The 60,000-nt window shown below is 43.8% G+C and overlaps 1 protein-coding gene across 3 annotated transcripts; it reads right to left on the bottom strand.

Moving 5' to 3' along the window:
- Positions 1-20,124: 20,124 nt before the first annotated feature.
- Positions 20,125-53,791, bottom strand: LOC147005075 (actin-related protein 3B-like). Of its 3 annotated transcripts, XM_085836542.1 has the most exons (8): positions 53,696-53,791; positions 51,285-51,392; positions 46,815-46,958; positions 44,717-44,890; positions 44,023-44,115; positions 22,007-22,132; positions 21,332-21,415; positions 20,125-20,615 (listed from the first exon to the last, which is right to left on the bottom strand). In XM_085836542.1, exons 1-8 carry the CDS (start codon positions 53,738-53,740, stop codon positions 20,520-20,522), a joined length of 870 nt encoding a protein of 289 aa, XP_085692668.1. In that variant the 5' UTR covers positions 53,741-53,791; the 3' UTR covers positions 20,125-20,519. The 3 variants fall into 3 exon arrangements, with proteins under 3 accessions (XP_085692668.1, XP_085692666.1, XP_085692667.1); XM_085836540.1 differs by lacking the exon at positions 22,007-22,132; XM_085836541.1 differs by lacking the exons at positions 21,332-21,415; positions 22,007-22,132.
- Positions 53,792-60,000: the final 6,209 nt, after the last annotated feature.

Below are 60,000 nucleotides of genomic sequence, written 5' to 3'. Positions count from 1 at the left end.
AATCTCTGGAAGTCTTGCCTTGAGAAACAGACTCCAGTCACCAGACCAGTAGAATTCATTAGTACTGAATGTTTAAAGTCATCTGCCCAGACTAGGGTAAGCTCCCTTTGGTAGGTACCACATCCACCTTTGTGCTCCCAAAACATCAACCTCTGCTTCATATCTTCACACCATGTCTACCAACACTCCTGAAAATTGTCATCCAATTTTCTTAAACTCCATTTTTCTGTTGAAACAACTCACCTTCCAACAGGAAAGACCATGTTCTCTACTACAGCTCTTGAGTATCTTAACAGTAAGTACCATGACAACCCTAGCTGATGGTTCCAACATGTGTCACTACTGTATTTGGTTCTGTCAATCACATCACTTTATAATAGTGGTTTAGGCTTAGATTTTTCCAAACCTAGTTTGTTTGTTTGTTTGTTTGTTTGATTGTTTAATATTTCTTAAATGCTTCAACCTCCCTTCTAGCCCATCAACCAGAGGTAGGGGTGAAAGAAGGTTGATAGGAAAAGGGGGTTATGGACCTGTTTAGAAGAACTTCCTTGGAGAAATTTCACTCATCATTGTCAGGGTACCAGCAGTCCAGTTCAATAGCAAACACCAAACATGAATCAGTAGTGGTGGCTCAATCCAACAGAAACAGTGAGATTCCTCCAAATCTGCACAAGTCAGCAAAAGCTGCCAATATTAATCAGAAGACCACAAGAAGTTTTTTGGCACATTTCTTTTTACAAAGTGAAGACAAAGACTAGCAAAGACCAGCAAATAAGTGAAACCAGATAAGCATTACATGTCCTAGCAAGGCAAGAGCCTCCTCTCACTGTTTGTGGGGTTATATTTATATTATTTCTAAACATCACATATTCTCTCGTGTCTGTTTTCAGCAAAACATTGCATGCCCTCTTGTGGTCTCCCTTCCCCCACCTGCTTGAACCTGCTTGCTCAAGGGTGGAGCTACCTGCTCATTCGTCCTGCCACGCCTACTGCTGGACCCTGCCGCTTTGTTGCTTGGAGGCACACACGTGTTCGTCCTGCTACTGGACCCCGAGATTACTTGGCGGGAAATCGGGTTCCCTCCCCCTTCCTTTATAACTGAGTGTTTGAAAATAGTAAAATTGAGCTTTGATCAGAATGTTGTCTTAGCTACATTCCTTTCTCTTGCCGCCTAGCCCCTCTTCTCTTCCAGGTTTCCAAAATGCCTTTCCAGGCTAGAACCCAGGCTGTGATCTGCTGGCCAGACACAACATTTGGCGAACCAACGCGGGACTGAGAAACGGCAAAGGATTTTTGGAAGAGACACTGCTGGTTTGGAGCTCCATGGAATAATTAAAGGATAAAGGAAATTCATACCGGAGAAGGTATGGGCTAAGCTGAGACAGCATTAAGCCTGAGCGCTGGTTCACTTAGGTTCAGCAGTGACGCTTAAGAGGAGCTAGGCACAGGCGGTAGGCCGTGGCTCGCAAAAGCTACATTGTTAGGTGTGAGAAAGGAAAGTGTTTATTAAAAGGAAATTAATAATCAGGCGGATTGCCGCAGTTATAAAAACTGCATCATGAGGGAGGAAATTGTCCCAAATAGCAGGAGTACTCTGCCCCCATTTTGTGTCTTGTTCAATGTCTGGTGCACCAATCTGTTCTCGTGTTCAATTCATGTATGTTCGTGTCCAGTCTGTATGAATGAATGTTCTATGTTTTATGTTGGATAATAAAGATGGTATAAAAAACTTTATCTGCAAAGCCAAGAGCTGCCACGTGTTTCAGCCAAAAACCAGACACGTGGCAGGAGGGACCCTGATGGAAAAAATGTTGGTTTTAAGAAAAAGCAGCGAGTGCACAGCCTCTTAGTTTCAAATCTGATAAATGGTTCATGATTAATGTGTTTGACAATGGTAAAGTGCTTTTTTATTCTATGATTGTAGCTACAAAAAATTAATATTCTCTAATTGGTCTAAAATTAACTGCTTCATTTGGTTCTTTTTTATTGAAAATGTGTTCTGCATGTTTTCGCATTCAGCTCATAAGTTGTTGGTTAAGATTAATAATTGTTACATTGCTATAGATGGTTAATGTTAACTTTGATAACTCGAGTTTAGAGTCCTTCCGACACGTGGCCTAAGGCAGCCCTAGAGGCTGGGTCTCTAAAGATATTTCTAGTTTAGATAATGATTAATGTGGTTCCTATCCTAAATAGTAAAATTTAAGATAAGATTTAAAGCAATGCCTCTTTATTAAAGCATCAAAGCTTGCTTTAATAGTTATTCATAGGTATTAATTGACATCTAAACTTCGTAATATGATAGTAATGCTTCTAATATTAATTTTAACGGTAATAAATTGTTTTAAACGTAGGTTTTGCTTTCCCAAAGTTGTAGGTATTATCCTAACCTTGCACAAAAAACTTAAAAATTATGGTTAAAACTGCCATTGTTCCATTGACTGCAGCTTGCAGTTTGATTGCAAATTTAAGATTGATGCTCAGATTAAAAAGTATTTTACCTTTGAGTCAATACAGGGCTCTGGGCAGCCCCAGAGCAGCTTGTGGCCTTTTGTTTTGCAAACAATGCCTGAAAAGGTTTTTCCCTGTGTTCAAGAAAATTTCTTTTTAACAGTGTTACAGATCTATTCAGATGTTTAATGCTTAAATTCAAAGATTTTTGCTTCTAGTAAACTGGTAATCACTAAAAAATTTTGCCTCTACGTATGGCTAATATAGCTTTACATTATGTAAGAAAAATGTTTATTGTTTCTGCTTCTTTACAAGAAGCCAAAAGTTTTAATCTTTCAGTATATATTGTTTCCTAAGTGGAAAGTATTTTATTAACTAATGCTTCTCAAGGGAAGTTTACCTTAAATCCTTGCTCTCACCCAACAGATTCAGAGACAGTATCCTTTTATTATTTAGTGTTTTAGTTTACTACAAAAGGTTTTACAAAAAATAAAAAAAGCTTTTATAATTGTTGTTAATTGGTAATTAAAAATTAGTTGTGCCCAAGACAATTCTTTGGCCAGAAAAAACATTATTGTAAAGTTATTTTTCTCATCCTCCCAGCCGATCGTTGGCCCACATGGGCCCAACTAGCTGCTGTGGGGCAAAGTCTTAAGACACACAGTTGCCCCTATTCCAGCACAAATAATCTAGTTGTGTGCTGTAGATGATGTTTTAAAATGCTGAACAATCAAACCTTAATTTATATATTAATAGTCAATGCTATATCTCTGAGCTCATAATTACTTAAAATTGTTCGTCCCTCAGATACTATTAATTCTCAAATTTACAATTACTTATACATATTTCTAGTTAATAAATAAATAAATTATGCACGTGTGACTATTAATAACTTTTCAAGCTTTCTAGTTACAACCGTTCCTTAAGAAAAATGATTGAAAGTGCAATTAGTCACTGCCCCTTTACAGCTAAGTATTTAAAATGTTTTGTCCAAAAAGTTATTAATTCAAAAGGTTAGATATTGTAAAATTTTAAACTTTAACCTCTTAAAAGACAAAAGAGAGAAATTGTATCCCCATATATACTATTTAGTGCATTTCTATGCACACTATTAAAATCATACCTTTATTTTCAAAATTTGAGATTAAAATGTCAAATTTAATAAATGCTTTTTAGTATCTTAAAAGGGTCTACTTATTGGCTTATAGATTGATCCTAAAACAGCCACCTTATTAGGAAAGGGAAAAACAGGTTCTCTCCACAGAACGCTACAAAAGCATATTAGTAATTTGTGTGCCAAGCTGACAGGTAAGTTAACTCAGTGTCCTGATTAAAAGGACTAAAAGATTAAATTCATGTTTTAGATCCATCCTTGCTTGTCATTTTTCCAGTTTAGACTAGCTTCTAGCCTTTTAACTTTATGACAATAGTTCATCAGAGACTGTATATTCAGACTTAGTAAAATTAGTCATTTAATAGAGTCATAATGATTTTTCACTTTTCTTCAGTGTGACCAGCCATTCTAACTCAATCTTAGACTGGTCTAATATTCAGTTCAATTATTAGAGATTCCTATATTCTAAATTACCTAGCAAAGTTAATTCAGAGCATATCCCCCAAGGTCACCAAAGGCTCATCTTGCCTTATTTGTCCTAAACTTTTTGCAAACTGATATTAAAGGTCAGTCTGCAGCGGATCGCCACTGGCATCCAGTTACTTCTAATTCTTATCGATTAATAAATTGAAAAGACCCCCTAACTACGAATGAAAGGACCCGGTTCTAATCTGGGGAAGGGGCTCGGTTTGTGTTTTTTCAAGAGATAAAGATAGAGCACGGTGGCTGCCAGAGAGATTAATTAGTCAGATGAACACACATTCCAAATCTTCTTATAAGTATCACCTTAAGGACTAAAATTCCTCTTTTGCTTGAAATTCAGCTGGAAACTGAAGCTCCCAGAAAAGCTGTTTTCCTGCTACTCTCTGAGCCAGCTCCCCCACAGGAGGCCGGAGACTAGCCTTAGCCTTACAATTTGCAACTGAATAAAGTACCTTGACTTCTCCAAAAAGAAAATTTGCATTGCTACTCTCTCATTGTCTAGATTTCTTTCTTTTTTTCAAGTAGGTCAATCTACGTTCTCCAGCCAGACCTGCAGGCATGCCTACCCTTCCCCCAAGAGCACACAGGTGGCGACTATTATCTTCCTTCCAAGGACATTCCAGCACGTGGCTTTCAGTCTGAGATAGAATTTAGATTTACCAAGAGAGCTAGGGAAGTAAAAATTTCAAATATTTACAGAGATTAGTTCTTATTTTGATAGAGATGGGCTTAGTCCCTTAGGTGGCCTCTGGCTTTTCACCCTTACTGTTACTGCAAGGTGTCCTTAGTTCCTCAGGCTATTGGGAATAACAGGGATGAGGAGAAAAGACTTCCAGCTCCTATTTTAACCACAATTAGTGGTGTTAATAATGACATAATTCTTGTCTAGGCCTTGCTAAATCTGAGGTTGACAAGTCTCCTATAGAGACCACGCAGCGCTCAGAACTGCGCGTACTGATTCGTAATCATTCGAATACAGTATGGCTACTGCTTGGTGCAGGAGATTACTGCGGGGGAAGGTCCAGCTTGACCGTTTCTGAGTTCCCTGTGCGACACACCTGATTTAAAGGAGGTTGGTATCCCATTCCAGCTAAAAACCAAAAATACCTAAGGCTCTGCCTCCCCTCCCCAAAAGATACCAAGAGCCACAGATGTGGGTTGTTATAGCGCCCACGGGAGGAATCAGGTCAATGTCCACCCAAGCCAAGGTTAAAGGCCCACTCATCTACGGATGAGAAAATCATTTGATCACCTCAGTTAAGCGTTGCCTATTTAGACTTAATTAATAGGGGGGAGAGAGGTTGGAGACCGTACTGTCGAAAGGGCAAGCCCTTCACTGCCTCACACCCAAATAAATAGCCAATTGGCCTTGTACTAAGGAGCAAGCCAGTCTTGCCCCTTCTCCCTGTTTCCCTGCCTGTCATCCAAAATTGCGGAGGAATATCAACTCAGTGTTATTCTTTAGCCAGGGTTCCAACACCCTACTTAAAATGCAACCAGGTAGTTACCTATTCAGCACTAATTAGCATTATAAAGTCAGAGCCTACAGCCCAGCACTATTCTGTTGTTAGTGGTTTACTAAGATAATAAGGACAGTCTTAGCCAGATACAGTTTACCATTAGAAAAGATAGGGAATCCCACGGAAACAGGTTTTTTCTTTAGCCCTAAAACTCAGGCAGAACTATTGAACATAGATAATTTTTCTGCCTCAGGCCAGCCTTTTCTTTTTTTTATTTTTTTGTTAACTAATGGGAGGAGATGTGGTCTCCCTTCCCCCACCTGCTTGAACCTGCTTGCTCAAGGGTGGAGCTACCTGCTCATTCGTCCTGCCATGCCTACTGCTGGACCCTGCCGCTTTGTTGTTTGGAGGCACACACGTGTTCGTCCTGCTATTGGACCCCGAGATTACTTGGCGGGAAATCGGGTTCCCTCCCCCTTCCTTTATAACTGAGTGTTTGAAAATAGTAAAATTGAGCTTTGATCAGAATGTTGTCTTAGCTACATTCCTTTCTCTCGCCGCCTAGCCCCTCTTCTCTTCCAGGTTTCCAAAATGCCTTTCCAGGCTAGAACCCAGGCTGTGATCTGCTGGCCGGACACAACACCCTCTCACAAGACAGCTTCCAGAAGAACATCATGTGACACAACTGAGTTCTTTAAAAAACAAAAACAAAAAACAAACAAAAACACAGAAATGTTTACTTCACTGTATGCACTTTTTCTTTTGTGTGCCTTGTAATTTTGTTGAAATCTACAGATCATATGGAGCTAGCAGGGAATGAGCAGAGTGTTTGTGCCTTGGCTTTTGTTGGCTGGGCTTTTAGTATATGTGTCAGGAAGTTCTGTTATACCAATCAGAATGTAGTTGGAGTGAATGTTACTATGGTTACTCTAAGAGTATGGCAGACTACAAACGTTTAATGACTACTTATGATTATGGATGGGGTGGGGAAACAAGATGCTATTCTACTCAACTTTCAATCTTTTTTTTTTCTCATGGCCAACTCGTAAGAGTTTCTCTCCTGGCCCAGCTTTTCATGTTGCCTAACAACAATTAGGCTGAGGTAGATGGGTCTCTGCTGCTCTGACTCAACTGGAATCATGGACATGAATGTGGCTCTAGATCTTGGGAGGGGTCTTCTCAGGCACCCTGCCCTCCTCCCCGTGGCAGAAAACCATTAATGTCCTGACGCCTCTATTTCGGAAGAGGCCTCTTTACTATTCCCTTCTTTCAAACCCAGGGGTTTCTCACTGGTATTATGAGGGTGACAAGGTTTGGCATCTTCCCCTTTGAGGTTTATCACCTGATATACATGGAATATGGACAATGAGGACCCAGAAAGCTACAAGTCTTTACCAAAGCCCCATCTTTCCCAGATCTACATGGTAAGGAAGGTTTTCCCATGATTTTTCTGTTTCTTGGCTTTCTTAAGAACACCCTTACTTACAAGGGCTACAGAGCACAGTCCTTTGGAGAATAAGACTATGTTACTCCAGAGGACTAGAGGATCTCATCATAGTCCACATCATGCTAGAATACCTTTCAAGAAATTGTGTCTCCTATGTGGTAGCTTCTGCCCAAAAGGAATGAGAGCTCTTGTCTTGCCACTCTTTAGAAAATAGTCCTAGCTTTCCTGGGGTGTCCAGTGAGTTAATGGCCTATGACTTTAGCTTTCTAAAGAACTAAAGTGGCATAGTTGATCAGTTGATTGTTATTGCTGTAAAGGTGGCTTTGTACATCCTTTAGAAAGCTGGAAAATGATCCATCAAAGACCATGACTGAAGGAACAATCTTTAGTGGGACTTACAACAGAGACTGAGATGAGTGGCACAGAGAGCTAACTGGTGGGATGTACATATGCACTAGAAAACTAAAGCCCGGAAAGATTTAAGGCACTGTTGCATATAGTGGCAGAGAACGAAGCTGTCCTATATAATAAAATAAGATGATACAAAATGAATTGGCACATAATAGAACGGTATAGTCATATATAGGAGAAGCAGAGTGACATTGGAGGGCATTGATTGTTACACACACAGAATAGAAGCTGATTAGAAACATTTTTAAATAACCACACTGCAGTCAGCTCTGCCACATGATGCTCATCATAAAACACAGAATGGCTTCAACATGTGTATTGAGGACCATTTTGAGTACAGTAGGAATGTTTCATGTGCTCATGCTGAGTTTTTTTTTTCAGTCAGCAGTACTGTGGCTTGTGACTCCTTGGGTTAGCTAAGACCATAAGAAAACACAGACATTTATATTACTATTCATAACAGTAGCAAAATTACAGTTATGAATTAGCAACAAAAATGAATATAAATCCATAAGGTTGGAGGTTACCACAAGAGGAAGTGTATTGACCTTCTGATTTCCACCTGTGCTGGGAGCAGAGCCTGGGCTCTGGACATAAACCCACACAGTTCACACCCCAGTTCCAACTTGACTCCTCAGATATTCTGACACATCCAGGATCACAGGTGAGACCCCAAACCCTGCCCCAATACCTGGCATAACTGGGACTCCAATAATCCTAGGAAGCAGATACCCCACCCAACCAAAGACCCACATGCCTTCCAGTTTCCATCTGTGCTGGGAGCAGAACATTGGCTCTGGATCCAAACATACACAGCCCTCACCCCAGTTGTAGATAGACTCCCCAGGTATCCTGAAATATCCAGGATCACATGATCACAAGCTCACATGAAGACCAAGCTCCATCAGAGATAGAGAGGCCAAAAAACACCAGTGATAACCAGATGGCAAGAGGCAAGGGCAATAACATAAGCAATAGAAACCAACTTGGCTGGCAACATCAGAACCCAATTCTCCCACAACAGCAAGTCCTAGATACCCCAATACATCTATAAAGCAAGATTGACATCTAAATTCTCATATCATAAAAATGATAGAAGACTTTAAGAAGGACATAAATATATCCCATAGAAAAACACAGGAGAACACAAGTAAGCAAGTAGAAGCCTTTAAAGAGGAAACACATAAAAATCCCTTAAAGAAATACAGGAAAACACAATCAAATAGGTAAAGAAATTAAACAAAACTCTCCAGGATCTAAAAATGGAAAGAGAAACATTAAAGAAAACACAAAGGGAGACAGCCCTGGAGATGGAAAACCTAGGAAATAGAACAGGAGTCACAGATGCAAGCATCACTAACAATACAAGAGATAGAAGAGAGAATCTCAGTGGTAGAAGACACCATAGAAGATATCGACACAACTGTCAAGGAAAAATCAAAAAGCAAAAACATTCTATCTCAAAACATTCAAGAAATCCAGGATACAGTGAAAAGACTGAGCCTGAGAATAATGGGTATAGAAGAGAGTGAAGATTCCCAACTCAAATGACTAGCATCTTCAACAAAATTATAGAAGAAAACTTCCCTAGCCTAAAGAAAGAGATGCCCATAAACATACAAGAAGCCTATAGAAAACAAAACAGATGGGACTAGAAAAGAAATACCTCTCATCACATAATAATTAAAACACCAAATGCACAGAATAAACAAAGAATATTGAAGGCAAAAAGGTCAAGTAAAATATAAAGGAAAAGGCAGACCTATCCAAATTACACCAGAATTCTCACCAGAGACTATAAAAGCCAGAAGATCCTGGCCAGGTGTGAGACAGACCATAAGAGAACAAAAATGTCATCCCAATTTTATCTAAGGTCCCTCCCTTTGAGTCCTGAAATCTCTCACCTCCCAGGTCTCTGGTAGAGGTGCACATAACTCTTGAGAGACTTGAGTCCCCAGGGAGTGGGGAGGAATGGTGGGGAGGGTGTGTTGGGGAGGGGACATCATCTTAGGAAAGAGGTATGAGATGAGGAACAGCCAGATGGTCAACAGGGAAGGGGATAATGACTGGACTGTAACACATGATTAAAGAATAATAATAAATAAATAAAGGAAAAGGAAAAAAAATGCCAGCCCAGGCTACTATACCCAGCAAAACTCTCAATTACCATAGATGGAGAAACCAAGGTATTCCAAGACTAAACCAAATTTAAACAATATCTTTCCACTAATCCAACCCTACAGAGGATAATAGAAGGATAAGTCCAACACAGGAGGAAGACTTCACCCAAGAAAAAGTAATAAATTAATCTTTTCACAACAAACCCAAAAGAAGAGAAACACACAAATATAACTCCATATCTACCAACAAAAATAATAGGAACCATAAATCATTGGCCCTAATATCTCTCATCATCAATGGACTCAATTCCCTAATAAAAGATATAGGCTAACAGACTGGATATGCAAACAGGATCCAGCATTTTGCTGCATACAGGAAACATACTTCAGTGACAAAGACAGACATCACCTCAAAGTAAAAGGCTGGGAAAAAATTTTCCAGGCAAATATCCCCCAAGAAACAAGCCGGAGTAGTAGTCATTTTAATATCCAATAAAATAGACTTTCAACCAAAATTTATCCAAAAAAAAAAATGGAGAAGGACACTACATAGTCATCAAAGGAAAAACTCCACCAAGACGAACTCTTAATTCTGAACATCTATGCTCTAAATGCAAGGGAACCCACATTTGTAAAAGAAACAATACTGAAGCTCAAAGCACACATTGAACCTCACACAATAGTAGTAGTCAGGGCAGGAACTCAAGCAGGACAGGAACCTGGAGTCAGGAGTTGATACAGAGAACATGGAGGGGTGCTGCTTTTTGTTCAGCCTGCATTCTAATAGAACCCAGGACCACCAGCTCAGGGACAGCACCACCCACCATGAACTGGGTCCAACTCATCTATCAATAACTGAGAAAATAAATGAGTTACAGCTGGGTCTTATTGAGGCATTTCCTCAACCGAGGTTCCTTCTTCTCTGATGACTCTAATGTGTGTCAAGTTGACACAAACCCAGCCAGTACAGTATGTGTGTGTGTGGTGTGTCACAAGTATATCATATATGAACACTAATATGTGCCAGTGCATACACCTATGCACCTATGCACCTATGCACATGGGAGAAGGCCAGAAGAGGGCAGCATGTGTCTTCCTCATCGCTTTCTGTCTTATTCCTTCCAGGAAGTGTCTCTCCATGAATTGTCCTTTGGGGTTAGGCTGGCAGTCAGCAAGCTCCAGCTACTGTACTGTCTCTGTCTCTGTCTCTGCCTTGTTATCTGGATGCTAGGATCTGAACTTCATGTGTGAGCTGCAAGTGTTTGCCCACTGGGCCATCTGCTCAGGCCAGAGAAGAGTTTGAATATTTCCTTTTTCTTCACATTCTCTAGAGAAATAGAGGATGGGGCCACTCTCAAGTCCTGCAGTGAAGGGAAGGAACAGGGGTAGAAATAACAGAACCCACAGGGACAAACCATCACCCAGTCTATGAGTAATGTTGGAAACATCAAATATGATGTCACTAACATTTCTCAAATAAAAACTATTTCCCTCTTTCAAAATTCTCCCTCAGCCCTTGGTCCTATGAAGGTTCTATGTCCCAGTATAAGGGAATGCCAGGACCAGGAGTGGGAATGGGTGGGTTGGGGAGCAGGGGGAGGGGGGAGGGGACAGGGGATTTTCAGAGAGAAAACTAGGAAAGGGAATAACATTTGAAATGTAAATAAGAAAATATCTAATATAAAATTCTCCCTTGGGCACATAACTTTTAAATATGAATATGGAGCACGAGGCTCCTAGTTCCTCCTGGAATAGGTTCCATTCAACATCACAACCTCTCTCTCTTTCACTCATGACCAAAGGCTCATGTCCTAAGGGACAGAAGCCTGTTGTCACCTGGACCCATGGACACATTCTGCAGTTCCCATCAGTCAGCACCACTGCCATCCCCAGTGTCTGATTCCCTCCCCTTGGGCTATTGTGTTTGAATTTCAAGTACACTCTCGGTTAAAGAACTAGGCTTCCTTTTCAAAGGCTATGTCAATACAGCTTGAGGAGAGGCACTGATCCAATGTTGCTCAGCCAGATGAGGATGAGCACAGCAAGGAGATGAAAGATGCACCAAGAGACATGAGCCCCATTTTGCTAATTACAGTCTTTCTGCAAAGTGCCCTGTAACTGAAATTCTCCTTAATTATCTCTTACCAATGACCATTAAAAGATCCTCTTTTCTCATAGCTCACAATGAAAGCAATATCCTGAAGCTTAGGGTTTTTGTTTTTGTTTTTCCTTTCTAAAACCCTTGGGTTCTCTTCCATATTCAATGGAGTCTTCCAGGAGCAGCAATGAAGGCATCCTTCATTAGCAGACCCAGCTGGGGGACCAACAGACAGACCCATCTGCAGGCAGCTGTTCCAGGGTGTCTGGCCAAGACTGTCTCCCACAGCCTGTTCCCACTGGTTTGCAGGTAGGTCCCAGATGCGAGCCCAGGCTGTGGAAAGTGCAAGAGCCTCCAGCATCCTAAAACCTCTCACAAGCCCTGAGAGGCACCATGTCCCACTGTTAGCCCAAAGCTCCCTAACCCTTGGAGCTTGCCTATGCTCCACTATCCAGCACAGGCTCAGGAACAACTGCTGAGAATGAAGCCCAGGCCACTGGGAGCCAATGGAGGTGCCATGATTTGTCCCTTCTGTGAGGCTCACAAGTGACTCCTGTGTGGCCCTTGAACTGGCACTGGCCCATGGGATGCAGCATAGGATGGTGAGCTCAGTTCATGTCTCTCCCATTGCCTCCATTATAGAGGGAGAGTAGAAGAGGAAATCTAGTCCTTATCCAATAGTGGGGGTGGGTAGAGATCATATCTATTTCCTGATCACCTGGAGATGGGGCCTTGGAGTAATTCTAGTATTCATGGCTGATGGCTTTTCAGACAATCCACTGGAACTGTAGTGCTTGGGGTGGGGGTGGGGATCATAAGTGTGTGTGCATGCCTGCGTAAGTGTAAGTATGCATTCTCTCTCTCTCTCTCTCTCTCTCTCTCTCTCTCTCTCTCTCTCTCTCTCTAGAACATTGCATTAGTGAGTTGTCTTTGCTCAAAAAAGGAGGAGGGAGAGGAGGAGGGGCAGAGGAGGAAGAGGAGGAGGAGGACAGTGAGATGCCTCAGTGTTTGTGGCAAAGCCTAGTGACCTGAATTCTATCCCTGGGTCCTACATAGTAAAAGGACAAAACTGTCACAAGTTGTCCTCTGACATCTGCAAGTATGTCATGGCATGTGTGCATGACATTATACAAACACACACACTCACACACACACACACCTGGGGGGGGTAATTAAACATGGAAATGAACCCCACAAAGCTGTCAAGGGGAATGGTTTCTACACCACTGCCCCACCCCACTTCAGAGCAAAGACAAGCACCACCTCCCTGCATCATGAACATAACAACTTCCCAAGGAAGCACCTCAGGAAATGATGCACCATGTTGTTAGTGTCTGCTTACTCTCAACCCTGCTGGGGTTGCCACGAATTATCAGAATGGCAAGTTGAGTCTACTACCCTAATTAAGATAAAAGATGTCATGGTCAGGCGTCTATGTCTTCATACTGAGCAGGCGTGCTCTGCTAGTGAGCTTTTTTCTAGTTATCAGTCTCATAGGACTCCTGTAGGCTGCTGGACCTTGGGCTTTTCTTTGGTAGCTCTCTAGTACCACTATACAGACAGAGCACACTGGGAGTTTTCTTTTTCTTTACAAAATAAACAAGCACAGTGAGGTAGGGGGAGGGGAGTAGAAATGAAAATACTTCTAAATTTGGCCAGAAAATGATCTTATTGGTAGCTCCGGTTTAAAAATTATAAACAAGGGACTAGGTGATGGCCCAGTGGTTAAGAGCACTAGCTGCTCTTCTAGAACCAGAGGATTCTGGTTCAATTCCTAGTATCCTGTGGCAGCTCACACTACCCGTTTCAGTTTCAAGGAATCTGGCGCTCCTACTTAGACTTCATGGGCACCAGGCATGCAGCTGGTACACAGACATGCATGCAGTCAAAACACCCATACCCAAAAATAAAAATAAACTCCTTCCCACTATTCCTGTACTCTATGATAATAAGCTGTGGCCATCTGTGGCACACATGTGACGGTGACTGCATCCAGCCATTGTAACTTCTCATTCATTCATTGTGACTTCTCACAGCCCTTGTTAACTTCAGTCACATCGAGGCACACACACACACACACACACACACACACACACACACACACACACACACCAGAACACCTCCCTCATTGTGTCACCTGCCTCCCGCAGCTGCAGGTACAGTTTCCTCACTTCTTGCTGGTCAGCAGAGGTCATGGGTCATATGCAGTCAGTATCTCTTCTCCTCCCCAGGTCTGCTCTGTGACTAGAGAAAAGCCTGTGGTTAACACCTGGGGTGTCAGCTCTACCATTCCTGGCATTTCCATGAGTCAGTGCTGGGAAAACATCAGACTCACTCAGTAGGTATAAAGTAGGCAAGACTACTGCATTGATCTGACCTCCAGGTATTGGAACTGCAGCCAAAGCATGTCATTAAGCTTTTATTTGACATCATAAACCTTTAGGTTTATAATTATTCACTTTTAATAATTTAAAAGTATATTTCATGAAATGAAAATTTAAAAATTCCCAGTACTCATATACTATCTGAGAGGAGAGACTACACAGCTGCTTCCTTAACTGAGAATAAGTCAGGGTTTGTAAAAATGCAACCTTTATAATCCTAAGATCAAGCGATAGCTTCTTTTTATAATACTTATTTTTTAATATTATATATATATATATATATATATATATATATATATATATATATATATATATGTGCAAGCATAAAATGTGCCTGTGGAGGTCAGAGGAGAGTCGCAGTTGTAGGCAGTTGTGAGCCATCCCATATCAAATGTTGGTAGCCAAACTCAGATCCTCCGGAAAGACACCAAGCACCCTTAACCACCAAGCCATCTCCGCAGACCCCTGTCACTTTGTAATAAGGATTTCTTTCCTTGTCAGTCATCCATTACAATTGCCTTGCAATCAATTTATATTTCTATTTAGCAAGCCTGACAATACATTTAAAAAGAAACATTATAAAATACTCTTTAAGTAAGTACAGATCATGTAACAAGTAAATTTTCCTAGCAGGGCACTCTTTGAAATCAGCTGTGCTGATTAAGCTGAGAGGTCGACCCAGCCTGACCATCTGTAGAGGAGACACAAGGGGAGGAGCCCAAGGAAGGAATGAGGTCTGCACTTTAGTCTCATGAGAGCCTGTTAGTCACTTAGGAAGCTGTAGCAGGAACCACTGTCACCCTGAAACACACTCACACCTGCAGGTCTAAAGTGGGCGATTTCTCCTGCCTCTTGCTGAGGGGACATTTCTCAAGGCCACCCTCCAGTTCTAACCAGACTGGAGGGACCACCTGAGACTTGCTACATCAACACACACGCTCAGTCACCTGCTCTCCAGGTGCATCCACCAGCTATGAAATTCTATTCTAATTTATGATACTATTAGAATCCTTATGATAAGAGTCATTCATATCCGAACACTCAGAGCCCAGCTTCCGCTGAGAGCAGTGGCCAGAGGATAGATACACCTCAGCAGTAGTGCACACGTCACCTGGAACAGCAGCAATGGAGTCCCCAACTCTGGCAAGTTCTATTTTCCCCCTATATTTATTTTCCCCTTAATCTCAGCCTATGTGGTAACAGAAGAAGCACTTGTGAGTGCCTGCAGTTTTTAAAATGGGGCTTTTCCTGGAGTATAAAGAACAACTCTGAGCTAGCCACTGTGACTCATCAGGTAAGCCTTGTTTGGTCCAGGGAGGAGGAGGTAAAGGAGGGTAATAGCAAGGGGGGGGGGCATTGAAGCAAGAGGCAGGGCTGGGCAGAGGGTGAGAGCGGCGGGGGGGGGGGGACATTGAAGCAAGATGCAGGGCTGAGCACAGGGTGGAAAGAGAGGCAGAGAGATTCACCAATCAGTCACAATGGACAGATGAAGCTGGTTGCATTTATATTGTACAACATGAGGCTTTAAAGTCCATACTCACTGTGGAACAGTTAAATCATGAGCTTTTTTCTAAATTAAAGCCATATAATTTATAATACTTTTTTCTACATAGATGAGAACCGGTGTCTCAACCTGGTAAACAGGACAAAGCTCTATCAAAACACTTTAACAGGTCAAAGAACTACTAGCTTATAATTCTAGGGTGTGTTTGTTAAAGGTGATATTGATCAACATGGTGTCTTGGTTTCAGTTTTGTCAACCTGACATAAACTAGAGATATCTGCGAAGAGAAGCCTCGATTGAGAAAAATGCTTCAGATTGCCTATAGGCATGTCCATGGGTGTTTTCTTGATTAGTTGTTGATGTGGGAGGGCCTTGGGATGGGGCCGCCCTTTGGCAGGGTGAGCGAGCTTCAGTGAACAAGCCAAAAAGCAGCACTCCTCCATGGCCTCTGCTTCATTTCCTACCTCCAGGTTCCTGTCTGAGTTCCTTTCCTGGTAGACTGTAATCAGGATATGTAAGCCAGACAAACTCATTCTTCTTGGAGTTGCTCTAGGTCATGGTCTTTATCACAGCAAGAAAAAGCAAACTTGGACACAGTAGTCTACAGGAAACTTCACTCGAAGTCATGGGCCTTTCCCTCAGGGATGCTTGCCTTTCCTCCCAATTCTACCACATTGCAATCTAGGCTAAGTCAACCTGAACCAAAAGTGTGTGGGAATTTTTTTTAATTAGTGATATAATTCTAACATATTCCTTCTTTATAAAGTGACCAAATCATATTTTAGTTTTCTATACAATATCTGGCAGCTTTAATCAATAAACAAAAAAACCCTTAAACCTCCTGTCAGCAACAAGGTCCTTAGAATGCTTGGGAAATTGAGGGAAGAGGAAAGTAGGTATCATTGACTTAAGGGTAGCCAGTCTTTATACTTTCAGCTCTGAGCCTATACTTACAGCTCTGGGTCTTTTTCTCAGGGCTTGCAGACCCAGTTGCAGCCCAGCTCCACCCTGGAGACTGAGAATGGAAGCAGGCTCTGGGCACCGTCCTTGTTCTCCCCACTGCCCACTTCTGACATACTTCCTCTAAGATGTGTCTGAGCCGGGGTTGCAGAGGACAGCACCGTGTAGTTGCATTGCAGTAGAACATATTGCTCTCTATATTTTATATCTAAACTAAAATGATCACTGGGCTGGGAAGGAGGTTCAACGTGTGCCTGCCACACAAGCCTAAGGGTCTGAGTTGTTACCCATGTAAAGAGCCAAGACATAGTGGCACATGGCTAGAAGCCTAGCATGGAGGCAGGGTAGGGCAAGATAGGAGGTCACTGGCCAGCCAGTATAGTCGAATTAGTTTGCTACAGGTTGGTCGTGAAACACTGTCTCAAAAGCTAGAGCGTGATTGAGAAACACATCCAATGCTGACCTCTAACCTCCATAGGCATGTGCACTCACATAAACACATACACCCCACACATACACACACACACACACATGCACACACACACACACACACAATTTTAATTTAAAAAATGAATGAATAAAAGAGTTTCAAAACAATCTTGTGGCAAATAGAATTAGGTAGACACTCTGGGTCTGAGCCAGTTACACTGGCTCTAGTTTGGCCAACATGAGTGTCAACACTGACATATAGATGCAGAGGATGTGGCTGAGGCAGACAGACCAAGCAGGATTGGTTGCAATAAAGCAGCTGGAAGGTGGTGAGGAGCCAAAGTTCCCAAGGAAGTGCAGAGAAATGTGTGTCTGGATGAAAGACAACTAAAGACCCCGAACCCTTGATTGGGAGACTGTGGTTGAGCATCTCTGTCACACAGGAAACAGCACAGGATACTGTAGGTTTCTTCCATGGTAGCAGATTTGCTCCATGCCCCTCAGGGTTTGCTTGAATCAACAGGCCGTGCGGCTCCTACACTCTGTCCTTTCCTATCCATAAATACCTACAGCTACAGCATGGATGTGCTCTGTCCTCTAGCCTCGTGAGTAGGAGGCTTGGTCCTGGGGCACCACTATTCGGGGCAGGGGAAGCAGGATGCAAATCTCAAATGATGACAAATCTCAAGTGATGACCAGCCTTGGGTCAGTTCTCTCCTTCCACAGTGGGTGCTGGGGATCAAACTCAGCATGTCAGGCTCACACAGCTTTTGCTCAGAGAGCCATCTCACTGGCTTGCTCTATATCTCAAGACTATCACTACACATCTCCCTGGCTAGCCTAATAGGGTTCCATAATAGGAACCCATTATGTAAAGAGCCTTTGGGTCACTCTGGGGGCTCTGCCCTCCGAAGAGACTGAGATAATGCCCAAGAGAGGGTCATTACAGAAGCTCACCCAGTGTTCTGTGGCTTCCTGAATCCAGATGCAGTCTTCACTCCCACAATGTTCCCACTGTGACCATCTACCACACCATGAGCAAATGAGAAGGCCCTCACCAGAGCCGAACTGATGCCCTTGAACCCCTGAGCTTGGCAGCTAAACAAAGCTCTCTCCTTTGTTAGTAGCCTGCCTCACCTGATACTACACTAATACAGTTAATTCACACTTGCAGACAACACCCTCACGTGCATTATTCTTGGACTTTCACGCTCCCAGTGTTGCTCTTTTCTAGCAACATGGCCTGTCACTGGCTCTTGTGCAGTGTGACTGCAGCAGTAAGCTACAATACAGTCAGACATGCTATTGAGAGGAGAGACCGCTCTACGGTGGACCATGCTGTCAGCATGGTAGAATGGTGTTTTCCATCCTATCTGCACAGCACCCATGTGTACTCAACAGTCTCCTGCTAAGCTGGCTTTGTATTAGATGATGCTGCCCACACATGACTGTGATGAGTACACTGTCTGTGTGTGTATGTACACACACAGACAGTGTGGTGTGTGTGTGTGTGTGTATGTTGGGTTTTGCTTTGTTTTTAACTGTGGGGAACATTTTATTAGTAGTGTACATGTGTATGCACATTAGCATATATTAGCATATATATCACAGCATATAGATAGAGGTCAGAGGACAACCGTGGAATCTCAGTTCTCTTTCTGTGCACTATGAGTGCTAGAGATCAGACTCAGGTTGCTGGGCTTGTACAACACAGCCTTTACTCAGTGAGCCATCCCAAACACCAAGTATATCACTGGCTGACCTAAAACCCACAGGCAGACCTCAAGCTTGTAGTGACCCTCCTCCCTCTGCAAGGTAAATGCTGAGACTATAAGCATACAAGTATTACAAAGTTTTGTGTGTGTGTGTATATATATATTATATATATATGTGTATGTGTGTGTATATATATATATGCACGTGAGCACTCCAAAGCACATTATCAAGCAAAGTGAATGAAATGTATATTCATGTAATAAATATTCATTAAGTATTTTAAAATAATAAAGTCCATTTTAGAGTAAGAATAATTATGCTACAATGAAAGTTACACAAGGATCCAGTAAGACAGCTCCACTGGAAAAGGCACATGCGAGCCTGCAGACATGATTCAATCCCAGACCTAGTGAAGGTGAAAGAAGAGAAAACCAACTACATCAAGTTGTCTCTGACCTTCATGTGGGAACCTTGGCACTTGTGCTCACACATATACATACCACTCATATACACATCTATACACACCACACTGAGCATACACATGTATGCATATATACACTGCACACACACACATTTACACACCATGCATACACATACCATGAACACATGTACACACAGATATATACACCACACACACATAAATACAGACCATACATGTGTGTAAACACAGACACTAACTAATATATTTTTTAATTATTTACAGTTCCCTGGATGTAGTCTCTCTGGTTCGCAGAATCATTGACTATTCTCAGATTCAGGATGGCTGTGAATAACTGACAGGAAGAATCAAATGTGGAGAGATAGGAGGCCTCAAAGCTCAAGTTTCCAATATAAACTTGTGTCTGAGAGAAAAACATGCCTCACAACTTGGAGGACTATAACAACAATTTTTAAAGTAACAAGGATTCCGGGAGAAGGGAGAGCTTTGGATCTACTAACCTACACTTGAGTGAGAAGTCACTCAGCAAACATCAGAGCACTGAATGCTTCCTAAGATAGCAGCCTGGACACCCCAAGGATGTCCACACCCCCATCCACAACAGGCAGGCTGTCCACCCAGGCTTGATGGCACTTTTAAGACAAACACACACACACACACACACACACACACAGAGTATCAATCATCAGTTGTCTGCAAACCTATAGAGTCTGAGGTTCTCTGAATGAATGGGGAGGCAAAAGTGACCACAAGGAACAGTTATAAAGATTCTAGCAGCCTTTATTACAACAGTGCAATAGTATTTCATCCCGCACTCAACAACATTAAACCATTGTCTTCTATAAAGCAGCTCCAGGAAGTTAGATACATCTGTACCAACTCTCACTCAACAGCGGTTGGTGCTCAGATGTCACACCACCCCAACAACATGTAATCACTTCCCAGCAGACGTGGCATAAAGCCTGTACACACATCAGAACATGCCTCACAATCAAGTACTTTATTACAGAACTCTGACATCCATGAACTCTGTGACTACTCATGCTTAGCATTAGCTGGTTATACCAAATACCATAAAATACAAAATGATAGGAAATATAAACATCAATTTGTATTTCAAGTTTATAACATTTTATTTACAAAAATAGGCTGGGAAGGCCAGGGTTCCCCCACCTTACAGTCTTTCCTGGAGAATCCACTGCATCCTCTAGTAGCTTCTACAGTTGCATGGATTCCTTCAGAGCTACACTTGACCAGAAGCTCGGGTGGAAAGGAGAGAGAGTGGGAGGGGCAGGAGGGGAGGGGCCGGGAGGAGGACCACGAACAGTCATACCGGATAAATGGCTTTACTGGGAAGACCGTGCCCGGCCCCACTGGTGATGAAAGCACGCTGCTCACACACCCATTCCACACTGCTATGTACAGGAGCCGTGGCTGCTCTGGGTTCTGAAGGACACTTATTCCCCAACAGGACACTGTCAGACAATCGCTCCTATGCAGACACTAGGACATGACTCCAAAGACCGGGTTGTGACGGCAGATGCTTGGCCCATATTCCTCATAGTCCTTCTTGGTGTGACAGACCTGAAAGAACTCCGGCTGCGGGAGGAGCAGCCAGAAAGAGGAAGAAGATGAGCAGGTGGGAAGAGGAAAACATTGAGCAAATGGGAGGGACTTATCCAAGGGTCTCTGCCAATCATGGTACCACACCTGATCTGATAACAAACCAGGCAGAACTTGACTTCGCTTTTTAAAATTCACTCAGCAATTCCCAACTTTACAAAGCAACAACAAATCTACTTAGTTTCCCTTACTGGGATCAAAAATGTGTCAACCTGAACTAAAAATGGCTGCTAACAAACTCTGGGGGTGGGGGGAATATTAATAAATAAAATAACCACATGGAAGGGACAATGAGCAGGGTGGACTTTTTTGGTTTTTTTTTTTTTTTTGGTTTTTGGTGGTGGTGGTGGTAGTAGTGGGGTGTTTTGTTTGTTTGTTTGTTTGTTTTGTTCTGTTTTTGGTTGCTGTTCTTTTCAAGGCAGGGTTTCTCTATGTAGCCCTGACTGTCCTGTAACTCACTGTGTAGACCAGGCTGGCCTCTGCCTCCTAAATGCTGGGATTAAAGGCATGTGCCACCACCGTGTTTGTTAATAAAGCATACAATTTAAGTGACTAAAATATTTTTATATCAAGTAGAATTTGTTTTGCATATTTAAAGCCATGCAAACAGAACACATGCTATTTCACATTTGTAGACAATACTTATCCAAACTCAATAGGAAAGCACAAATGACAAGAGATCAGGGACTTACAGTTGAGGCTAGCATCGAGCCTCCAAACCACACGGCATAGCGCTGCATGTGGTGAGTGATCACCTGCACCTCCACAGGCTTAGGCTGCAAAAGAAAGCAACTGCGTTTAGTCTGCATTTAGTCTGTGCACTGCATCCTCCAAGCAGTGTGTCCATGATAGACAGTGACTCCTCCGGTGACGGCCTCAGTCATGCTATAGGCCCAGCCCACAGATTCAGGAGACCCCTTCTTCCAATACTAAAACACACAATTAATCAAACCAATAGCTTCCCTCAAACAAATCACAGGGTGTAGCAAGGCCAGTAACAAAGTGAACCCCCAAACACTATAACAAAACAAACACTGCACCGGGCACCTTCACTGCCGTAGGTTCTCTTCCCCACCAAAGCCCACCTCAGGGAGAAGCCCAGACAGCACCCAGCAGCTCAGAGCTGTGGTCTTGGATGAGCATGGCCTGGCTCCCCACGCACAGCAGTTTTTTTCCATTTAATGAGAACATTTCCTCACCACAAGCCCATCTTGTCTCTGCATCACCCTGGTCACACACATTGATGCCTGACTGACCCAGGTGGTTTTAAGGACGACCTCCCATGAATTCCAGCATCAACCCTCGGCTACCCACCCCCCAGTGAAGCTTGGCTCTACCCCCACAGCGGCTGGCACACAGCCTCCTACCTTTATCCTGCCTCCACTGAGCTCTTGGCTCAGCTTTAACCTGGCATCCACCACTCTTTTCAAATCTCTCTGCAGACGACGTCCAAAATCTCTGAACATTGTGGAGCCTCCAGAAAGAACGACGTTCTGAAAGACCAAAGTGGACAGTGCACAGCCTTGGGTGAGACTGAGTGCCTGTGATGGTTCAGTCTCTGCATACAGCAGGATGACTTATGTAAGTAACACACTGTGCAGCATGAGCGCCCCCTGTCGGAGTTGAAGGCAGACTGCTGCTGGGCTGCCTGCAGCAACTCTCCCACACCCTCTCCTCTTCCCTGCACTGAGTCCCCTGGAATCCTTCAGCTGACACCACCAGCCAGAAAGCACAGGTTTGCTGTGTTTGCAAAGACTGGATACAAACTGCAGAGATATGGGGAGGCTGGGACTTGCAGCTCGAGAAGCAAATTGCCTATCTTAGGCTAGCTTTAGCCCCTGAATTGCCATTCCTTGTCCACCTCTGTGTCAGAACAAACATCCTTTGACTAATGTATAAAAGCCTTAGTAAGCTATCAGCCTAGAAGATCCCGAGTTTCCGCCAAACCAAAAGTTAAGACAGTCTACGAATAGCATTTGGGGCCTACAGAAAGGCTCCCCCATCTTGCTCTAGTTGCCTCTCTTACATGCCCACCAATGCATTTGAACTTGTTTTGACCTATAACTTTCTTCATCCTGTAAAACTCTGAAAATGCTTCCACATTGGAACATGGAATCTGGGGTGACCCCAATCTGCATTTCTGGCTGTGGTCCCCTAAAGTGGGCTCTAGGATGGGCTCCTGCTTTCTTTAAGAGTGGCACTCCTGCGTTGTGGGCTGACTCTCCTCAGAGCTCTACCATGCTGTCTGTCTCTGTCACTAGGGTCTGAACTCCTCAGAGTCTCCAACATGTCTGATTCTACATGGCATTAATAACTGCCCCCCTTGAATCCGTCACCTGAGACCTTTCGCTAGCCAAAAGGCGTACATTATATATATATATATTTTGTGACAGCACAATACCAAACATTTCCCTGGTACTTCCTCCACTGAAAGCAACTGAAAACACATAGCAATTCATGCCCACGCTCCCCATGCCCTGGGCAGAACCCTGACAAGAGCCAAGAAGCCAGAAAATCCACATTAACTGATCCACAGGCTCTATATAATAGCCAACAGGGTCTTCCCTCCTACTGGAACCCATCAGAGCCGAAATGCTGAAAGGAAGCATATTCAAATCCCCTGGGACATTTTCAAATGGCTCCTCCCTCTGCCCACAGCCCCATGATCGCTCCAGCCTCTATCATGCGACCACACCAGACGTCTGGTGGGTGAGGCAGGATGAGAATCATGAAACTGACTGACTGTTACAATGAAAGGCAGCTCTATTCTCTCAGGCTACAGAATATTATTTAGGACAATGAAAGTGAAATTGCCCTCATTTAACTTTCTGACAGAAAATATCATTTGAGAAAACTATAAAGAAAATAAAAACCATCCTTCAAGGATCCATGAGTTCCCACACTGCCTTTCTGGATGCCAGGCACCCCATCAGCCAGCCAATCCCTCACAAGTTTATGGGAAAGCGAAATCACACAGATCCAGGCCAGAGAGCCCAGGTTAGGCTGGGTCTGTTCCACTCATTACTGCTCGCTGCCAGTGAGAGATGGCCAAGCTGAGAACCACAGCTGCTGAGGTGAGATATGTAGAGCAGGCAGTAGAGACAGAGGCAGAAGAGCAGAGTCCTGTAAAGCCATCTCAGATCTAGTCTTCTGCCTTGATACATAGTCCAGCTCTAACATGAGTTTATGTAGAAATTTCAGCTCTAATAGCCTACCCATAGCCTTAGGAAAGCCTACAAGAAACCCACACTCTTGTTCACTCTATACCTCAGGATGGCTGCCCCATGACTTTCCAGGGAGTCTCCTATCTGCCTCCTACCTCATCTTAGGAGACTAGGATCACAGACAGACTGCCACCCTAACCTGGGTTATAGATGCAGATTGCCACCCTAACCTGGGTTACTCACACATATACAGCAAGTCCTTTTACCCAGTCTTTCACTTTTTTAAATGTATAAAGCAAGCACGGTTCATTTTCTTGGAAAACATGAAATGAATGTTGTTAGTAGGTCCCAAATATTGTTTCTAAAATGTCTTTCTCTAGAATGACAGGAAGTTCATATCTTAAAATGTGATTTTTACATTTTTAAAACTTTTTCAAAGTCATAGGCCCCTTTAAGAATCTTTAGATTTAGAGGTATGAGCCCTTTCTTGTGCCAGAGAATGTTCCCAGTGTGGCCCATGGTCTGCCCAATGCAACTTTAGGAGTTTAGTGCCTTTTCCCAGTGATAGTGCTTGCTAAGGGAAGAGGCTGTATCCCTGGCCAACACAGTGCACTCCTGGCTGTCACAGTGCTCCCCTGGCTATCTCAGTGCTCCCCTGGCTGACACAGTGCTCCCCTGGCTGACACAGTACTATCTGGTTGTCACAGTGCTCCCCTGGCTGACACAGTACTCTCTGGCTGTCACACTGCTCCCCTGGCTGTCACACTGCTCCCCTGGCTGTCACAATGCTCCCCTGGCTTTCACAGTGCTCCCCTGGCTGTCACAGTGCACAGGCATAGAAGTCTCTAAGGGCATTTAGTTGTACAAAGTGCATCGTGTGTAAATGTGTGAGTCAATATTACAGCAAGAGTGAAGCTTAGGAAAATGAAGTCCCTGAAAGCAGCAAGAAGTATGGTGATAATGGTGATGGATCACCTGAGAAGTACCACATTTTGAGAACCCACTGGTTGTCCTTACTCCCCCTGAGTCTTCCTAGTGAGTCACCCTGTGAGCAGTCATCTGGATCAGGAAGGCCCACAGGCTTGTTTGTGAACTGGTTTGTTGAGGCAGAAAACTGATCAAACACAGAATGGGACTTAAAATGCAATTCAGTTCACATAGAAGATCTTGGTGCAATAGCTGATATTAATAGTGATTCTACCTTCTTCATAAAGGATCACTATTGGGGCTGGGGACCCGCATATGGTCTGGTAACCATCTCAATAGTTCATCTTCACCAAGCTAGTGAAAGACACTGTGGTCTCCCTTCCCCCCAGCCTGGAACCTGCCTGCTCTAGGGTGGAGCTACCGGCTCATTCGTCCTGCCACGCCCACTGCTGGAACCTGACCTTGCTGCCTGGAGGCACACACGTGTTCGTCCTGCTACTGGACCCTGAGTTACTTGGCGGGAAATTGGGTTCCCTCCCCCTTCCTTTATAAACTGAGTGTCTGGAAATATTAAATTGAGTCTTGATCCGAATGTTGTCTTGACTCCATTGTTTCTTCCACCCTATCTAGTTACCTCTCTTTGCAGGGAACTGCCATTCTCAGTGAACGGTTCGTGTTGTGGACCGCGGGCGGGCCGCAACAGTTGGCGCCAGAACTGGGACCTGAAGAATGGCAGAGAGATGCTAAGAGAAACGACTGCTGTGTGGAGCTCCACAAGAAAGGAAAGAATCGTCGTATCGGAGGAGCATCGGAGCAACGGACAGGTACACATGCTAGCGCTAGCCTAAAAAATTTCAGTTTTGTAAAATGTTGCTGAGGATGCAGTAGGATACGAACAAGTTTGAAGCAGTGCTGACCCAACACTGGTTCTGCTTGGGGTCAGCAGTTCGTAAATCGGAACTAGATACGGAGACAGGCGGTGTGCCGCAGTTTTTTTTAGAAAACTGCTTAGGTGGAAGAAAGAAGGGTTCAAAATCATGGATCAGGCAATTGTGTTTAGTTTTCAGGAGTTGCTTAAGGAAAAAGGAGTAAGGCTTGAAGTACAATTAGTAAGAAATCTTTTAGATAAGATAGATAGCTGTTGTCCATGGTTCAAAGAAGAAGAAACGATAGATTGTGGAACCTGGGAGAAAGTTGGTGAGGCCCTGAATATCGCTCAGACAGATAATTTTACCCTAGGTCTCTGGGCGCTTGTAAATGATGCTATAAAAAATGCAACTTCCCCAGGGCTAAATTGCCCTCAGGCGGAGCTTGTGGTATCTCAGGAGGAGTGCCTATCAGAGAAGGCCTCCTCAGGAAAAGATCTTCTTAACTCAAAAATTGATAATTGTGGAAACTCTGATGATGGTCTGAATTTTAACAAAAATCACTCAGATAGAGGAATGGCCCATTACCCTAATGAGAATTGGTCCTCTTGCGAATCTCCCGCTCCACCCACAGTCACCACTTCGGGAGGTGCTACGCATAGGGACACACGGCTAATTGAGTTAGAATTTGAAATTAAGCTTCAGAGGCTGACTAATGAACTTCGGGAACTAAAAAAGATCTCAGAAGCGGAGAAGAGTAACTCTTCTGTAGTTCACCAGGTGCCGCTAGAAAGAGTTGTTAGTCAGACTCGTGGGAAAGGACAGAATTCGTCTAATACGCTGGCCTTTCCTGTGGTCGAGGCAGTTGATCAGCAAGATGCTAGGACCAGACATTACCAGATCTTGGATTTCAAGTTGTTAAAAGAGTTAAAGGCAGCTGTTGTGCAATATGGTCCTTCAGCCCCATTCACTCAAGCATTACTGGACACAGTGGCGGAGTCAAACTTAACCCCCTCAGATTGGAAGACTCTGTCCAAGGCTACCCTGTCAGGAGGAGATTTCTTGCTTTGGGATTCTGAATGGCGAGACGCCAGTAAGAAAACTGCTGCTTCTAATGCTCACGCTGGTAACCCAGACTGGGATAGCAACATGCTTTTAGGAGAGGGTCCATATGAGGGACAGACAAATCAGATTGATTTTCCTGTTGCAGTGTACGTGCAAGTTGCGACAGCCGCACGCCGTGCTTGGGGAAAGTTGCCAGTTAAAGGAGATACTAGTGGAAGTTTAGCTAGCATTCGGCAGGGTTCTGATGAACCATATCAGGACTTTGTGGACAGGCTGTTGATCTTCGCTAGTAGAATCCTTGGAAGTCCAGACACAGGTAGTCCCTTTGTTATGCAGCTGGCTTATGAGAATGCTAACGCAGCTTGCCGAGCTGCAATTCAACCGCATAAGGGACAGACAGATTTGGCGGGATATGTCCGTCTTTGCGCAGACATCGGGCCTTCCTGCGAGTTCTCGCAGGGAACCCACGCGCAAGCAATGTTCTCGAGGAAACGAGAAAATAATGCATGCTTTAATTGTGGAAGTTTGGATCATTTTAGAAGTAATTGTCCTAAGAACAAGGTCACCAAAGGCTCACCTTGCCTTTACCTTATTTGTCCTAAACTTTTTGCAAACTGACATTAAAGGTCAGTCTGCAGCGGAACGCCACTGGCACCCAGTTACTTCTAATTCTTATGCATTGGTAAAATGGAAGGACGCCCTGACTAATAAATGGAAGGGTCCAGATCCAGTCCTAATCTGGGGAAGAGGCTCGGTTTGTGTTTTTTCACGAGATGAAGATGAAGCACGGTGGCTACCAGAGAGATTAATTCGTCAGGTAAACACAGATTCTGTCTCTCCTCGTAAGTATCATTCTAAAGATTAAAATTCCTCTTGAGCTGGGAGTGGAAGCTCTCAAAAAACATTGTTTCCTCTGAGCCAATTCCCCTACAAAAGGCCGGAGATTAACTTTAGCTTTACAATTTGCATCTAAATAAAGTACCTTGACTTCTCCAAACAGAAAATTTACATTACTACACTCTAATTGTTTAGTATTCTTCCTTCTCTCAAGCAGGTCAATCTACATTCTCCGGTTCTCCGCCCCGCCCCTAAGAGCAAACAGGTGGTTCTGCTAATCTCCCTTCCAGGGACATCCCAGCATGTGGCTTTTCAGTCTAAGATAAGATTTAGATTTACCAGGAGAGCTAGGGAAGTAGAAATTTCATATATATTTACAAAGATTAGTTCTTATTTTGATAGATATAGGCTTAGTCCCTTAACTGGCCTCTGGCTTTTCACCCTTGCTGTTACTGCAAGGTGTCCTTAGTTCCTCAGGCTACTGGGAATAACAGGGATGAGGAGGAAAGACTTTCAGCTCCTAGTTTAACCAAAATTAATGGTGTTAATACTGACATAATTCTTGTCTAGGCCTTGCTAAATCTGAGGTTGACAAGTCTCACATAGAGGCCTCGCAATAACTCAGAATTGCGATACTGATTCATAATCATATGAATACGGTATGGGTACCGCTTGGCGCAGGAGATCACTGCGGAGGGAAGGTCCAGTTTGACCGTTTCTGAGTTCCCTGTGCGACACACCTGATTTGAAAGAGGTTGGTATCTGACTCCAGCTAAAAACCAAAATACTTACGGCTCTGCCTCCCCTCCCCAAAAGATACCAAGAGCCACAGATGTGAGTTGTTACAATACTCACGGGAGGAATCAGGTTAATGTCCACCCAAGTCAAGGTTAAAGGCCCACTCATCTACGGATGAGAAAATCATTTGATCACCTCTGTTAAGCATTGCCTATTTAAACTTAATTAATAGGGGGGAGAGAGATTGGAGACCTTGCTGTTGTAAGAGCAGGCCCTTCACTGCCTCCCACCCAAAAAAAATAAAAAAGCCAATTGGCCTTGTACTAGGAGCCAGCCAGTCTTAACCCCTTCTCCCTGGCCCCCTGCCTGTCACCCAAAATTGTGGATAATTATCAGTTCAGTGTTATTCTAAAATTGTTTAGCTAAACTCAGCCAGGGTTCCAACGCCCTACTTAAAAGGCAAACAGGTAGCTACTTATTCAGCACTAATTAGCATTATAAAGTCAGAGCCTACAGCCCAGTAGGCTGCTAGTCAGTCAGTGCTTTTAAGACAGTCTCAGCCAGATACAGTTTACCATTAGAATAGTTAGGGAATCCCACGGAAATAGGTTTTTTCTTTAGCCCTAGGAACTCAGGCAGAACTATTGAACATAGATAATTTTTCTGCCACAGGCCACCCCTTTTTTATTTTTGTTTTGTTATCTAATGGGGGGAAATGTGGTCTCCCTTCCCCCCAGCCTGGAACCTGCCTGCTCTAGGGTGGAGCTACCGGCTCATTCGTCCTGCCACGCCCACTGCTGGAACCTGACCTTGCTGCCTGGAGGCACACACGTGTTCGTCCTGCTACTGGACCCTGAGTTACTTGGCGGGAAATTGGGTTCCCTCCCCCTTCCTTTATAAACTGAGTGTCTGGAAATATTAAATTGAGTCTTGATCCGAATGTTGTCTTGACTCCATTGTTTCTTCCGCCCTATCTAGTTACCTCTCTTTGCAGGGAACTGCCATTCTCAGTGAACCGTTCGTGTTGTGGACCGCGGGCGGGCCGCAACAAGACACTATGTTGGTCAAAAGACACTGAGTCGGTCACGGTCCCTTCCTGTAACACAGGTGGCTCTTCCAAGGACACTAGGTCAGTCACCATCCCTCCTATCCTCACACTTTGTCTAACCACCTGAGAGCATCATGCTTCCTCCTAAACATTTTAGGTGTGTGCACACTAAAACTGTCCCACATTGCAGTGGCCATCTTCAAAGCTGCATTCATAAATACTGCTCCTTCAATATCTTGTTTCTTTGCCTTTTAATAACTTTTACATCTTTTTCCCCTCCAGTCCAAGACCAGCTCAATTTTACAATTACTTGTCATGTCTTTGCAATGGATTTCTTAATTAAAAAATAATAATAATCCACTAGGGAATGAAGTAAATGATCACCAGAATACCCTAGTATTCTGCAGTGCTGTAAGATCTCAGTGCTGTAGACCTGCATAACTCAGAGCTTGGGAGAACAGGAAAACATATGCTTACTTAGAAACTAAACTACCTAGCCCTGCACATATTTGCTAAGTGCCAAATGCTGCTGTGTGCCTTTACAGGCACTCTGCAGTTACGTCAGCTGACTAACCTCTGACATCACAACATCCCTATGTGAGTCTCCTCCAAGGAAGAAAGGCCAAGAAACTAGGGACCCGGGCCTCATGCTGCCCACAAGTGACTTGGCTGCTACACAGCTGTCTGCTCTGGAGCAGCTGCTCCTGACCATGAAGACAGAGAGATACAGCTTCCTCAGAAGCTCTCAGCAGGAGCAGAGCTCAGTGTGTCTCTCTGCAGGAAGCCCGACAGAAAGCAAGCATCTCTCAATAACAATCAGCTCACTCCATCAGATCCTGCTGGATACCCAGGAACTCTGCAAACCACTTAACACTGCCATTGAAAATCTAAATGTAGTCACAGGCCTGGAGAGGTCAGAAATCATCTTAGTCAGGTAGGGATCAGACCTTCTCCAGTCAGCAGGTTCTCAAAGTAGAACCACCCAACTCCAAAATATCTGAAGGAGAGGCGGCCCCTAGAGCCAGCCTCAGGCTAGCATATGCCCTAAAACATAACAAAGTAAAGAAAAAACGGGATGTAAGTTCAGAAAAACACCAAGTACTCAAACACAGGGAAGGGTCAGCACTGAACCAACTTCATGAAGGATGATGTTTCTGGAGAGTTTGCTCTATTAAGGGCGTTTTTACAACACTGCTGAGTGAACACTCAGGACACAGATAGAACCATGATGGGACACATCCATCCTCCTTCTTCTAACTCAGAGCCGCAAGAAAAGCTGAGCAATAACTGATAATCGATAACTGATGATCAATAACTGATGATCAATAACTGACAATCAGGGATACAAGCGACATCTGCTTTCTTACACACATTTCTGGCACACCTGAAGTTTACCAAATTGAATGTGCAGTTTAATTAGAGATAAGGCCTTTGCCCACCTACAGAGTCTAAACTTCTTATGAAGACGTCCATTTTTACATCCTAATGCTTTGGCCACCCCCTCCCTCTGCTTCCCCGCTCCCCAAGTGGCTCGGGATGCATCTGCTGTGTCCCTTTGCACAGTGTGAGGGTGTCAAGTGTTCATGAAACCCACTGTCTTGTCTAGATATTTTTTTCAAGAGCCCTTCTAAAATTACCTCCCTACCAAAAGTCTCCATTTTAAGTTACCTTTGCAAAGTGTGCCCTCTTTCTGCTGGTAGAAAATGCCATGACACAACATTAGATACACACAACCTGTCACCCTTCTGAAGTATAAGTCAGAAAGATTTAAAATAAAAAGCTTTACCACCAGCAAGTTCATTGTCAATATATAATATGGACTGGGGGTATGGCTCGGGGGTAAGCGGCTGGCCAAGTGCAAGCACTAAGTCTCATTTCCAATACCTGTTCAAAAAAGTATCACAACATCAAAAGCAACCATACTTCCTGCTCCTGGAACTTCAGTGCAGCTCAGCTCACACTTGACTTTGAATTCAGTTTGACAGACACATGGCGCCACCTGTGCGCCATCATGTGTAACTGCAGGTACAGTGTTAACCACTCAGGCAAGACCTGGTCTTGCAGGACTGTAATCCAAGCTACTCTGGAATCTGAGGGAAAAGGATTGAAAGCTCAAGACCTGCCTGAGCCAAAGAGCAAGTCTGAGGCCACCTTTAGCAGCTTCGCTTGTCTCAAAAACAATGTGAAGGGACTGGAACGCAGCTCAGCGGCACTACCAAACTTGCCTAGCATATACAAGGCCCTAGGTCCAATCTCCCCACAACACAGGAGAAAAGGAGGACGCTTGCAAACCAGCACAGGCCAGGAAAAAAGAAGCACGCTTCAAGACAGGCTGCCTCTCCTCTCTTGCAGTTTAGATGTCACAGCAGCTACAGGCTCAGCTGACAACTAAAAGTGCACATTTGAGAAAACCCCTAACTGTGAGACACCCAACCATGCCCCTTTTGAAATCCAAGCAAATGTTCAGGCTGGCTTTAGGGGCTGCAGGAATCTGCAGGAATCACTTACATGACTTCTTTTTCCTTCATTTGCATTCCTTTGGCCTCTGATCCTGTGGGGACAGTGACCAGGCAGGCCAGGGACAGTTGTCTTCCAGTGCTCTGAGACTTGACTTTGAGGGTGATTGTGTGTGTTGAACTGTCACACTATCACACCTTGTGACTGAAGCACACAGGAACCCAGGTGTAGCTAACAGAGGTGACACACTGCTGCAGGTGATGACACAGTCATTTTTCTCCACTGGAGTCACTGCGTATCCTTCCAAAGTCCTCAGTGGCCCTCGGGACAAACTCAATCTCTACCTCTGTGCAAGGCCATGTCTTCCCTGAGAATCCCAGCCAGCACACAGTGGCACACCCGTCTCCTTCAGGTCCCACGTGATCTGGCTTTGGGCAAGCCTCAGGCTTCTCAATCACTACTGTGTATATAAATATCAGGCCCAGGGATGCTGAGTCCCTTCCCACCCACAGCACACTCTGCTCCTGGCTCTGCAAACACTCTTCTCCTTAAAGATTTATTTTACTTTTTTAGTTATGTGTATGCATGTGCACATTTCTGTATGTGCATGTTACACATATGTACTGGTGCCTGCAGAGGGCAAAAGAGGGCATTGGAACCCTGGATCTGGGGTACACACTGTTATGAGTACCCAGTGTGGGTGCTGGATCCTGTGTAATACATGTTCTTAACTAGCAAGCCAGCTCTCGTTTTTGTTTTTGTTTTTGTTTTCCAAGGCAATTTCTCTTTGTAGCCCTGGCTGTCTCAGAACCTACTCTGTAGACCAGACTGACCTGGAACTCAGAGATCTGCTGGCCTCTCCTTACTGAGAGCCAGGATTAAAGGTGTGTGTCACCACCTTGCAAAGATTACATTTTAGTTCCCATCTTTGTGTTCCCTGTTCTGAGCAGATCACACCAGCCTGGGGGACACCAGTCTGAGCTGTCCCACAGTGTAGCCCTTAGTCCAATATTTCTATTTATATCTGTATCAATTTAAATTAAACAAAATTTTATATGCCTTCTTGTTGCAACCACATTTGAAGGATGCAGCAGCCACATTTGGCCAGAACTGGCACTGCCCTGGATGCCAGAACTGCAGCCACATCCACTGTGGTACAACCCCATGGGGAGCATTAGCTCCAGGAAGCCCCTGAAGCACCAAACTGGGCTCAAACCGGGTGCCCATCCGTCATTATGCTCACCTCACTAGATGCCACTGAATCCCTGCTTCCTGAGCGCCTGTGCTGAGCCTAGCGAGCAGCCAGCAGACACCCCGGCGGGGCATCGTGAGAGAACTTATCACTTATCATCCTACCCCTGCATTAAAATACCTGAATTCGAGAGTAGGGCCACAGGCCTCATCCGGCCGGATCAGCACCAGGGTAGCTAGAGCGCAGGGTCGGCTGACACCCGCCAGCTACCCACGACCCCCGCCACAGGATCTTAAGACTTCTGGAGAGTGGAACACAGCTTCTGCTCCAATCCAATTGCTGGCGGGACCTGAGACTGCATTAGTTAGGGAAGCAGAAAACCGGCCTGAGTAGGACCACAGGCCTCTTCCGGCTGGACCAGCACCGGAGTACTGCCAGCTACCCACGAACCCCGACGCAGGATTTTGAGACTGCTGGTGAGTGGAACACAGCTTCTGCTCCAATCTTTAAACAGTGACAACGATAACAACTAACCCCAGAGATTACCAGATGGCGAAAGGTAAACGTAATAATCTTACTAACAGAAACCAAGACCACTCACCATCATCAGAACCCAGCACTCCCACTTCGCCCAGTCCAGGGCACCCCAACACACCGGAAAAGCAAGACACGGATCTAAAAGCATATCTCCTGATGATGGTAGAGGACTTCAAGAAGGACTTTAATAACACACTTAAAGAAATACAAAGGAACACTGGTAAACAGGTAGAAGACATTAAAGAGGAAGCACAAAAATCCCTTAAAGAATTGCAGGAGAACACAGCTAAAGAGTTTCAAATCCTTAAAGAAAAACAGGATAACCTAATCAAACACGTAGAAGTCCTTAATGAAAAACAGGAAAACACATCCAAACAGATGATGGAAATGAACAAAACCATACTAGACCTAAAAAGGGAAGTAGACACAATAAAGAAAACCCAAAATGAGGCAACACTGGAGATAGAAACCCTAGGAAAGAAATCTGGAACCATAGATACCAGCATCAGCAACAGAATACAAGAGATGGAAGAGAGAATCTCAGGTGCAGAAGATTCCATAGAGAACATCAGCACAACAATCAAGGAAAATGTAAAATGCAAAAAGATCCTAACTCAAAACATCCAAGAAATACAGGACACAATGAGAAGACCAAACCTACGGATAATAGGAGTGGATGAGAATGAAGATTTTCAACTCAAAGGACCAGCAAACATCTTCAACAAAATTATAGAAGAAAACTTCCCAAGTCTAAAGAAAGAGATGCCCATGAACATACAAGAAGCCTACAGAACTCCAAATAGACTGGACCAGAAAAGAAATACCTCCCGACACATAATAATCAGAACAACAAATGCTCTAAATAAAGATAGAATACTAAAAGCAGTAAGAGAAAAAGGCCAAGTAACATATAAAGGCAAGCCTATCAGAATTACACCAGATTTCTCACCAGAGACTATGAAAGCCAGAAGATCCTGGACGGATGTTATACAGACACTAAAAGAACACAAATTCCAGCCCAGGCTACTATACCCAGCCAAACTCTCAATTAACATAGATGGAGAAACCAAAGTATTCCACGACAAAACCAAATTCACACATTATCTCTCCACGAATCCAGCCCTTCAAAGGATAATAACAGAAAAAAACCAATACAAGGACAGGAACCACGCCCTAGAAACTACAAGAAGGTAATCCCTCAACAAACCTAAAAGAAGACAGCCACAAGAAGAGAATGCCAACTTTAACAACAAAAATAACAGGAAACAACAATTACTTTTCCTTAATATCTCTTAATATCAATGGACTCAACTCCCCGATAAAAAGACATAGACTAACAAACTGGCTACACAAACAAGACCCAACATTTTGCTGCTTACAGGAAACTCATCTCAGAGAAAAAGATAGACACTACCTCAGAATGAAAGGCTGGAAAACAATTTTCCAAGCAAATGGTATGAAGAAACAAGCTGGAGTAGCCATTCTAATATCTGATAAGATTGACTTCCAACCCAAAGTCATTAAAAAAGACAGGGAGGGACACTTCATACTCATCAAAGGTAAAATCCTCCAAGAGGAACTATCAATCCTGAATATCTATGCTCCAAATACAAAGGCAGCCACATTCATTAAAGAAACTTTAGTAAATCTCAAAGCACACATTGCACCTCATACAATAATAGTGGGAGACTTCAACACACCACTTTCACCAATGGACAGATCATGGAAACAGAAACTAAACAGGGACACAGAGAAACTAAGAGAAATTATGAATCAAATGGATCTGGCAGATATCTACAGAACATTCTATCCTAAAACAAAAGGATATACCTTCTTCTCAGCACCTCATGGTACCTTCTCCAAAATTGACCACATAATTGGTCATAAAACAGGCCTCAACAGATACAAAAATATTGAAATTGTCCCATGCATCCTATCAGATCACCATGGACTAAGGCTGATCTTCAATAACAAAATAAATAATCAAAAGCCAACCTTCACGTGGAAACTGAACAACACTCTTCTCAATGATACCTTGGTCAAGGAAGGAATAAAGAAAGAAATTAAGGACTTTTTAGAGTTCAATGAAAATGAAGCCACAACATACCCAAACTTATGGGACACAATGAAAGCATTTCTAAGAGGAAAACTCATAGCTCTGAGTGCCTCCAAAAGGAAACTAGAGAGAGCACACATTAGCAGCTTGACAACATACCTAAAAGCACTAGAACAAAAGGAAGCAAATTCACCCAAGAGGAGTAGACGGCAGGAAATAATCAAACTCAGGGGCGAAATCAACCAAGTGGAAACAAGAAGAACTATTCAAAGAATCAACCAATCAAGGAGCTGGTTCTTTGAGAAAATCAACAAGATAGATAAACCCTTAGCCAGACTCACTAGAGGGCACAGGGAAAGCATCCTAATTAACAAAATCAGAAATGAAAAAGGAGACATAACAACAGATCCTGAAGACATCCAAAACACCATCAGATCCTTCTACCAAAGGCTATACTCAACAAAACTGGAGAACCTGGATGAAATGGAGAAGTTCCTAGACAGATACCAGGTACCAAAGTTGAATCAAGATCAGGTTAATGATCTAAACAGCCCTATATCCCCCAAAGAAATAGAAGCAGTCATTAATAGTCTCCCAACTAAAAAAAGCCCAGGACCAGATGGGTTTAGTGCAGAGTTCTATCAGACCTTCAAAGAAGATCTAATCCCAGTTCTTCACAAACTATTCCACAAAATAGAAACAGAAGGTACTCTACCCAACTCATTCTATGAAGCCACAATTACTCTGATACCTAAACCACAAAAAGACCCAACAAAGATAGAAAACTTCAGACCAATATCCCTTATGAATATTGATGCAAAAATCCTCAATAAAGTTCTTGCTAACCGAATCCAAGAACACATCAAAACAATCATCCATCCTGACCAAGTAGGTTTCATCCCAGGGATGCAGGGATGGTTCAATATACGGAAATCCATCAACGTAATCCAGTATATAAACAAACTCAAAGACAAAAACCACATGGTCATCTCCTTAGATGCGGAAAAAGCATTTGACAAGATCCAACACCCATTCATGATAAAAGTCTTGGAAAGATCAGGAATTCAAGGCCCATACCTAAACATGATAAAAGCAATCTACAGCAAACCAGTAGCCAACATCAAAGTAAATGGTGAGAAGCTTGAAGCAATCCCTCTAAAATCAGGGACTAGACAAGGCTGTCCACTTTCTCCATACCTATTCAACATTGTACTTGAAGTCCTAGCCAGAGCAATTCGACAACAAAAGGAGATCAAAGGGATACAAATTGGAAAAGATGAAGTCAAAATATCACTCTTTGCAGATGATATGATAGTATATATAAGTGACCCTAAAAATTCCACCAGAGAACTCCTAAGCCTGATAAACAGCTTTGGTGAAGTAGCTGGATATAAAATTAACTCAAACAAATCAATGGCCTTTCTCTACACAAAGAATAAACAGGCTGAGAAAGAAATTAGGGAAACAACACCCTTCTCAATAGTCACAAATAATATAAAATATCTTGGCGTGACTCTAACTAAGGAAGTGAAAGATCTGTATAATAAAAACTTCAAGTCTCTGAAGAAAGAAATTATAGAAGATCTCAGAAGATGGAAAGATCTCCCATGCTCATGGATTGGCAGGATCAACATTGTAAAAATGACTATCTTGCCAAAAGCAATCTACAGATTCAATGCAATCCCCATCAAAATTCCGAATCAATTCTTCAACGAATTAGAAAGTGCAATCTGCAAATTCATCTGGAATAACAAAAAACCTAGGATAGCAAAAACTCTTCTCAAGGATAAAAGAACCTCTGGTGGAATCACCATGCCGGACCTAAAGCTCTACTACAGAGCAATTGTGATAAAAACTGCATGGTACTGGTATAGTGACAGACAAATAGACCAATGGAATAGAATTGAAGACCCAGAAATGAACCCACACACCTACGGTCACTTGATCTTCGACAAGGGAGCTAAAAACATCCAGTGGAAGAAAGACAGCATTTTCAACAAATGGTGCTGGCACAACTGGTTGTTAACATGTAGAAGAATGCGAATCGATCCATTCCTATCTCCTTGTATTAAGGTCAAGTCTAAGTGGATCAAGGAACTTCACATAAAACCAGAGACACTGAAATTTATAGAGGAGAAAGTGGGGAAAAGCCTTGAAGATATGGGCACAGGGGAAAAATTCCTGAATAGAACAGTAATGGCTTGTGCTGTAAGATCGAGAATTGACAAGTGGGACCTCATGAAACTACAAAGCTTCTGCAAGGCTAAAGACACCATCAATAAGACAAAAAAACCACCAACAGATTGGGAAAGGATCTTCACCTATCCTAAATCAGATAAGGGACTAATATCCAATATATATAAAGAACTCAAGAAGGTGGACTCCAGAAAGTCAAATAACCCCATTAAAAAATGGGGCTCAGAACTGAACAAAGAATTCTCACCTGAGGAATACCGAATGGCAGAGAAGCACCTGAAAAAATGTTCAACATCCTTAATCATCAGGGAAATGCAAATCAAAACAACCCTGAGATTCCACCTCACACCAGTCAGAATGGCTAAGATCAAAAATTCAGGTGACAGCAGATGCTGGCGAGGATGTGGAGAAAGAGGAACACTCCTCCATTGTTGGTGGGATTGCAAGCTTGTACAACCACTCTGGAAATCAGTCTGGCGGTTCCTCAGAAAATTGGACATAGTACTACCGGAGGATCCAGCAATACCTCTCCTGGGCATATATCCAGAAGATGTCCCAACCGGTAAAAAGGACACATGCTCCACTATGTTCATAGCAGCCCTATTTATAATAGCCAGAAGCTGGAAAGAACCCAGATGTCCCTCAACAGAGGAATGGATACAGAAATTATGATACATTTACACAATGGAGTACTACTCAGCTATTAAAAAGAATGAATTTATGAAATTCCTAGCCAAATGGATGGACCTGGAGGGCATCATCTTGAGTGAAGTAACACAATCACAAAAGAACTCACACAATATGTATTCACTGATAAGTGGATATTAGCCCAAATCTTAGGATACCCAAGATATAAGATACAATTTGCTAAACGCATGAAACTCAAGAAGAATGAAGACCAAAGTGTGGACACTGTGCACCTTCTTAGAATTGGGAACAAAACACCCAGGGAAGGAGTTACAGAGACAAAGTTCGTAGCTGTGATGAAAGGATGGACCATTTAGAGACTGCCGTATCCAGGGATCCATCACATAATCAGCTTCTAAACGCTGACACCATTGCATACACTAGCAAGATTTTGCTGAAAGGACCCAAATATAACTGTCTCTTGTGAGACGATGCCGGGGCCTAGCAAACACAGGAGTGGATGTTCACAGTCAGCTATTGGATGTATCACAGGGCTCCCAATGGAGAAGCTAGAGAAAGTACCCAAGGAGCTAAAGGGATCTGCAACCCTATTGTTGGAACAACATGATGTACTAACCAGAACCCCGGAGCTCTTGTCTCTAGCTGCATATGTATCGAAAGATGACCTAGTCGGCCATCAATGGAAAGAGAGGCCCATTGGACTTGCAAACTTTATATGCCCCAATATAGGGGAATGCCAGGGCCAAAAGAATGGGAATGGGTGGGTAGGGAAGTGGGGGGCGCTATGGGGGACGTTTGGGATAGCATTGGAAATGTAATTGAGGAAAATATGAAATAAAAATATTAAAAATTAAAAAAAAAACCTGAATTCAGCCATGACTAGTTGTTCACACCAGGCTTCCTTTCCCACTAAGATGGAAAGAAATCTTAGTGTTTTGGAGTAAATTAGCAGGAAGCACATTTAAATGTTGTGGGTAGGTTTAAACGTTCTGTAACTGTTAAACCCGTGACCCTGTCCAAATCTAAACCACTGCCTTCCGTCTGCTTGCATCTTGAACTTGCATTTGGTTTCACTGGAAAGGGACATTTGTAAAGGATGCTGGGTTGAGATGTAGCTCACTAGCAGAGTGCTTGCCTACAATGACCTGCATTCTATCCCTAGTACTGAAGGGAGAGAAAGGAGAGACAAAGATAAAACACCACTAGTAGATATGTTTTCTAATTTTCTGTTTCATCTATTGAAGATATCAGACCTACTCAACATCAATAGATAATATACACAGCTTGTTCACCCTGCATCCTGCTGTTCTGACTTACAAGCACTAAGATAATTACTATACTAGACCCAATTCAAGCCACTAGTTATAGAAAAAGCCAACTTCGAGCACATCAAGATGCAATCACATCTTCTTGACAATAGAACAAGTAGGATATTTTCCCACCTTCCGACCTAGTGCCAAAGCAGGATGACAGATGTCTCATACTGCCACCTCCTTCCGGCCCTGCTGCACCCAGGCTTCAGGAAGGGTGAATTCCTTATGCACCCCTAGATCCCTGCCTCTGTGCTCAGGAATCTATACCAGGCAGGCCTCTCCCACACCTGCTGAGAGGCCAGCTCTGACTGGCTTGGAAGGTGCCTTCCCAAAGCCTTGATCCCTCTAATTAAAAGCAAGCTGCTCATCCTTCAGTTACCATAACTGCATGGTTCGTTTAATGCCATTTAGCTTGCAGTGGTTCCTATTAATTATTTCAGTATTTTCTGCTTTTTGATCAGTTCCTAAAGACAAGCACACCACCACATACATATTAAATCTCCTTAAATTTAACAATACAGCTAGTATCAGTAAGCACTCAAGACAACACACACACTAGAGAAAAAGACACCCAATTACATGATAAAGCAATTATAACTGGTCCACCTTCATGCAGAACAGACAAAATACTAAACACCAGATAATCCAAGAATGGACTAGCTGCTGACAGTAGCTGTCAACTTAGCCAAACTCTAGAAATGTTTTTAATATGCATTTAATATGCCTCCTCCCTAACCCCGGCCCAGCTATGTGAGGATATGTGGAACAGGACACAAGCTGCTGTCTGATAGTGAAGTCTACTGTACATGGAATTTGCTGTCAGTGGCTCTTAGGCTTCTCAACACATGCACACTCATAGCAAGCTATGAGGTGGTGAGTGAATGAATTAGTCAGCTTAACATGGTTTCTGCAGTGGATGCATACACCAAATCAACCTGTCCACACCACAAACACACACTGTTTTTATGTCAACCACACCCCCATAAAGCTAAGCGAACAGTCCAAATCTTCAGAGCCATCTTTTATTCTTACTGGTTGTTTTTCTTCTTGCCTGAGAACCTGGACAAGATGTTGGCTCGATGGCCAACAAAGTCTTGGGTCACTCCACAGTCTAAAGCGAGCCACCTCTTACCCACTCGGTCATAAGAAACCCCCTGAAAATCACCAAGGCTGAATGAGCAAAATAGAACAGCCTTGGCCCCACAAGTCTGGATTACTCAAGAAAGGAGAAGGCTCCAAACAAGAAGAAAGATAACCTTCTAGGGCTGAACAGGATATCATGGAGCTTGCTGCAAACTCCGTCCATCAGTTCTCCACTGTCTGGATAAAGCTGTGAGACTGGAGGGAAAGCACACAGGAGGATGACATCAGGAACATAACATCCGCACTCCTAGGAGAGGGCGTTTTACAATCCAGGAATCCATCAAGGTCCACCAAATGTGTTATTCCCCCTGTCTAATCTGAGTTTCCCTGGGCCTAGACCATGTTGTCCAATCGTTCTGATCCACTGATTGCTGCCCCACTGTGAAAGGGGCCTAGGTCACTGGCAAGAATGAAGAAGAGAGGGCCTCAGAACAAAAATGAAAACAAGAGGCACCCCCTACAGACAGCAGGTGTTGGGCTATGCACAGAAAGACACCCGTGTGTGCTACAGATTGTGTCTTCTAACCTAATTTCTTTAGACACTCAAACACCTATATGTCTGTACATTTAGCCACTGTGAAACTGAGGCCACAGGATATTTTTCAAGTGGGCATCCATAATTCTCAATATTCCACTTTCTCATCACACCCTGGCTTCGGGAAGCAGTCCCTTTCTTAGTGGTAGTAGTAGAAGCTGAGATGCCCACCAAATACTGCCAGAGCAAGAAGAGTGACCCGAGGGCTGCCCAAGGAGGGAGTGGCAGCTTCCTGAAAGAACCCAAGACAATGTCAAACTCACTGAGGCGCCACAATGGCTGCTGCCCTAAGAAAGACAAGAACCCCCAAGGTCCATTTCCTGTCAGAATCTAGTTACAGCAATGAATGTCTCAGGAGACAGAGGAGGGGCAGCCTCTTTTGACTCTCCTCTCTCTCCAGAGTAGAATGCTCAAGCTTCATTAAAAACAACACATAGTGTGGCCAACCCCACTGTCCTCAGCCTTCCCAGCTCAGTGGGACTTGAATTCTATCACTTCCGATGCTACAATAGCAACTAGCAGCCCCATACCGACCTGGCACCCTGCCCCCTGCCACCCTACCCACCCAGCAGCCTACCCAAAGAGAGAACCTGTTAAAAAATGCTCCCCCCACCCACCCACCAAATTGGCCTGTGGTTAAGTCTGTGATACATTTCCTTGATATGCGAAGGTCCAGGTCTCTGGGGGGTGGAGCCATCCCTAGGCTAGTGAACCTGGATGCTATAAGAAAACAGGCTGTGTAAGCCACGGGGAGCAAGCCAGTAGGGAACATCCCTCTATGGCCTCTGCACCAACTCCTGGCTGAAGATTCCTGCCTTGAGCACATACCCTGGCATTCCTACATGATGGGTTGTGATTGGGACACAGAAGCCAAACACTGTTCATCCCTCCGGTTGTTTCTGGTCATAGTGTTTATCACAGCAATAGAAACCCTGAGACAACTCCTGTATATCTATTAACTTCTTATACACACAAACGAAGGTCATGTACACTAGTTACTGTCACAAACTGGATGGCCAGGCAAGCTAAAGCCTCTACAGCCCACAGTGGAGGAGTGGTTCTCCTAGGGAGAAGAAGGCAAGGTTTTTTCTCACTATCTCTTCAGCGATAGGCTGAGTGACTCAGTAGGGAAGGCCTAAACTTATCAAAGATACAGGAAACTGGTTCAAAAGCCAACCTTGCCATTTAGCAGTTAACATGATCCTCCCAAATACATACAAGTTCAAAGACACGGTATACTCTAGACCCCCTACATGCAGAAACCTCACTAACTCAGAGCTGTATGGATGGGCTTTGGGACAGGGACTGGTATTTCAAGGGCTCGTCTCTGTTTGACTGTGATATGCAGACAGAAACAGCATGCCTACAGGGAGTGGCCATAGGCAACTGTTTGATTCAGTTCTCTAACATATACACACTCAATGCATCACAGATATTTGTTAATTGATTAAGGCCTACAATTAGTAATGTGCTTTCAAGAATAATCTGTTCAGCTGGAAGAAGCTCAAGGTTGCTTCTCAACAGCAACAGGACCTGGAAAGCAACGAGACACAAAATTCAATCTGGAAGTATGTGTGTGACTGTATAGTGACTCTCAGTACAAGATTAATGAAAGCCCGGAAATGCTATACAAATAATCCAACAAACAGAGCATTAAGGCAAATGACTACAAGTTTAGAGTCAACCTAGACTGCACAGCAAAATCCTGTAAATAAAAGATATATATATATAAGAATAAGGAAATGCAAGTAACTATTAAACCCCTTGCACTATACTCATATGAGTTGGATGACAATAGCTGTTTTCCCACCAAAGACTTTTCCATGGGAATTTACCCCATTCTTTAAAAGGTATGTAGTACCTAGTATGGAACACAGTAGTAGTTAATACATTTTCACTAAGCACCTTTCTCTGTTTAAAATGTAGATGCCTGTGTGTGCATAGTGTAATGTGAGGTCATGAAGCTGAATCAAAGGCTCGATGCACACATGCACGTTAGCTGAGGATGAAGGCTTGATGCACACATGCACATGTTATCTGAAGATAATTTCTGCTCTTGCTAACCAGCTGTCAGCCATTATTCATTTCATGTAACAATGACTAGATTTCTCTCGTTTCATTCTTACAATTCCAGACAATCAAAGAATTTTGAAAAACTCCTCCACGTGCATATTTGTACTTACTGCCGGGCTAACCTCAGCACTGACCGTAAATACCCAGCAAAGAATAAGAGCGGTTCCCAGAGAGCCTGAGCAGGGCAAACCTTCCTCTTTCAATTGGTGTGTATGGCTCAGGCTGTGTAACTCAATCCAGTTTGACAGTCAAGACAAAAAGACAGCTCACGCCAGGCATGGAGACACAGGGTTTGAAACCCCAGTGCTAGGGAGGGCGAGACAGGAAAGTCATGGTCTGCGCTCAAGCAGAGGAGGGAGGGGAAGGGAGGAAGAAAAGAGTTTGAAAAGTCCCTCTGTTGGTTGTGTCATATTCCCAGCGTCCCACTCATCCCCTCTCTGAGTCAAAGCTCTCAGTTATACACAACTGGAATTCGTTTCCTGCCGGGAGCAGGAAAACAGTGATGAAGACTTGCTACATGGATAGCCAACAACTACAGGCCTTTTATGTGGGAAGGAACTCAAAACACCTTACCCAAGAAGTTTATACCTTATACAGCGGCCGGCGCACATCTATGGGACAGCTCTGTATGACGTCATCAACAACATCCGAGATGGACTCCATAAAGTCTGGGTTGGCAAACTATATTTTATATAAATAGGAAAGAAATATTATACACTTTCTCAAGTAACACAAACTATTTTCAAACAAAATGTTAAGACTTCATTTTTACTTTTAATTATGTACTTTGTTATGTGTGTGGGTGTGTCTGGGTGTGGGTTTGAGCATCTGAGTGCAGTGCCCGCAGAGACCAGAAGAAGACAGCATATCCCCTGGAGCTGGAGTTGCAGACAGTTATGAGCCAGTTCACCAGCTGGGCATTCACTGGTTTTACACGAACAGTCACAAAACACTCCGTCTTACTGTTACTTTCATACAGGGATCAATGCACACAGGCCTTGAGATTAGTGACTGCTTTATTCCTACAGGTCCCTGGAGATCAGTTTCAAATCCATTTCTTCTATTGCTCTTCAGAGATCTTCCTCATGCCCAGGATAACCCCAACCTTAACTGTTAAAGCGGGTAAGCCTACAGCAAGGCACACCAGGCAACCACTCTGCAGAGGGAACCACCATGTGAAACCAACTTGCTCACTGGGTCCCTTTACTGGGAACTGCTCCTTCTGCACACTGGAGGGCAGCATCGCTCCACATACACTACTCAGTACACTCAGACATCTTACCTCAGGGTGAAAGAATATTTCTGGTCCCAGGAACCTTTCATAACCAACATCTATAATGAACTTCTTCCGGTTGATGGCATTGATCCCTGTGTACTGTTTGATCCACTTCCGAGGATCTACGTCATACTTAGCAAATTCTCTGACAATATCCGGGCAAATATAACAGTACTTCTCCTGTATGTACACAAAAAGACATGGCCAAAGCATTGATAAGTACCCGCACCTCTGCCCTCTGACAAATACACAGGAACCCACATCTCACAGACACCTCTGAACTCATCTCTGCCTACACTGTAACTCTTGTGTGATTGAACCATCAAGCATGTGTCCTGTTGTCTTTCAGCTTAAGCATGACTACACTTGAGTAGGTAAGTCTGTTTTCTCTGCAATGATTACACATCACTACCATGTTCTCCCTAATTCTGTTGCCATTTTGTCTGAAATAATATCTATCTATAAAACATTAGCTCCTTGTCTCCACCCAGGCTTTGCTGGCCCCTCAGGCTCCCTATCAGGTGCCAGCCTCACTACTGTCCACAAGACCAACAAGCTAAGCTTGGTCCAGAAGCCAACTGCATGAGAGAGACAGAGAGACAGAGAGAGAGAGAGAGAGAGAGAGAGAGAGAGAGAGACAGAGAGAGAGAGAGAGACAGACAGAGAGAGAGAGAGAGAGAGAGAGAGAGTATGTGCACGCATGCGTGCCTAAGGGAATGCTATCTGTCCTCCTGTTAAATGTCTGCTTGATCCCCTGACCTTGCTGGTTAGGTATTCTAAGTTACTTGATCAACACTGGAGATACACAGTCGATGAAACACTTAGATCCCTCTCAGAGGCCATCTAGCTCAGAGTCAGACACTAGGTGACTGAAATAAGCAAACATCATGACATCAGTTGGCAGCTACTGTAGAATAAGAGCAGAATCAGGCGAGAGCACTGGGGCTGCCAAGAGATGGCTCCCACTGAGGAAAAGGAAACAAAGGCTGAGGGGAAACCTTGGAAATATTTTAGTCTACAAAGAAGTCTGAGGACATCTTTTCAAATCTCTCCCCACCATGGAACGACCAGTTTTTCCCTTTTGTTTGAGGACTTCAAGTCTCCCCAGTCCTGGGAAGCCCAAGCCCACGAGGAAGGGACAGGTGGCATTTTTTTCTGTAGGAGCCAGCCCTCTACCTGTCCCATCCCAAAAGGATTGTTCTCAACTAGCATCAGCCAAAATTCAGAAATCTTGTCCCCTGCCTCTTTGAATTTAACCAACCTCCAGAGATGCTTGGCTGAGAGGAAACAGCAGGAGAGTTACCCCTCTACGCTGCAGCTCAGAACCAGAGCTGTGTGAGGTCACATGTCATACCCCACCTCAGACCCTTCTCCAGATTCAAACAAAACCCTCCCTCCTCTCGATATATGATAACCAGCCTTGAACACTCAGGAATCTCTTGCATTTTGATTTTTTTTTAATGTTTTAGTTTTGCTAGCTGAGAAGAAAAATTCCTTTTAAAAGTCTGTAACTGCCATGCCCACACCAATAGGAAGATGGGTGAGGTCAAGTAGACCCTCTAAATAATGACCTTTTGTTCTTTTGTTACTAAGTTTCACTTTGTTCTTTTGTTACTAAGTTCACATTTTCCTGTCACTGCTGTAACAGGTAACTGAGGTCTGGAGACAGGCAGGTGGATTCTGTTTAAGGACCCTGAGATCTAGACTGGCAGGGTTCTGAGGTGTACTCTCAGGACACAAAGCACGCAAACACCTCAGGATTCCTGACAGCTACTGCTGCGACTCGCCTCCTGATTCTAAATGGAAGCACGGAGGGAGATGGGGAAGCAGCATGCAGCTAATTGAAGGTTTGGTTTAATTAGGCTTCAATTAAACAATGCTCTACTCCACACACCGGTGGCTCAACACCAGCTCCGAAGCTGCTCTCTGTGTAGGAGAGCACACTGAGCCTCACGTCCCCAGCACAGGAAACTCAATGGCAAAACAACCAAGGCCCACACTCTCGGGGGACAGGAAGGGAGCAGGAGGGGCAGTGGCATTGAGGGGAACACCCAAGCACCATCTCCCTCACCCCCAAACCAGCCAGGTTCCCTTCTGTTTTTACCTTGATGGCTTTTGCGGTTTCCAGTGACTGCTCAGGAGGGATTCCCACCTCCCTCTCCCTTAGCAGCTGTTGAATGAAATACGTAATATCTCTACCTGCAATTGGGATGTGTTTGATGCAGCTTCCAATTACATAACCTTCTGCCTGGAGAAGAGAGGAGAGAAGACGAGAGGAGGCAGGACAGCCACGTCACTAACCACAGTCCAGAGCCCGTGCACTCAGCAGGTCCCCACCCACCCCTTCCCAGATGTCCACCCTTCTGAGCACTGAACTAGCATTTAATGGCTCTCACTTATAAGGTTCAGTATCTCTGGTCTTTTTAAATGACAGCATCTGAAGTTCCATTAATATTTAAAATTCTGAATGACTCCAATAACCTGAATCTCCATAAGCAACCAAAATGTTTCCATTAGGAACATGTAGGCAACGACACAGAATTGGTCGTTTGTAAAAGGTGCTGCTGCCTGAGAGAGGAGCTAACCTGACAGTGAAGCTTTCCTCTACGTAGGCCGAACAGGCTTTGTCTGTGCACTGTCAAACCACCGATGAAGCTGCTCCTAACTCAAAGTTAGCAACTGTGGAAAAGCACAGAGGACGGTGATCCCCAAAAGCCTGGATCCCAACCCTGGGTCAGGGATCCTAACCTCCATCCCTAGTGTGGAGCAAATACCCTGAGGGCATTTACAGCGTCTATGAAATAAAACCCAGCAGGTCACACATGGGCTTTAAGGGCAGATATAAGGATTCAAGACATGGCCCTGTTCAGCACATTGAAAGTGATTCAAAGAAGCTAACCAGTCAGTGCTAGCTAAGACCAGTGCATCTTAGGATCTGGATGCTCCCTGATGCCTTTCTGAGCTACTAAAGGCATGTCTGTGAGGGGCCTGTGGGAGTCCACAATAACTCTGCCATCCACTAGCAGGAGTGCCTAGAGTCCACCTGCCCACAGCAGTGATGGGCCCAAAGTCCCCTCACTGACCTTCTGTTTGCACACACTTGCCATAGCAGCCATAAGCCTGGCCACCCATGCAGCTTGTCTGCAGCGACTCAGGTGTGGGGACACTGGTGATCAGTTTCACACACTAGCACTTTGTGGTCGCTGTGCTACAGGGCCAGGGGGAAAGAGAGGACATGAAGATGAACCACAGCTCCATGCTGGGTACACGCATGTGTGTGTGTGTGTGTGTGTGAGTGTGTACTGTGTGTGTGTGTGTGTGTGTACTGTGTGTGTACTCTGTGTGTGTGTGTGTGTGTACTGTGTGTGTACTCTGTGTGTGTGTGTGTGTGTGTACGGTGTGTGTACGGTGTGTGTACTCTGTGTGTGTGTGTGTACTGTGTGTGTGTACTCTGTGTGTGTGTGTGTGTGTGTGTGTACTACATCCATCAGCACAGGCACAGACAGAGCCATGCTAAGCTGTAAGGATCACCTCCCCAAGTCCTCCTGGGCTCCTCCCCCATGCTCCTAACTTCTAGACAAAACATTGGGCCTTTCTGCAAAGTACAACTATTTGTAAAATATTTTTAGAGAAACGGTATGTACAAGCAATTAAACATTAGCTTCTAACACATGGAATCTTCCCAATCACCCCGTGAGACCCATATACACCAATTCCTAAAGCCAGCATTAAGTCGGCTCCTCAGTGTGCTCCGCACCCAACAGCAGGACAGTCACCACCATGTCACTTTAGATCACACACCATGATTTTAGGTGACAATTTTTCATAGGATGTTTGACCATACAGAAAAGGTATCATTAAATGAATGTGCAAAATACAACTTTAGTATTATTTATACTGTTAGAACACAAACTAGACAGAAGATATTCTCTGTGCTTGTGCATGTGTGTTTTAACCAACACTTGAGAGGCTATGCAGTTCATAGTGTGATTGTCTAGATGGATTTATGAGTAATTTTGTTCTCTTAACTTTACCCAGATTATCAGTAACAAATTAATTTTTATAAATGGGAGAAGAATCTACAGTAATAAATTACAAAACCCTTTCTCTCTGGACTTGGGCTCTATGTGAAATGTCTTTTCTTCCTACCATACACTTTCTGAGTGACCCTTGACCCTGGGCGAAGGGAACAAGTGATAGAAGGGCCTCTGCTCACCCTGGCCCACAGTGTGGAGATGATGGAGAAGGGGTGCAGGCAGACCTGGGGCTCCAGCACTGGGAGCAAAGGCCCTCTGCTCTACAAGGCAGCACAGCAGTGAGAAAGCCAGAGGGGCAGCACCTCCTCCAGCAACTCCCACAGAGCCAGCCTCTGAGACGGCTCTGAAGGGTCCACTCCTCCCATGAAGAGGACACGTGGGCAGGGGTACAGGGTGACAGGGACCATAAAGCCTTTCATGACTTTAGCCTTTCAGCAGACACAAAGCAGCAAGAGAGGAAGTTCACCCGTCTTGCTTGGCTTTAGCCAAGTTGGGTTTTGTTTGTTTGTTTGTTTGTTTGGTGTGTATACACACACGACATGAAGGTAAAAGATGTTCAATTTTGTGAAGCTGGTTGACACGGGTCTCACGTATCCCGGGCTGGCCCTAAGCTCAGTATTAAGCCAAGGATGACCTTTCTCTTCTGAATCTCCTGCCTTCACCTTTCAAACGCTGGAATTACAGGCTTGTGCCACCCCACTCAGTTTTGGATTTTTTAATTCTCTTATTTGCATTTTAAATTTACATTTAGGAGGCTGGAGAAATGGCTCAGCGACTAAGGTCATGAACTGCTCTTGCTGCAGACTAAGCTCCGTTGCCAGCGCTGATATCGGACAGCAGACAAAATAACTCCAGTTCCAGGGGTTTCAATGCCTCTGGCCTCTTGGGGGAACCTGTATTCATGTGCACAAACCCATACAGAGACACAAACATCATTAAATAACTTTTTTTTCAAAACTTAAACTTATTTAAGGGCTGGTAAAATAGCTTAGCAGATAAGGGTGCTCGGCCTGAGTTTGATCCCTGGAGCTCACATGGTAGAGAGAAGTGAGGCCCACAAGCTCATATGACTACTACATATGATCATGGCATGCAACTCCATGCAAACACAGTATACACACACCCTCCAAGTAACAAAACCAAGCCACAGAACTTCATATAATTGATGTGTGTGTTTATAACGATGGGTAACATAAATAACTGTGGTTAACACCGTAACTATGGCTACTGAGAAAACCTGAAGGGGGATGATCATGACTGTCTGACTTTCTACTGACACTGTTGATTTTTTAAATAATTCCTTTAAGTCATCCCTTGGACCAAAGGAAAGATGAGAAAGCCTCCTGCATTGACTCCCCTAACGACTTAAAACCCAAAGGCGATAGCATAAGGAGCCCTGCAATCAAATGTGATTGTCACTCTTGAATTCATTCAGAGGCAAGAGCAAGTTCTCCTCAGCCCCAGATGAGCAGAGCCTGTCACTGACCCTCGACGTTGACATCAGAATGATGTCTAACTGCAGCAGCTCCAATGATGAGTGTCTTACTTAGGAATTCTATTACTGTGAAGACACCATGGCCATCGAAACTCTTATAAAGGGAAACATTGAATTGGGGTGGCTTACAGTTCAGAGGTTTAGTCCATTATTGTCATGATGGAAGCATGGTGGCCTGCAGGCAGACATGGTGCTGAAGAGGGAGCTGAGAGGTCTATATCTGGATCCTCAGGCAGCAGGAATAAATAGCCCAATAGGCCTGGCTTGAGCATCTGAAACCTCAAAGCCCACTCCCAGTGATGTACTTCCTCCAAAAGGCCACACCCCCTAACAGTGCCACTCCCTATGGACCATTTTCATTCAAGCCAGGACACTCACGTGACACTCGTGGGAATACAGCAGAATCCTGGCCAAAAAAAAAGCATGTGACTACATAATTTGCTCCATATTGCAAAAACAACAAAGGCACAAACATAGCCACTTTTTGAACTCTTTCTCACCTTCCTGAACTCTAAATTCGCATTGCCAAGGCTGGCATGGTGACATATACTTTGAATCCCAGCACTTGAGAGGCAGAGGCAGATAGATGTCTGTCAGTTCAAGCCAGCCAAGAAAATCCTATCTCACAATAAACAGAGAGAGAGAAAAAGAGAGAGAGAGAGAGAGAGAGAGAGAGAGAGAGAAAGAGAGAGAGAGAAAAAAAGAGAGGAAGAAAAAAAGAGAGGAAGAAAGAAAGAGAGAAAGAAAGAAAGAAAGAAAGAAAGAAAGAAAGAAAGAAAGAAAGAAAGAAAGAAAGAGAAAAAGAGAGGAAGAAAGAAAGAAGGAAGGAAAGAAAGGAAGGAAGGAAGGAAGGAAGGAAGGAAGGAAGGAAGGAAGGAAGGAAGGAAGGAAGGAGTCGGTCGGTCCCATAGCTGTTTCTACTACACCATGTAAAAGCTGGCATGTTACTTGAGTAGGCTGCGTTTTGATTTGCCTTTTCATTTCTTCTCTTACCCCAGGTCAGCTTAAACCTCAGAGAGTAAAATAAGAACCCCGTGCTTACCACCGGGATAACGTGGGTGACACCATCTCCACTGTCTATAACTATCCCCGTTAGTGTGCGTTCACCAACTTGCCGGGATGTCCAAGAGGCTGCCAGAGCCAGCACTGCCTAGAAAGAGAGACATTGATCAGCCACTGAAGAGAGGCATCACAACCAGGAAGATCAAAAGCCACTGCTCAGCTGGTCTCAGATCCTGCAGTGAACTCTTTCTTACTTAATAAATCTGAGAAACTTCCCTTTCCCGACCCCACATCTCCTACATTACAATTCTCACTCAGCTAACCTGCATGCCAGTTTTCACTTCAAATGAAGGAGTCAAGTTTTCAACAAGAACCTATAAAGTTTTACAAACAAAATCAATGAAGTGGAATCCCACTGCTAAATCATAAGGTTTAACTTCTAATCTGCTGGTGGTCCAAGCACAGCCACAAACACTACAAGGTAAGACACATGGAGCTGGGGCTTTTCTTTGCTTGTTTGTTTGTTTGTTCGGGAGTTTGTGGGTCAAGGCAAGGTCTCATGAAACCCAGGCTCACTGTGCAGCCAAGAATGGCCTAACTCCTGATCTTCCTGCCTCCAGCTACAGAGTATTAGGAATTCAGATGTGTGTCACCATACACAGTTTATTCCGGGCTTGGGATCAACCCCAGGGTTTATGCTGGGCAAGCACTCTCCCAGCCCGCATGGAGCTCTTCTCTCACGGATGATGAGGGCCGCCCCCCACCCAGAAACTCTCATCTGACAGATGCAAGACAGCAGTTCTCAGCCAAAGGCAACTCTCTCAAAAACAGAGCAGCTGGCCATGTCCGCTGCCATTGCCCACAGTCACAGTTTGTCAGAGGTGAGGAGGCGGTGTGTGTATGTGGGGGGCAAGGGGGCTGCTGCCCCACACTCTGCCATGCACAGGACACCCACAGCAAGGAACTGTCCAGCGAATGTCAGGCCAAGGCAGAACATAGGAATTCACTTTTAAAAAACATGACTGTTAGAGTGCAACACTCGCCTCACCCTGAGCAGCATATAAAAGGCCTTCTCAGCATTAACATCAATGTTCTGAGTTGATACACAGTTAAAGATATTTTGGTTTTGCAAAATGTTAGATTGACATTGTGGCCAGATACCAAATTATTTGGCTGTCCTTCATGTCATGGAGACTCTAAGTATGGCATGTGGATCATCTTAAGAACTAATAGTTATTGTGGGACATTGTGGAACACACTTGTCATCACATACTCAAAGAGGGTGAGACAGGGGGATCATCCTGACTTTGAGGCAACTGTAGGCTATAGTTCAAATAATAATAGTAAGTTTGGTGTTCCTGAGTACCTTCCTATTCTATACATTATAGGTATCCTGGGAGAGAAGAGAATGAATAGGTCTCAGCTGGGCAGTGTGGCTCATGCCTTTAATGCCAGCAGAGGCAGGCTGATCTCTGTAAGTTTGAGGCCAGCTTGGTCTACCGAGTGAGTTCCAGGTCAGTCATGGTTACACAGAGAAACCTTATCTCAAAAAAGACCAGGAGAAAAAATAATGATTCTAGATTCCCCTGTAAGAATGGTTGGAGCCTTTGCTGTGTCAAAAGGCACTATGACTGATCATGAGGAGACAACAGTACAGCACCTCCAAACTGCATCTCCCCTGGGACTCTTCTCTCTTAGAAGGAAGCAATATTAGACAGGAATCTTGGAAAGAGATGCATCTCAGTTACTCCTCAAAATTCCAACCAACTTCTTCATATACAACCACTAAAGCAACAATGAGACTGTAGGCCAAGAAAAAGCTTCAAGATGAGCCCTGAAGCCCCTGGGAGCTCAGGGCCTCTCCGAAGCCAGAGTGCACAGAACTAATGCAGCCGAATCCTAGGGTTCTCTAGAGACATTGACTTTGTTTTGGCTTGGTGTTTGTTTGTTTGTTTGTTTATTGTGTTTTTGAGACAGGATCTCACTCTGCAACTCAGACTTGCCTCAGAACACAAATCTATCCCAGGTTGACTTCTTGCCTTATCCCCCCATGTGGTAGTATGAGGCTTGAGACACCCTTCCCAGGTTACCTTGTTTTCCAATGGATTTTAGGATGTCTGTTCTTTTCACTTTCACTGTTATTAGGTTTGTTTTGTTTTTTCTTAACAGTGAGGCAAAGTAAGCGTGAGAAGTTTTTTTAAAAAAGGAAGGAAGGAAGGAAGGAAGGAAGGAAGGAAGGAAGGAAGGAAGGAAGGAAGGCCTCTACATCTCTATCTTGTCACCCAAATAAAAACACATGAGACTCTGCCTAGGAAATCTGTAGATCCAGACCAATCTCACTTCAGTGGTAGTTATGAGTGTCCAGCCAGACTGAGCACAAATGACCTTGATATTAGTGCTTCTTACACTGTCAGAATCACAAAGATAATGTGGGTGTTTTTCTTTAATTACCTGTACCGCAATGTAGAGTCCTGGTACATTAAATGATTCAAACATGATTTCTGCAAGGTACTCTCTGTTTTCTGGTGTGTTCAGTGGCGGTTCTGTCTGTAAGAAAACATTAACTACATCAGAGTTAATAAAAAGGCTAACCTACAGATACATTGGCCAGAGTATTCTAGAACTCCCTAGTTGCCAAGAGGGTCCTCACTGAAGGTGACTAGTTAAGGGCGCCTACTGTGGGTCTTCAAAGCTTTGACAAGGTACAGTGAAGGCAGTATGGGGCTTCTGCTCTCATGACTCACCCAAAGGTCAAAGTTCAACAAGTCAAAGACAAGGAAGAGCTCCTTCATCACCTACATTACACCCAACCACCCTGAAACAAAGAACCCTGGTGCATAACACCAAAGGCAACAGAATACAGCCAAGAGTGAAGACTCAGGACGCTAGGCCCCGTGCCTGGACCAGAGACAGCTGAGCGCTCCAAAGAAGAGGCAATGGTCAGGCAGAAGCTTCCTCTCACCTGTCACTCACAGCAGCAGTGGCAGGCTCCGCCCACCACACTCCAGGTTGGCCGCCATGTTCCCCAGGCAGTGACGCCCTGGGCATACCAAGCCCACACTCACACATGCACTAAAAACAAATGCTAACATTCAATATTGTGTAAAAATACTAAAACAAAGAGAAAAGTAAATGAAACACAAATGGAAAACACACACACACACGGACAGACGGACCGACGGACAGACGGATGGACAGGAAGCAGCCCACGATACTCCAAACCTGAAATTCTGGGCACCAAGCTGATGTCACAGTGATCTTACATGACAGGTGTCAGTCAGTACACATGTACACTAAAAGTACAGTATAAAATCATCCTGGGGTTGTAAGTACAGATCCTTGTAAAGCCCAAATACATTTAGCATTTAGACCTCAGTCCTAAGCCCATGGAATCTCATTATGTATGTTCAAGTATTCCAAACTTCAAAAGCTTCTGGTTGCACACATTTTGAGGAGTAAGGGATAGTGGTTGTGCACATAGCATGACATGGAAAAAAGCAGATGAGACTCTTGAAAGATTCTCAGCAAGTCGTGAAGCCTTTTAAAAACAGTAACTACCATAAAATAGGATAAAAATCACCAAACAGCAGAAAAACTAAAACAAGGCGCTGTATTCTCCCAAAGCAATAAAGTTCTACATCTTATATTTATGTAAACTACAAAAATAAATGAAAATGGTCTAGGCCTTCTGGCAAAAAGTCCTTTATTCTGAACTCAAGTGGGGGTCCCCCATAGTCCATGCATTAAGGCCCTAAACCCACAAACCTGCCCTCCCTCTTTCCTTCCTTCCTCTCTTCCTCTCTCCTACCACCTGCCTCTCTGCCTCCCTTCTTCTTTACACATGTTAGCACAGGGAAGATGCCAAGCAAGAAGGCAGCATGGAAGGACCAGGAAAAGGGCCCTCGCCAGGAGCCGTCCCAGACAGTACCACCCTAGCCTTGAACCTGTAGCCTCCAAAACTATGAAAACTACATGCCTCTTGTTTGAACCACTTTGTCTGTGGTGTTGTCAAGGCAGCAGAGCACACCACTAACACTTCAAGTTAGAAAATAAAGCCTCTGGCTTCAGTATGGTCACTTTAACTCTGTGGTGCACAGAGTCTCCATGACACAAAGGACAGCCCAATAATATCTGGCCCCAATGTCAATCTAACGTTTTGCAAAACCAAAGTGTCTTTAACTGTGCATCAACTCAGAAAAATAATATTAATGCTGAGAAGGCCTTTTATATGCTGCTCAGGGTGAGGTAAGCTATAGACTGTATATAATCACAACACTGTTACTGCTTGAGAATCCCAAATTAAACCCTAATTATCTTTAAATAAAGAATGCTCAGAGAAAGCCTCCTCTCTGAGAACTAGCTTTCATAGTTTAAGAAGGTGCAATGCAAGCTGCCAAAGGAGGCTAGCAATTAGTAGTCCTACCTGACTGTGAAAATGCGATGAACCACAATAATGACCGGCCCTTCAAGACAGTCCTAAATAGTAGTTCTCAGACTTGCTGGTAACCAATCGGACCTAAGGCTTTCACAACAGCCTGGTACTGACCACCTAGCCCGCCTGCTGGGGTCAGAGAGGTCCTGGGTCTAGAGGAGAGCCTACTAACACAGCTTTATTAGACCAGCACACCTCCCAACAGCAATGGAAGCATTTATTCTTATACCCATAGGTAAGTGTAAATCTCGTCTGTGATGGCTACTCTCATGCCAATTTGACACACAAGCTATAGCCATCTGAAAGAAGAGAATCTTAATGGAGGAAAGGCTTCCATGAGACCCAGCTGTAAGGCATTTTATCAATTAGTGATCAGTGGGGGAGGGCCCAGCCCATTGTGGGTGGTGCCATCTCTACATTGGTAGGCCTGGATTCTGTAGGAAAGCAGGCTGAGCAAGCCAGGGGAAGCAAGCCAGTAAGCAGCATCCCTCCATGGCCTCTGCATCAGCTCCTGCCTCCAGGCTCCTGCCCAACTTGAGTTCCTGTCCTGACTTCCTTTGGTGATGAACAAACAGTGCTGTGGAAGTGTAAGCTGAATAAACCCTTTTCCTCCCCAACTTGCTTTTTTGATCATGGTGTTTCATCACAGCAATAGAAACCCTAAGACATCAGTCCTCTCTCAGAAGGTTGTCTTTGTAGGAGACAGAGACCACCACAGAAAACCACAACTAGTCAAAATACAATGAATATCAGGTCATGAGGTGCCCAGCTGCAACAAATACAACCTAAGGCTCAGGGAGCATGAGAGAAGACAGGATAGAAAGATTGTTAGGGTCCAGGAGGTCTGCTTTGAGACTACAAAGCAATCTCCTAGGAATGACAGGGAAAGCTTTTCACCCATGGTACTGAAACATAACCAACAAGACCAATACACATGCCGAAGTGGAAGGCCACGGCGCTCTACCCTAGACATCAGCCAACTGCAGCTGAGGGAGAGCACTGCTGAGGGAGAAACAATTAGACTTTCCCAAGGATGAGACCCAGGAAATAATCAAACTCAGGGGCGAAATCAACCAAGTGGAAACAAGAAGAACTATTCAAAGAATCAACCAAAGGAGGAGCTGGTTCTCTGAGAAAATCAACAAGATAGATAAACCCTTAGCCAGACTCACTAGAGGGCACAGGGACAGCATCCTAATTAACAAAATCAGAAATGAAAAGGGAGACATAACAACAGATCCTGAAGAAATCCAAAACGCCATCAGATCTTTCTACAAAAGGCTATACTCAACAAAACTGGAAAACCTGGACGAAATGGACAAATTTCTAGACAGATACCAGGTACCAAAGTTAAATCAGGATCAAGTTAACGATCTAAACAGTCCCATTTCCCCTAAAGAAATAGAAGCAGTCATTAAAGTCTCCCAACCAATAAAACCCCAGGACCAGATGGGTTTAGTGCAGAGTTCTATCAGACCTTCAAAGAAGGTCTAATCCCAGTTCTTAACAAACTATTCCACAAAATAGAAACAGAAGCTACTCTACCCAACTCATTCTATGAAGCCACAATTACTCTGATACCTAAACCACAGAAAGATCCCACAAAGATAGAGAACTTCAGACCAATTTCCCTTTTGAATATCGATGCAAAAATACTCAATAAAATTATCGCTAACCGAATCCAAGAACACATTAAAACAATCATCCATCCTGACCAAGTAGGTTTTATTCCAGGGATGCTGGGATGGTTTAATATACGAAAATACATCAACGTAATCCATTATATACACAAACTCAAAGACAAAAACCACATGAACATTTCCTTAGATGCAGAGAAAGCATTTGCCAAAATCCAACACCCATTCATGATAAAAGTCTTGGAAAGATCAGGAATTCAAGGCCCATACCTAAACATGATAAAAGCAATCTACAGCAAACCAGTAGCCAACATCAAAGTAAATGGTGAGAAGCTGGAAGAAATCCCACTAAAATCAGGGACTAGAAAAGGCTACCCACTTTCTCCCTACCTATTCAACATTTTACTTGAAGTCCTAGCCAGAGCAATTAGACAACAAAAGGAGATCAAGGGGATACAAATCGGAAAAGAAGAAGTCAAAATATCACTTTTTGCAGATGATATGATAGTATATAATAAGTGACCCTAAAAATTCCACCAGAGAACTCCTAAACCTGATAAACAGCTTCAGTATAGTAGCTGGATATAAAATTAACTCAAATAAGTCAATGGCCTTTCTCTACACAAAGAATAAACAGGCTGAGAAAGAAATTAGGGAAACAACACCTTTCTCAATAGTCACAAATAATATAAAATACCTTGGTATGACTCTAACTAAGGAAGTGAAAGATCTGTATGATAAGAACTTCAAGTCTCTGAAGAAAGAAATTAAAGAAGATCTCAGAAGATGGAAAGATCTCCCATGCTCATGGATTGGCAGGATCAACATTGTAAAAATGGCTATCTTGCCAAAAGCAATCTACAGATTCAATGCAATCCCCATCAAAATTCCAACTCAATTCTTCAAGGAATTAGAAAGAGCAATCTACAAATTCATCTGGAAAAACAAAAAGCCTAGGATAGCAAAAACTCTTCTCAAGGATAAAAGAACCTCTGGAGGAATCACCATGCCTGACCTAAAGCTGTCCTACAGAGCAATTGTGATAAAAAAAAAACTGCATGGTACTGGTATAGCGATAGACAAGTAGACCAATGGAATAGAATTGAAGACCCAGAAATGAACCCACACACCTATGGTCACTTGATCTTTGACAAGGGAGCTAATACCAGCCAGTGGAAAAAAGACAGCATTTTCAACAAATGGTGCTGGCACAACTGGTGGTTATCATGTAGAAGAATGTGAATTGATCCATTCCTATCTCCTTGTACTAAGGTCAAATCTAAGTGGATCAAGGAACTCCACATAAAACCAGAGACACTGAAACTTATAGAGGAGGAAGTGGGGAAAAGCCTCGAAGATATGGGCACAGGGGAAAAATTCCTAAACAGAACAGCAATGGCTTGTGCTGTAAGATCGAGAATTGACAAATGGGACCTCATAAAACTGCAAAGCTTCTGTAAGGCAAAAGACACTGTGAGTAAGACAAAAAGGCCACCAACAGATTGGGAAAGGATCTTTACCCATCCTAAGTCAGATAAGGGACTAATATCCAATATATACAAAGAGCTCAAGAAGGTGGACTCCAGAAAAATCAAATAACCCCATTAAAAATGGGGCTCAGAGCTAAACAAAGAATTCTCACCTGAGGAATAACGAATGGCTGAGAAGCATCTGAAAAAATGTTCAGCATCCTTAATCATCAGGAAAATGCAAATAAAAACAACCCTGATATTCCATCTCACACAGTCAGAATGGCTAAGATCAAAAATTCAGGTGACAGCAGATGCTGGCGAGGATGTGGACAAAGAGGAACACTCCTTCATTGTTGATGGGATTGCAAGCTTGTACATCCATTCTGGAAAATCAGTCTGGTGGTCAGAAAATTGGACATAGTACTACCAGGGTATCCCGCAATACCTCTCCTCGGCATATATCCAGAAGATGTTCCAACTGGTAAGAAAGACACATGCTCCACTATGTTCATAACAGCCTTATTTATAATAGCCAGAAGCTGGAAAGAACCCAGATGCCCCTCAACAGAGGAATGAATACAGAAAATGTGGTACATTTACACAATGGAGTACTACTCAGCTATTAAAAAGAATGAATTTATGAAATTCCTAGGGAAATGGTTATACCTGGAGGGCATCATCCTGAGTGAGGTAACCCAATCAAAAAAAGAACTCAAATGATATGTACTCACTAATAAGTGGATATTAGCCCAGAAACTTAGAATACCCAAGATATAAGTTACAATTTGCAAAACACATGAAACTCAAGAAGAACGAAGACCAAAGTGTGGACACTTTGCCCCTTCTGAGAATTGGGAACAAAACACCCATGGAAGGAGTTACTGAGACAAAGTTTGGAGCTGTGACGAAAGGATGGACCATCTAGAGACTGCCATATCCAGGGATCCATCCCATAATCAGCCGCCAAACGCTGACACCATTGCATACACTAGCAAGATTTTGCTAAAAGGACCCTGATACAGCTGTCTCTTGTGAGACAATGCCGGGGCCTAGCAAACACAGAAGTGGATGCTCACAGTCAGATAGTGGATGGATCACAGGGCCCCCAATGGAGGAACTAGAGAAAGTACCCAAGGAGCTGAAGGGATCTGCAACCCTATAGGTGGAACAACATTATGAACTAACCAGTACCCCGGAGCTCGTGTCTCTAGCTGC

Source organism: Mus caroli, unplaced genomic scaffold (assembly GCF_978045245.1).
Source record: "Mus caroli unplaced genomic scaffold, Mus_caroli_1 scaffold_4, whole genome shotgun sequence".
Classification (NCBI taxonomy): domain Eukaryota; kingdom Metazoa; phylum Chordata; class Mammalia; order Rodentia; family Muridae; genus Mus; species Mus caroli.
The sequence above is the reverse complement of the archived record's forward strand: the minus strand, read 5'-3'. Positions and strand labels throughout refer to the sequence as shown.

Excerpts from the sequence above, each read along its gene's own strand:
- LOC147005075 (XM_085836542.1), bottom strand. The coding sequence starts at position 53,740 with ATGTTTGAATCATTTAATGTACCAGGACTCTACATTGCGGTACAG. Across the intron at positions 44,891-46,814 it reads AAACCGCAAAAGCCATCAAG|GAGAAGTACTGTTATATTTG; the intron begins GTAAAAACAGAA and ends GTGTACATACAG. Across the intron at positions 44,116-44,716 it reads AAATATTCTTTCACCCTGAG|TTTGCCAACCCAGACTTTAT; the intron begins GTAAGATGTCTG and ends TATAAAATATAG.